The sequence below is a fragment of the Astatotilapia calliptera genome, chromosome 10 (genome assembly GCF_964374335.1).
Source record: "Astatotilapia calliptera chromosome 10, fAstCal68.1, whole genome shotgun sequence".
Classification (NCBI taxonomy): domain Eukaryota; kingdom Metazoa; phylum Chordata; class Actinopteri; order Cichliformes; family Cichlidae; genus Astatotilapia; species Astatotilapia calliptera.
The window spans coordinates 29,363,134-29,416,976 of record NC_137431.1 but is presented as its reverse complement, the minus strand read 5'-3'; the positions used below and the strand labels follow the sequence as shown (position 1 = coordinate 29,416,976).

The window sequence follows — 53,843 nt, the reverse complement described above, 5'->3', positions numbered from 1 at the left end:
ATGCCACCATGCCCTGCTCTGCTTGTATATTAAGGGAGTCCATCATGTTACAAGACTGCCGAAGACATGCTTTACATAATTCATGCTTCATACATGATTCATCCCTACCTGTAAAACTAAGTCCAGTCAGGCTCCCACTGAAAAGAAAACTGTCGCAGTGGTTAGGATGCTTTGAAAAATGCAGATTTTATTAACAAGTTTACATTATAAGATTTTTTCACCTACCCAAGTAGCTGCAAAATGTAATGTTTCAGCTATGCAGGGTTGAGGCTGTGCTGTGAATTTGTTCTGGGTTATGGAATGCAAAGATAAAGCAGTTCACAAAGACGGTGTCCTTGGGTGTTTCGAAAGGTAACTATAAATAAAACTTTATCCTTAATATTATTGTTATTATTTTTTGTCCGTTCCTGTGGGAGGAGAGAATTTGTTGCAATGGCAAAAGATACATAAATGTGAAAGCATAAAAGAAGAAAACGCAGTGGCAGGTTGTCAGAGAACCTTCACAGAAGTAACAGAAGTACTGTAGTGTACCATAGCACAGCATATATACGCCAGTATATCAATTCAACAGCTAATGTAAATGCTTTCCTTTTTGAATAGTATTATATAAGCTATATTTTCATACGTTATTATTATGTATCCACGTTATCTTCTGCAGTGCTAATCCCACTGTTTTCCAAACCTCAATATGAAACAGACTATGTATAATCGTGACTTTGATTAAGTTTGACAGACTCAGCGCTGCTCTGCTAAAGCTACGCCGCAGGTGACTGGGTATGAAGTACTCTCAGAATCCTTCACCTTTGTCTTGCAAGTCATTAAATCCAAAAAAGGCTCAAAAACTTGCCCTTTTTTTTTTTTTAAAGAGAACTACAGGATAACGTAACATCTTCATGGTCGACATTTGCCTTCAGTCTTGATTTTTTTTTGTTTTGTTTCGTTTTGTAATCCACTCCTGAAATGAGCTTCAGTTATTTTTTCCCCATAGTTTTAGATTGTGATTGCTTCCTTACAGATTGCCTGATAGTTGTTGTCTTAACTTTTTCTTTCTTTTCTTTTTTTTTTTAATAAAAATTGTACATTTTTTTAACACAGTCAGTCCCGAACAAAAGTTTAAGACCACTTGAAAAATGGCAAAAAAATCATATTTTGCATGGTTGGATCTGAAGGTTCCAAGTAGAGCTTCAACATACAACAAGAAGAAATGGAAGTGAGAAAAAACATTTTTTGAGCTGCAATTTATTGAAAGCAATGCTTAAACTGAAACAGGCTGTTTTTTTTTCAAGTGGTCTTAAACTTTTGATTGGAACTGTATTATTTTTAGTACACCCAACCACCACATTAGCAACTGATAACTAAAAAAACAAAAGCTGTAGCTGAAAATCCGACATTTAAATTGCTTAAAATAACTCCAAAGCATATTTCTATCATCATGCAATGACAATGAGATAACATTGTCGTTGCACTGTATTTAGTATCACTGATAAGTTGCAATTAAAATTTTGTAAGAATAAGAGGCTCATGTAAGGCAGCTGTGATCAGACTATTTTCAAAGCACAGTCTGTTTCTTTGTCTGATCAGAGTCCTTGCAGATAAAGAAGCTTCACACAGATATGTGGATAACCATGAATCCAAAATGGCTTCCCGCTGATGGTGAACCCGATTGCTTCTGTTGCTATCGTCTTCTGTGAGGTTGTTTGGCACATGACAATTTGTGAGTTTTTAATTGAACTAAAAATAGTTTAAGAGTTGTGCATGACTGATATTTTTTTAAATCAACATCAGAACAAACTAAAGTACCCCCTCGTGGTTCTCCAAAGTACACCCAGGGGTTTTAGTACCTCATTTGAGATGCACTGTTTTAGATTAACTGGAAGGTTTAAAGAATTCATTCGTTGGCTAAAATAGCAAATGAATCTTCTTTAAACACAGTGGAGCCTTATTAAAGTAATGGATCAACAAACATGCTCTGATCTTAAACAAATTCATCTAATAAATAGATTTACAAATTAACATAATTTCTCCTACATTAAGTTGCAGATATAAAAATAAACCGGTGACCAAGTGGACGTGCTTTCCTTGCGACAGCCCTGTGTCTTCATAGCGAGGCTGTAAAAGAGTTGGCCTCCTGCGCCGATGAAGAACTACGGGTGCTTTCTACTACATCAATCATTCCTTGGAATCCCATGAATAATTTCAACACTCTTAATATGTTGTAGTAATTTTCATTTATTATTGATATCTAATAGCAAACAATGCACACTACCTGCTAGTTAAACAGGCCATCTTTAGCGAGCAAATGGCCTGGAAACACTATAAACATTCGTTCCACGCTGGATATAATAAATCATTTACAGAACTGGCTATGCCGCTCTCCAAACGGCACCGCCTATGCGATCTGTTAAGTCAATACTACCCCACAGTAGAGTTCTTTTTATTATTTGTCCCATTTGTTTCGAATAAGACAGGTAATCAGGTTTGGAGATTGAATTGTTGCAATAAAGGTGGTTATTCTAAAATGGCCACGGGGTGCAGCGATTGTTGAGGCTCTTTACACATTTAGGCCCAATAGACTGAATGTAACCTGCTGGGATTGATGTGCAGGTGTGATGTATACTGTTTAAAATGGAGCCATCAATAAAGACAAAAGTTAGCTGAGAACTCAATTGATGAGATGGGATCCTCAGAAGAGCTGTGTGATAGATGGAGAAATCTTCCTCCCTTTAAATTTCCCTTCTGTAATTTATCTTTCCTCCTTTTGTGGTTTCACCTGAGCGACATACGAGATTTATAGTAGCATCGGTACAAACTCTGGATTGTTATGATTATCAGTTTCCACTGAGCTCCGTTGATATAGCCTAATGAGAGTCCCCACACTGGCAGACAATCATTATTGTGTGGATGCTTTAAGCATCCACACTATTGAGTTCCTTCTTGGTGTTTCCGTACACTTTTCGCCGTGGATCTACTTCCACAATTTTCAGCCGATTTTCACCGTTCAAATTTTAAACTATTCTGCTATTTCTGCTAATAACGGCTATGTCTTTTGGTATTTTTCACTATTATACTTTTTAAAATATTAAGCTTTTTTCCTTTATTTTGAAATGAATGGGAAACTTTGCAATTCTGCTAAAATTAGCTTGTTTTTGAAACTTAACTACTTCCTCATATTTTCACGTAGAACAACCATTCAAACTTTAAAATGTTCTCAAATTATTGGGCTATTCAGGTATAAATCAGCTTTTTCAAATCTTTTACCGTTTTACTTTTATGCTTCTTAAAGTTTTGAGTTGCAAAATTGTGATTTCTCACAAAATACATGCGTTGTTATTGTTGCCACTGAAGGTTTCGCAGTCTTCTCTTCATGTCCGAACAACTTATTGCTACTTGCTCAAATTTCACTCAACTTCCACAAATTATACATCAAAACGTAGGTATTTTTGCTGGCTTTCTGAAAATGTCACTATCATTGTTGTGGAATTTATAGAATTTTGGCAAATCTCCTCAGACCAACAGAAAGTCGGAAAACTCTCCATAGAAAGTCAATGGAGAGTTTGTTCAAAATCACCGCTTGATTTCTGTAATGAGAGGCATTTTCGAATTGTCATATCTCCTTAATCTCCTTTGTGCTAAACCAGAGTATTTGTGCTGAAACACAGTATTTCTGCCAAATGATAGTATTTCTGTCAAATGATAGTATTTGTGCTAAACCATAGTATTAATTTAAAATGACAATATTCATAGTTCATCACAGTGTCTCTGGTAAATCACAGTATTTCTGCTATGTTGTACTATTTTTCTAAATCATAGTGTTTCTGTAATGTTTAAGTATTTTTGACTAAATATATTCTTTCTGTTATCTTATACTATTTCTCCTAAATTCTTGTATTTTTGAGAAGTTATCATGTTTCTGGTAAGTTACAATATTTCTGCTAAGTTCTGCTATGCTATTGTATTTCTGCCAAGTATTATGTTTCCTCTAAGATGTTGCAGTTCTGCTAAGTTATTCCATTTTAGCAAAGTTCCTTTGCTTCTGCAAAGTTTTTACAATTTCTGCAACTTTTCAGCTAGTTTTTGCATACAGCTTCAGCTTTAAAGCATCCACACTGCATTTTCGCAGGAAATGCAAATTTTTCTAGTTATTTTTGTTTTTCTTCCCTATCCATCCAGGGCCAGTGGTAAATCTTATAGTCTGCTATGTTAACAGGCTTCTATTAATTTTTCTTAGGGTTCTGGAGCTTTCAGAAGCATGAGGCTCACCTTCAAAACATCCCCCCATATTCTATCCTCAAAGCTCTGCAGTATTTTGCATTGCGCTTCCAGGAGCATCTCATTTTTGACCTCTCTGCCCTCAACAGCAAAGCCCTCCTTCATAACATGTGCAGTGAGTTTTATGCTGTTTTTTATAACTCCTCCCTTTGGTGAGGCTTTAAACGGTGGAGTCCAAAACCAGTAGGTGATGTCATTGACACTGCTGCCATCTTTTATATGCAATTTGTACTTTTAGCAGGAAAAATGTGCCTGACGAGACCAGGCTCAAGTTCCATCTGCTGGATGGTTCACACATGAGCTGCAGGCTTGAACTTTTCTCGACAAAAAATGTCCAACGGCTCAGACGTTATGTAGACTAACCTGCCAGCAAACAACAACAAACTCTCTGTCCACGTGAGAGAGAGCAATAAATTCACTGTAAGTGAGTAGACGTCATGTGCCCTGAATCCTGGAAGCTACAGTGTACCCAGGCGGCGCCCTCACCCAGACCAAACGACGGTATTATCAGGAGCGAGAAAGGGCAACGACTGACGATGTCTTGACATGACTGTTTCAGCGTGTTGGCTTCATGTGTGAAAACAGCCAAAGTCAATAAAACAATGAACAATATAACAATAACCACTTGACAGATTGCAGATAGTGTAAAAAAGGTACAGAGAGGAAAATCACAAACTGAGAGAGTGAAGAAGCAAATTGATGCACCAATAAATTCTAAATCCACAGAAAGTGAAATAGATAGAAACAGAGAACATATTTAAGCCCTCCACCTCTTAGTCACAGGCGCTTTGTATTTCCTGGCATCACATTACAAAACACTCATTTGAAAATGTTGGCATTAAGTATGTGTGAAAAAGCTCAGAGGTTCACTCACCAGCTTTTCAGCGCTTTTCACATTTATCTTACACATATCTTCAGTAAACAGTGCTGATTCATATGTGACTATGTTAAGTGTATACATCTAATCAAGCTGGTTATATTAAAACCAAGGGCATGACAAAGCAAGTCTTTTCTTTTGCATCATTTTACCCTGAAATGAAAGCATCAACTGACCAAAGGTGCTCCCAGCATCTTCTGGAAAAAGTTCAAAGTCATCAACCAGCAGTGAAAGATCAAAGAAGCAATTCACATCTGACCAGCAGGTCAAAACTTTCACTTACATAAGACTGACAGGCAGAAATATTTGTACAGATAGTAATGTTCCCAGGAGAATGAATCATAATGGCTTTGGTGATTACCTGGCTTTTCCTCAGGCAGGGTCTCATTTGTATTTCAGAGTAAAATGCCTCTATGGTATGACTTTAGACCTTTGCAGTCTCTTAACTTGTCATTTTGTTCCATAATTAGGTCAAACTTTTAATTTGTCCAATTCACTCAATATTTTAACGGCAGTTTTATAGAGTTGAGAATTACTTTGGTATTTACATACTGGCATTTGTTCCAAAATCCTTAAAATAACCTTAAAATAATCCAAAATATGAAGAAGGCATTTATTAAAAGGTAAACTGAAGAGAACTGAGACCATACAAACTTTCCCTGAAAGGGTCCCAAGTAATGGTGCTTATTAACAGCTTTTCTGAGCTAGCAGTGCAAAAAAAAAAAGGCCTCTTGATACATTGCTACACCTGAGTTAAGTGGGATTTCGTCTCATAACATAGGTTATAATATTGCTCATAACATAGGTCAAAGGATAAGTAGGCCTTGTTTAATTAAAGTGGACCTATTTAGTTCATTTTCAGTTCCAGATTTATCTTCTTGCACTTAAGTTCAAAATAATCAGTTTTGCTTTGATACTAGGTAAAGGCACAGCCTAAACAAACTCTTTTAGCTCCACCCCTATTAAAGCCACCCTCCCTTTAGGCCATCTTTCTTCTGATTGGCTGCCCCTCTCAAAGAACAGCAGATGGGCGGAGTTTCTGTGCTCACTGCAAAATCAACATGCCTGAGTCTGAACTCCACATGTATCCAGTTTTCCAGTTACCATTTAGTATTTGTACATCGACAGACCTCACTATCTGAAACTTTGATTTTGTTTAATATAAGCATCACCCCCGTGTCAGTGTAAATTAATGTCATAAAAGGAGGAAAATAGGTCCTTCCAAATGAAATGCTGTAACGTGGCTTTCACAGACTCCTGGCACAGATAAGTGTCTGGTGTTCTACAAGTGAGATTTGACACCACTCCCTGACAAAAAAAAGATCTGCTAATAGAAGCCGAAACATCTCAGACCCCAATCTCTGCTCCTCTGCATGTGTGAAATTGGGTGGAAATGTGATGACTGGGACAGCTGTGGTGTTTGTTGTGAAAACAAGCTACGGTAAGTGAGGCTGAAATGGCAACATCGCTTCCATTTGGTAAAAATGGGACTGAGCCATTATTTACTCTGCTGGGTTGATATGCTGACAGATCACAAGGGGGTCTCTCTTTTTCTAAGCATTCATACTTCAGACATCGAAGCCATTTTAAGTTTTTTCCCATACTGTCCCATGCATATTAACTTCCGCTCACTGGGGTTGGTGCAGTTAGAGCAAAGGTGGTGCTGCGGCCTCTTCATTTTTTCAATATGCTCTTTTAAGATCAATCTACAAACTTAAGTATTTTCTTTTTTCCTGGACATACCTAACACTTTACGAGTTTGACTGCATTTCAGTTGCCTTCTCCTACAACTGTTTTAGAGACCGTGTGTTGATAAGATTATCTTCCATCAAAGCAGATATTCTTTGCCATATGATTTCCAACAAACAGCGTCACTTTGTGTGACTGGCTTTTGCCTCAAACTAATTAAAAGCACCACAGCTCAACATTTAATTTCGGTAGCTTGAGAAGACGGTGAATGGGTTTTTTTAAACTCCTGTTTCATCTCACTGGTGACAGATTTTGTTTGAACTCATTCATTTATTCAGATGTTGAGAAATGTTTGAGCTCATCTTTTCATGTTTAACTACTGGCTGCAGTTCCTTCAAGTGTCCTGCTCTTCTACAGTAACACTGAAGGCTTCACTGTTCCAGTCAAGCTGCATTTGTATGTATGGTTTGGGTTGAGTTTGTTTAAGGAATTGGTTTTGTGATGTCACACCGGATTCGTTTTACAAGGCTTAACTGAAAGTGCTGAAATATATTTGTAGGAATTGCGCTTCAGAGTAGAACAGCAGAAAGAGAAGGGCAGAGCAGATCCAAACCGCAATAATACCTACATGTTGCAAAAAGGAACCTGAAGTCCTGGTAAAAATAAATAAATAAAAAACAGCAAAATATTTTTAAAATTTAAAATGTTTAACCGTGCATTCTAGACACCGTGCCATCACCCATGGGTCTGAACTCATCATATTGAAGACTCTGGACATTTATGTTGATATCATGTTGGCTTTTTGGAGCCAGAGATCGCCATAGTTGAAAGAGAGGGTGGAGTGCATAGTTATATGCACTAGGCTTACAACTAGCCTAGTGCATATATAACTAGCCTGCTAAAGCAAGCCTGATCAGCAAGCTGCACTCATAAACTCTACTGACATCACTCACAGACACACATATCTACTGAATGCTGCTTGGTTACATGTCATGTCTATGTCAGCACACTTCAGCCACACTCCTAACTTTAAAACCTAACAGATTCCACACAGGTGAGCAATATTTTTTTATATCTATATCTATATATATAGATATAGATATATATATCTCACCTGTACTCTCAAATGCCCCAAAGGCTTTTTAATGCTAGAAAGTTAGTCATTTTAATGTCAGAGGGTACGAGGATTGACTCACTTTTTGAGTCAGCCTCAAGTGGCTACTCCAGGAACTGCAGTTGTTTGTTTGTTTGTTTGTTTGTTTGTTTGTTTTTGGGGGGGTTCTAGTCCTGGTTGTTTTTTCTTGCTTGTAACGAATATCTTAGCACCCTGCCAGCAGCTCAAGCCATCTTGTCTCATTTGAAAACCAATCACGGTTCACAGAATCCAGCATGAGTCACTCTTGATCGTCTGCTTAGTCAAATACAAGTTAAGCCTCCCTTTGCTGCGGCGCTGCGTCATTTTAAATAGCTTTCTAACTTTCTTTCACTAAATTTAGGTTTATAGTTACAAGAACACACACGTACAAATTTAAAACATTTCACCTCATTTTCTTCGACACCTCTGGCCCTTATCCTGCTTTCAGTATCAATGAGATCAACTTTAAGCCATATTAGTAAAACTAATGAGAAAATATTTTCATGCATGAGATTTAAGTTAAGTGCTTAAATAAAAGGGCGTCTTACAACATACTGTGCACCTCACGGACCAGTTTGTTTCCTTTATTTATGCCCACAGTATGTACACAAGGATTTGGTTCAGGAAACAAAAATAACCTTTCAGAAAAGGCCTTCGGTAATGGAGTGAACAGCAGAAACTAAACCAGTGCAAACCTAAACTTCATCATTTATTCAGCAAGTGATTAACCTGTATCTGCTCTTTATCCGTAACTTTAATGTAATTCATTTAGGAACGTAAAAGGTTTTTAGAGGAATCTTTATAGCTCTCTGACATAATCATATTTTGTCTTGTATCCCTTCCATGGGATATCAGATCTAATAAATCTAATTTTATTTATATAGCACACAGCGAATGAAATTTTAAACTGAGCACACCCTTCTCCCTGTAGATTAGGAAAATTATTACTTTGAATAACTGAAGAAAATAAGATTTTTAGGTATAAAAAAATGACAGCTTGTCTGCATAGTGTCCTTGTTTCATACAGGCTGGGAAATATTTGCTTACAGAAGAAATTATATTGTTTATGGACAAAATAAAAGCTGTACTAATGATACTGCCCTTTCATTCCAGAAACACATCGGAGCAGAGCACACATTCACTGATAGAAATCGGGTAGATGTGCTGAAAGAGTGGCCAGCTGAGCATCAGTCAGTTCCTTTTTGAGCTTGTGATGATGAGCATGTGACAGAGTTATGATCGCTGTATTGTTCGGTAAGAGGTCACTCTTAAGATAAGTGCACTCAGGACACTCAGTGCCCAAAGTGCTGTGACTACTTCTGCACTTGAGATAACTCTGATTCTTGCAGAAGGGACAAGGTAAAACCTAAAAAAAATTCCTTCAAATCTATAGACCAAAAAAAACAAAATCCAAAATGGAGTTTGTGTGAGGCTTTATTTCCTCGAAGCAAAGAATAGAAGAATATAGATATTCTTATGTCACGGCTGTAACACTTGTTTCTCTTCATTTTCTTATTTATCACGTGTGTAATTTTATAACAGAATCGCTTTGGGATTAAACAGCATTTTGAGCCAAGGACGGAAATTTTGACTTGCTTTTGTTCATGAAAGTGAATTCAAGCGTCTCACCAGATAACAAAGGCTTTAATGCAACAGAAAAAAAGGGAATAGTTGAGTGTGGAAAACCATCCCCTGAGACAATAAAAAACAATTTACAATAAGCTGGAAAACTGCATTCAAATAAATACATATTTTTCTTTTCTGCCAGAATTTGTTTTTCATGTGATTGATTGATGCCAAACCTTTCACCCGTATAGACTGTCAGTTATTATTTTTATCCAAACTCAATCTGTGGAAGTTTGTCACTGGAAAAAAAAGCTAATAGCTCAAAACTTTTTAGAAAATAACTCAAAAGTTTTTCGTAGTTATTTTGAAATTTAGAGTTACAAAACTTTAGAAAATGCCAAAAATCTAAGTTTTCCACTTACTATGTTGAAAATTCGAGTATCTAAGTAAAACAAATACATTTTTAAAAAAAGAAAGGGCTGCAGAAACAATACCTTCCAGATCCCAATCACCTTGTTATCCACTAGAATGTAGCATTTTCTTTTAAATCCTTTTGCAATCAGAATTATGATCTCAATGTGCTGTTGTCCCAAACACAGCTTACTTCTTCAAGATCAGCTCTACAAATTCTCTACAGGCTCCCTTGTTCAGGGTTTATCTGCTTATTTCTTCATTTTTATTCCTGTTATTTTACTTATTACATTATATGTGGTATACACAGTATGACTATGTCTAAGACAGGACAGGCAAGAAAAAATGAGGGGGAAGACATTATAAAAGGATAGAGTACAAATAAAAATATACAAAACAAATATACAACACCTGGGACACTTCAATAGTCTTTTTGTGGTGTGTGTGTGAGAAAGAGAAAATGTACCTGAAAATGAGGGTGGGAACTTGCAATAACGCCCCCTTGGTGCCAGAGGCAGACAGAGATAAATCCAGAGGAACCCCCTCCCCCTGACACGGATGAAGTCCAAGCCACTCTGGATCACCAAGGGAGTTGGTCAATGACCACGTCAGAACATCCAGCCACGTGCCCTGGAACCAACATGTGCTTGCAGCCCAGTGGGGGGTAGCAGTGGCCAGCAGGGAGCAGTGGGGAGGATGAACCCCTTCCTCCATAACCATGTTCCATAGAGGCCAAGGCTCAGCAAGCCTCAGACACAAGCCCAGCCATGCACACACACTCACCATTCCCTCACTAACTCACATACCCACCCACCAAACCACTAATGACACGCGGAAACATACAGGGACATGCACACAGATCTAATGGAGATGCAACCAAAGCACCAAACAAACCGCCCGTAGACCACAGTACCTGGCAGGGTGTGTGGAACAGGGGTTTAGGAAGATGCCCCTCCAGTCAGTGTTGAATGTGCTATGTTGTGCAGGTGTGCTGTGGAGTGTGAGTGTACAAAGTTTACAAGATGAGTATTGCTGTATGAAAACTAGTGCTGGGTGTGACACAAGCACCCCTCTGCTGAACAGTAGTGCTAGTCCCCACCTCCACCCATCCCCAAGACCCTCCATGTTTAAGTTGCAGATAAAATTAAGGGACAGATAGCAGTGAAGGGTTGAATGGGGCTATGGTAGTAACCCCACCCATTAGTCTCTAGTTAACACACCTGCCCCCAAGGCTCTATGGTTGTGAAGCATAATGACTATAGTGTAATTAAAAAGGAGGGGCAGGTCACCGCAGTACAGCCAGCAGAGCCACGTGAATGGCTCTACCCACTGTGATCTACACCACTTACAACCCTCCATCAAGACCCTGCATGTATGAGTGATGTGTTCTATGAGGGAGGGAGAGCCGGGGTATGTTAGACCGGGAGGTAGAGAGCCAAGAAAATGTCTTTTTTTCTACAACTTTATTTCAGTTTTTCGTTTAAGTCAAAGATTTAATGAAGACAAATCGTTTAAGTCCACGACAGTTACAGGTGTGTTAAAATGCTATGCAAAAATAGACTAACGTACGCCTTAACAACAGTATACTACATTACCCACAAGCGAATGAGTGCAAAATATCCTACGGCAAGCAACAAGCCTTCGCGTATTTTCCCTCGCCTCCGCGTACGCTAATAACGAAGTTAAGCAGAAGTTTTTGTAGAAGTGTGCCTGTGTCAGTTCACCTGGTGTTGTTACGTTTTAAATGTTAGGAACGGTTATTTATACCGACTTTAACAACGCAAACAGCGGAAGAGTTTGCCAAAGTTAGCCGCAAAGCTAAAACAACTGGCTGGGAAAGCTAAAAACAACTGTAGCTAGCGGCATATGTATAGTTAGTTAGGTAACCTCTTTTTACTAGAAGCTTCATTATGCGTCCTGATGTTTTCAGTCACATATGAATTAATCTTAAAATATGCAAGACCATGGTCGTACTAAGAGAGGGGATGTGTCCTGGACTGGATGAAGACTTATTACGCGACCTTCGTGCTGCTGATATTAAAACAGGTGAGTTTGTGGGGCAATGTGTCCGTTTTAGCCTAATCACAGACAAGTTATCGATAACACATCTGATTTCTTGGTTTCACAGTGGAGGACCTGGTTTCATCAGACATTGAGGGCCTTGCTCAGAAATGTTCTGTATCCTATAAGGTATGTATACTTTAATCCTAATCATAGATTCCTAAAAACACGAGATAGTGACCCTTACAAGAGTGCACTGTCAGTTTCCAGCTTACCCAACATATTACTCCAATTTAATCGAGGTGCTGCCTCGAAATTATCCCTATCACAGCAGTTTATTTAGTGGTGTTAGGAAGGAATTTAAAGTGGGCTTGTAATGCTGCTCCTCATTTTCTGCCACAGTCCATATTAAACATGGCCAAACTTTCTTATAATGAGGTCCGTGTATGTACAAGTAATCCCTATGAGTCATAAGCTCAGGCAACTGCTTTAAACCTGCAATTTCAGACAGTTTTTTTTTCTACTCTTGGCTGGGTGTGATGTCAAAGAGAGTAAATCTTCTTAATTTGGTCATCTCAGGTGCACAGCTTTTATGAGACCTGTTTGTTTGGTCCAGCCAGTCAGCAGAGAGTTGTCTAAAAGGGCATGTTTGAGAAAGTGGATGAACTAAGGAGCTGCACAAAGGTTAGATGGGAGATAAGATAAAATTTTGTGGGTGTGAGTCCTGCAAAGCTATTCTAGCATAAGTCCAAGAATTGAAATTCTAGATTAGGAAATTAGCTTAAAAGATGCCCTTTAAATTAACACAGAGATCACCCACATGTTATAGCTGGCATAAACACTGTAGGCCAGTATCTTCCTGAGCTTAGATACACACTACCACATGCAGCATGAGTTTCCCATTGTGTAAGTGGTTTATATTATTATGTGGGATACCTTCTTTTTTAAAGTCATCCATAATGGAAGCAGACCTCCCACTGGGTGCATTATATATATACCCACTGCAAACAAGCTCATTTGGTTAACAAGCCAGGAAGGGCTGTTTTTTATTACTGGGTTAAATCAAGGTTAAGCATCACATTTGCTTCCTATCCTTTCCTATATTTTTTGTCCAGATCTGCAGTTAAAACTGGTTTTATGCTTTGTGTTGATATAATAGAATATCAGCATGAAAAATGTATCTAAAAAGAAATGAAAGCGATATCTATATTTCCACAGAAAATGATAAACGGTGAAAAACTTTCTAGCTAAAAAAGAAGCTAAAAACCTCCTTCTGAGTTCCCCCACAAAGTCCTTCATTATCAGTCTGAACCTGCAACGATAGGTCAGCTCTCTTAGTTTTAAATCAGTGTGCAGTGAGAACCAGAAAAAAGGCAGAGATCATGAAAGAAATCCTGTCTAACTCAGAACTGGCCTTCTGGGCAGATAACGGTAAACTATGTTTTTTAGACCATGAATAGTGTTTTCCACCAAACTTTTCAGAGATATAAGAACACAAATGATCATGAAGGGTACCCGCGAGGGTTTTATAAATAAAAGTGTATCGGGGAGTACTTGTGTGGGTGGATGGGACACTGAAGCCAACCCAAACTTTCTTGGTAAAAAGATGAGTGAGCATTTCCGTCAGTCAACCATCCTCTGTGGTCTCTGTGTCTGGACATGCAGACTGAACATGTATAGGATGAAAATTTTGCAGCCCCAGGGGGATTAAAAAGCTAAGAAATTGCAAGAGAACATTTAGAAAGGTGCAAAATAAATTATGCCGTCTCCATACTTCTACACTTGCACCATATCTCTCCATATAGCCTCGCTGTAATTTCACTTTCTACATTTTTAAAGCCAGTTTCATGGAGGAAACCTTCACCTGACTAATTTGAAAAACATCTTCCTGTTTCTGTACAGTAAAGCGTGTAAGAGAAATAATGACCAAAATGCATTTTTATAATGGAGAGAGACTTTGAAGATGTTTTCCCCATTAGATCATTATGCTTTTCAAATATTGTTTTTTTTCCCATCACTGCCTGCAGCAGGCTCAGGCTCATCCCAGTGGCCGAGCTAGACTTTCTAACCAGCTTGCTCAGCCTGCAGGCATCCCCTGAGCTGATTACCGGGCATCCCTGTGCTCCATCAGACTCCTGCTGTTGATCTGAACCGTTGTCCTGCCCACACAACAGAGATGAGGTCAATGCTAGGTCACCTATACATTTATCTGACTAAAGCGGCCTCCTACAGTTAAATTAAAGCTACACAAGACAAAGTTTTCATGTAAAAACATACCTGTCTCATGAGCCCACAAGCCAAATTTGGAGTGCCAACCTTCTTCCCACTAATTGAGACCCAACAGATTTGTCTGATTTCCCTAAATAAATTTCAGCTGTTGGGCATGAAGTCTAACAGGAAATCTTCTCTGCCCAGAAGGAGAGACTAATCAGAGTTTAACTCTGCTTAACAACATTAAGTGCTCTTTCTAGAGAAAGCTGGACTGCCCAGCATTTGATATTTTTGCGGTTGAGCTTCATATGAAGCATCACACATCAGCCTGGTTAGTGAGCAGTGTTCTTGTGCAGCTGTGATGCTGGAGGAGCCAGTGGAATACGGTCGGAGTTTTACAGTAAACTTGAAGCTAAACACAGCTCTGTGCACACATGCAGGGATGTTTTATTTAAAACAGAAAACCAAAGATCATGAGGGATGATGGCATGGGAGAGCAATAATGACGTATTGAATTGTTAGCAGTATTCTATTCTACATACACCTGCGTCTTTAACATTATTAGATCTGGAGCAAGAAAGCAAGGGAGAAATTAACTGTATGTAACACTGGGTAAAGAGTCTATAGAGACTTGTTTGCCAGCTAAGCAGTGGTAACTTGTATGATGTTACCTATTTTTCTATGTTAAGTAAGAGATCTGTGTAGTATAATTTAATTTTATTAAGACATTATTGTCCATTTGAATTTACAAGAACAATGAAAGTAATGAAGAAAACACAAAAATGCTAACAAAAGTGTTACTGAAGTGACTCAGATAGGGAGTCTCTGCATTAGGCAAAGGCTTGGGTGCAACGTGTTCAATCCCACTACCCAACGTTGATATTTGGCATTGCTGTTGGCACAAACGAGATCTGCACACACAAAGTAAAGGTCAGAGTAAAAATCGTCCACGTCTTAGGGGAGCCTTCATTCAGACACGACTGTTAAAGGAAGATACCCCCGCTGTAATCATGACTGGCTCACTTCTGGTACTTTGCCTGATAAATGTATTGGGCAGTGAGAACACTTCTTATACAGTGACACCGTAATAATACTGTGTCAGGATAGCTTATCGGTGTCACCGGTGGAATTAAGAATAGAGAAAGAAAGTAAGGAAGCTGTTGCTTGGCTGGTGCCCCTATCTCAACGTAATACCAACACAAAGACTAAGATGATGCCGACTGGTTATTATTATAGCAGGACAGCTTCAGTGTGCCTTTTAAAAATGTCTCTAATTCTACTGGAGAAATCGAATATCTTCTTTGAACACTATATTCTGTCACTGGGGGTCGGTTGCACCAACTCGTCTTCATTAAGCGTGGTCCTGATCTGGTCTTTATTTTACAGTCTTTTGAATTTACTTCAGGTTGGTTGCGGCGACCTAGCTAAGCCTAGACTTTACCACCTCCTGTCCTAGCATTCACTTGTATTCACATGTGAGTACGACTTGCCTGTTAGCACGTGCTGCTTTGCGGCAGTTATAACAAATATATATTGGGGGTTTTAACCAACATAAGAAAATTGGCTAATTGAATACAGTAAGCACTAAACACTAATTGCCAAGCGGTATAACTTGCTAACAATCAAGAAGCTGTTGAGTTGGAAATAAACATTGCTTTGACATGAGCTCAGAAAATGATTCATGGAAAAAAAAAAGATTTCCAAAGCAAACACACTTTTTAATTAAAAAGAAATATCCATCAAAGGGGCTGGCATCCCAGTGCTATCGTTGACATTTGTGGAGATGATTCACCTGCTTTTCTTGTTTAGTCAACATCGGAGCCACGTTAGACCAACTGTCCCATGATGGCTCTTTGGTTAGTTCAGATGGATTTCTTGTTATTGCAATCTCTCAATAAGCTGCTCATTGTTGTGTCCAGCTTATTGCTTCCTGTCTATTTAGTGGCGTCTGACATGCATGTTTCCTACATGTTGGTCGTGACTTTGCAATTCGAATTGATTGCTGGTGGTAATGAGAAAGTCAGACTTTGAATGCCACGTTACGACTGACTTATCTTGAGACAGTGTTGATGTGGTGGAGGTGGTGAGCATTTTCTAACATGGACGTCATCAATTGTGTTGAGAGTTTTTAACTTCAAAGTTAGGATACGATTTGCATCATTTTCACACACACCAAAGCATTCTGGGGCAGCTGGTGCCCTTTGGATGGGCGGGCATTATCATCCTGAAAAGGTCGCTCCTATCAGGATGGAAATGTTTCATTGTAGGTTAAAGGTGATCACTCAGAACAACTTTGTACTGATTTGACTTTATGTCAACAGAAGTGGATCCAAACCATGCAAGAAAAATGTCCCCTACAGCTTAAAAGAGTCAAGAGATCGCCTCACAGCTGGGGTCAAGGGTTCAGCTCTTTCCTTTAAGTTGTACTCATTTGTAGCGGCTGAGCTGGAATACTGGCAGAAACTGAGCTGATTCGCTAATTAAACTAACTGCTAGTCCCTGCAACCATTTGGATAGTATGCCCAAAATGAAGCTTAAAAAATAATCCACGATATCACTGTCTCAACTTGTTTTTTTCCATCTAAAGTGATATGACATGGAGCAAAACCAAGATCTGGCATTTACTTTAATTATGAAGCAAATGATGAATGAGGGCATTATTAAAAAATATCCTTCTAATCACATGAAGACAAGCTGAATTTTTGCATTTGGATTATAATTAAAATGGCCTAGAAATAAAACTCTCCAATCTGGCAACACTGAGTTTTTTGTGTTGCAGCTGATCCATGCAACATTTGTGTGAGCCTCATATGCTGTAATTTTTCTATTTCAGGCTCTGTTTGCCATCCGCCGAGTGCTGCTAGCCCAGCACACAGCATTTCCTGTGTCAGGTGCTGATCTGTATGAGGAGCTATTGAGCTCAACAGCCATCCTCTCCACTGGAAACCCCAGGTAAAGACAATGCTGCTCACACAGCAGAGCACGCTTCTTTGTGTTTCAGCGGCTGGAGGGGATTTAACGACAGGCTCGATGCCATAAGGAAGGTTCATCTCGGGAATCAAATATGCGTTCCTGAGGACACATTCTTAGGGTTTGAAATGCACTGGCTTTATTTTTTTTTATCTTTTCCACTGGATTAGAGTCTTTGAAAGTCTAATGCCATGATCTTTGATGAACAAAACTTTCAGTCTTTGCAAAAATAAATTTAAGCAGCTTTGTTGGGGGATAAAAGTTTTATTATGTTTGCCAGCTTTTCTGTTCATCTTTGCAAACCTACACGGACACTGCAAAGCATGTAAAGTCAATAGTATCATACATTAGCAAAGATGTTTTGTATCTTACATCGATCCATTTTTATCAAACTAGATTCTTCATTCTCAATCAGTGCTGAAATTCAGTTTGCATTGAACTACGCCGGATTATCCATCTGGAACATGGCTGCTGCTGTTGTTAAAAATACATCTGAGCAAAAGAGTCTTTTAGAAAAAGGCCTGCGTGCCACATTCCTGCACTGAGGAAACATTTTAGCAGCTAAAGCTGACGTTTTTTTCTTTTTCTTTTTGCTTGTTCTTCCATTTGGCTGGTAAACGTAGCCTAAAGTGGTTTCTGATATATCAGCTGCATTAACTTGGCCTCCAGCTTGACTACTTTCCTCTGAAAAACAAACACCACTGGCAAGTCTTTCAGAACATTTTTTGTGGTACATCAAAAAATTAAATTTTCATGATTTGACAAAACCTCAAGTTCCCTCTGCAACCAGCACAACATTGTATTACAGCAGTACTTACAATTAACCTGTAAAACTGAGACACTGAATCCGATGAAAGGTTTCACACAGAGGTGTGCACTGGAATCCGAAATTCAGCTGTCTGTATGCCGTCAAAGAACAAAGCATTCCGCATAAATATTCCACTTTTGGATGGGAAGTACTCTTCAGCCAGGACACAGACGTATCTGGACGAGTCTGTGAATTGGGGCAGCATGGCATAATTTATAAGCTGCTACCTTTTCCACAGTTAAACTCACTGTTGTAGCATAATTAATGACCACAGGTGTTTTTTGGCCTCCCCATGGTTCTTTTTTTGAAAAGTGGTTTTCATAAATTAGTTAGTGCCTTGGATTAGTGATATGAAACTGAATCAGTCGTGTGAGCACAGTAGTGGGATTTGTGTGTGTCTTGGCTGCGCTCTACTGGTGGAAAGGTGAACTGGTGAATGATGCGTTTTGATGTCCACCGTGTCAGTTTGTACTGTGAGTACGCTGTTTGCTTCATGCACAGACAGAGAAATGAAGCACACACTTACTTAGCTTTAAGTTTATTAGAGACTACAGCCTAATGTAGGTTTAAGCCTAAAACTGTCTGAGTAATAGTCATTTCTGTTTAAATTAAAATAAATAAAAAGTTAGAGTAAATATCACGAACACGTCTTGTTTTCTATGTGGTTTTTTCTTGTTTTTTTCTTCAGTACATGTGTGTTATTAACTTAAAGCCTGAATACAGTAGAGAGACAATCAGTAACATTAAAAAAAGGAATAATAGAAGAAAGAATATGATAACTTTTTTTGTCTGTTTGTTTTCTGTTTTGTTATTGGAGTTCAAAATTAAATAAAAATTGTTGAAGATAAAAAAAAAAAAAGGAACAATAATAGGATGATGGGATATCTATCATAAGGCATAGGATTTAGATTTAACAGGACCCCAGTTCCCACCTCTCCCCCTTTAAATTTGTCATTTTAATCGCTTTAAAATTTGAATTACAACATTTTTAGGACAGATATTTAGTGATTTAAAAAGCCGATATTCCAAATTATCGGATGTTATATCCCAATATTTGGTATATCAGTTTAATTATGTACTCATTTACATAGACTTCCCTGTTAGTACAGAAAATAGTCCTTCCCAGTAGTATTTGTTTATTTTTCTTTTTTCACTCGTTCAAAGGCACTTATCCCTTTCAGAATCAGCATTATTTTTAATGTTGGGATTTTTTTTAAACACTTTTTTATTTAAAGGAAATAGTGATTGAATCTGCTGGCTGCTTCTGTGGAACATCTGGAATTTTGTAGTTATTCCCTTCCATAGTATCCGACATGAGTGGTTCCAACTTTTAATGGTGAATTGTTGTGTTGCTGTGCTTGGGCCCACCAACATGTGGTAAATTAGTTCTGTTTTCTTGGCACAGGCGGGTTGATTGTAGAAAAGACATTAATTTTAATGACAAATAACTAACTAGTGCTTCTTCTGTTTAATTTCAGTTTTAGAGAAGAATCCAGTTTCAATTGAAAAATCCAAATATTTCGTTTTTATATATTTTCTTAACCATGAACACTGGAGATGCCTTTAGTGCCTGAAAGTTGCAAAAGCCTTTAAACACTTTCCTTTCTTCTTCCAGTTGTTTTGATGTACACCCAGTGAAGAGGAAACTTTTTTTGGTTTGATTTCAACAACATAAATTTAATGTAAATAAAAAATCAGGTTAACTTTCCTGCTAAAACATTGTAAATATGGAAAACTTTCCTTGGACTGTCAAAAAGTTTTGAGCTCCTTGGCTATAGCTGAACGCTTACTGTACCTGTCTCATTAAATATCAAAAGGGAGCTACTTTTTGTCTTTAGCAGCACAGAAATACTCCCGAAACTTGCATTTAATAGACTTCAGTCGCAGCTCAAGCAATAAAACTCAAAAGCAGTTTAATAGTGAATGAATGATAAATAGTATTTGCTTGTGTGGCTGCTGAATATCAAACAATATGTACAAAGTAAGGCTAAACAAACCTTATCAGATTTTCTGGCCCTACACAAACGGGATGTGTGATGATGACTGATAGTGATTCAGAGCCATCTCATGCAGCCCACGAAGTAATTGTGCCAACACTCGATAGGGCGGTAATAGCAGAATAGCGTGTATCTGAACCATTGTAGAGATGTTTGGCTGTGATCAAGTGCTGAAATTCAGCACCAAATCAGAAGAGTCACTTAAAACCTCATTGAGAATGGCAGCAATTTTCTTCTGTCTGAGCCTTCTCATGAGGAATTCAGCCTTGAAGCTCAATGTCAATGGTTAGTTAATGAAGCTTAACACAAGTATTACACAAGTATCACAGCTCCCCTTAAGTAAGATCCTGCTAATTCCCACTATTTGTTTAAATAATCATTCTGGAACGGGGTATGGCCGGCAGAAAATATCTGTCGACGGGAATCTTAAAATCATCTTTTATAGAAAAGCAGAGTGCAACAAAGGCTGAGCCCCTTCATTGCTTCCTTTCCTTGGGGTCCAAGGACTGCACAGTCTTCTGAGCACACTGATGAGGGCAGCCTGTGGGAGATTTTGAATCTGTGACTTTTCAAGGGCAATCACTTTCATCCTTCTGAGTCCTTACAAGAACCTAACTTGACGATCAACAGTGCAGCTCTCACAGCACTGTTGTCACAGAAGGCAAGAATAATGCAAATACATCCATACCCACCAATTCTTCTCTTCAGAGTCACGCCATGGGTGGTGAGAACTGCTATCAAGCAGCCACAGGCTTCCAGCGATGCTTAACCTTCAAGCTGGAGGACCTTGGTTATGTAAATTAAACTGCATGTCTGTCACATCCGTCATCACGAGAAAGATGAGATTCCACAAACTGCACAGATCACTGATCTGAGCTTCAACAGACACAAATCAAAATGCTGAAAGAGAATAGTTCTCCGTTTCCCTGACTTGGATTAGGCCTGCTGTGAGACCATAAACTTGTTTTTTGGTTGTTTTTTTTTGGTAGAGATCTTCATTGAATTTTTCTTTTCTTCTGGGACTAGACTTCAACCGTGTCTGGAAAACTGCCTATGATAGAAGTCATGAGAATATAATCATTTATATAATCATTTTTTATTACTTTTGATTTTTACTTTCTTTGTCATTTCTTTTGTGAGTCCAGTTTAGTTTCAGCTATTTTCCAGAGTGGGTTTGTTCATTTCACTTTGGTTTTAGAGGTCTAACTGGAGATTTATTCTTCAGTATGAAATGTATGCTGTAGCTACATCGTAACCACAAACGCCTCTCAAACCCCGTGCCAGGGTTGGGGAAGTCCAGGCCTCGAGGGCCGGTGTCCTGCAGGTTTTAGATGTCCTTGATCCAACACAGCTAATTCAAATGGCTAGATTACCTCCTCAACATGTCTTGAAGTTCTCCAGAGGCCTGGTAATGAACAAATCATTGGATTCAGGTGTGTTGACCCAGGGTGACATCTAGGCCTTCAGGCCTGGACTTCCCACCCCTGCCCGATGCCATAACCTACAGCGTAACCTGACGTTCTCCTGTCTAGAAATGTAACCACACGTCAGGTCGACGCAGACCAGAACTATTGCGATTGGCCTCTTCATCAATTCCTCCTGTGCAAAATCTCATGATAATAAGAAATACCCAGCCAATATTTATAAAGGCTATTCTGATCATTGCAGTGGATGCATCAAGACACATTGGCAAAGGGTTAAACCAAACCAAACCAAGTGTTTTCAGGTATTTATTTATTTATTTTTGTTTGTCCTTGTAGTTTTACCTTTTATACCAGCGGGCCATGGGCCGATACCAGTCTGTGAGTCGTTTGGCGAGAGTTGAGGCTCGGGTGTGAAATATTGTTACTGGTTTTATTTTGTTGTATGTATCTGTGACACCTCAAAGGCCGGTCCGTGAAAATATCGTCGGACATAATCCGGTCCGTGGCGCAAAAAAAGGTCGGAGCGCTGTTTTATACCACCACAGTGGATTTGAAATCAAACAATAAAGATGTGATTGAAGTGCAAACTTTAAGCTTTAAGAGGTTTAACAAAAGTATTTCATTAACTGCTGAGGAATTGTATAGATTTTTATAGCAAGTGCCCCATTTTTAGATGCTCAATAGTAACATAATTTTATATATAAGGATTATTTTTAATACCTGAAAATCTTCAGCTGTCAATGGACTGCCTGCACTCTAGACTCCATAGACATTAACAAAGAGAAACTCTGCTAGGCCTTTACTGCAGCCACCAGCAGGCATTGCTTGTTTAAGAGTCTCTCTGCCTTTGGTGTTGTCTTTAGTAACTGAAAGCATGCTCTGTTGGGTCGACAAGAGGTGACTGACCTGGTGTTTGAAGAATTTCCCTTTCCATTCCTTTGAAAAATGTTATTTCAGTATGATTTAGGTCATTATCCGTTTGCACTGCGAAGCTCTGTCCCGTCAGTTTTGCAGCGTTTGCTTAATCTGAGCAGAGCATTTGCAGTTTTGGGAAGCTGACTGTTTGCCACCCCTCTCTATATGTCTTAGTTGGTTTTTCAATCTAACGATGCTCTGCTTCACTTCCATCGTCATATCTTTGTGAACAGTGAACAGCTACTAAATGCAACTTCAACACTTGGAATAAAGTTCAGGTTTTTTGGAAAGAACGAGTCTCATCCAGCCATAACGCTGCTTGTCAGTTAATTCTCCAATTACTTCTGAGCCTCTGAAAATGAGGGACTTTGTATAAAAATGGCTTTAATTACTGAACAGTTAATGCAATACTTTTGCTAAACCCTTTGAAATAAAGGTGGAATTTGCACTTCAATCACATTCATTGTTTGATTTTAAATCCATGGGGGAGATGTAGCGGGACAAAATGAGAAGACAAAATTGCCTCATTGTCAACAGACCTGACTGTATGATTAAAATATAAACTGATACTGCAGAATAAAATGACTCTATTTTTTTTGGTCATTAAAGTAGAAGTGATGTAAGAAGAATAAGAGGAGTCTACATGTGACTTTGTAGTCTGTTACCAGCAGCTGTCAGTTTCTGAACCAGCTGACAGTTTTTGGTGTTGTCTGCTATCGACATATTTGGGGCAATACTCAGTAAGCATTTAGGCTCAGCCGTCAGCGTTGACACAAAATACAAAAAATCGACCAAAACACACCAAAAACTCTGTTTTTCTCGCCTGCAGCAGCTTCTGGTTTCCTCAACTTTCAGCTGACAGTTTTCTTAATATTTCTCAGTGAGGAGTCGTCTAAATCAGCGGTCCCCGCCTCGGACCGGTACCGGTCCGCGAGAGTTGAGGCTCAGGTGTGAAATGTATGGTTTTCAGGGTTTTTATTGGTTTTCAGTGTTATTTTGTTATCGTTTTTATCGTTAACTCGGTTTTCCTGGGTCTTTTCACGTGTGTTATGAATAAATCTTCTTTTTTTTCGGTACCGGTACTAGTTTTATTTTGTTGTATTTATCCGCGACACCTTAAAGGCCGGTCCGTGAAAATATTGTCGAGCATAAACCGGTCTGTGGGGACTGCTGGTCTACATGATTGGAGAATTAGCAATTTTATGGCCATTGGTCGTAGTAATTCAGTTTGAGAGTGAATGCTCTTCCTGTTCTGTATTTCATACATATTGCTTACCTTTTCCATTTAAATTAAGTGAAAATCGGAGCTGCATAAAATACTTTGTCGTTACAGTTGGGAACAAAGGTGCACACTATGGATTTTAAAATAAACATTGAGGTGAAGCCGCTCGAGATTTTATCAGGTTTCCATAAACCATAGCGATGATTTGATGCTTCTTAATGAAGTAATGCAGTGAGAGTTGCAGTTGGCTATTTTTACATTTTTATGGAAATGGATTTGTACCTTTTGACTTTTTATCTAAAAGACATGTTTTTCTGCTAATGGAGTTGTTCATCGTTTGTACTGATGACTCAGCTGGGAGAATCGTGCATCATTGTCTGTGCAGAACATGGCAGGGTGTTTGTACCTGCTGTAACCCCTGGCATCTTGAATTACTCCTCCCACCTGTCAGAATAATTGTAGATGCATAAGACATAACAAATCCAAGCAGTAATGAGCCCAAATGGTCATTTGAGGTGATTAAGAGATATTATAAAGGAGTTGAGAAACACTGCTTGATGTGTTCTGCTTTGGGAAAAAGCTCTGATAGCATCTTCAACTCTATTGGATTGTTTTTGCTTTTTCAGCGTTGTTTATGAGAACTTGACAGTTGCATTACCCCGTGAAGTTTGATGAAGTAAGCACTTAGCATTAATTAAAAAGAAAGATACCAAAATCAGCTGACTCATGTGTGAGCTTATCGGTGCCCCAGTAAAGGACGGAGCAGCCCTCCAAGCACAGATGTGGAATCATGCATTTCTGTAGTATTTCAAGCTTTAAGTTATGGACAGGGCTGTAAACAAACTTGACAGGCGTTCTGCTCCTGCTCGGCAGAACTCTGATGTGAAGTCAGGTTGTAAGGATGAGGTTAAAAAGCAGCTCCAGAATGATATGAGATGTTGACAGCAGGTTGTGAAACTTTCGACCATGGCCTTCCTTTTAATCACATCTGTAGCATCACATAAGTCGAGCCCGCTGCTCACTCAGTTCAGTAGGAAATTAATGGAGCTCTGGTGATATACCGCTTAAGTTTCTTGTGGCATGAACGCATAAAGAGAGCGGATACACCGGGGTCGAAGAGGTTGCGTATAAACGACCCAGGGCGTGCAAAAGGGGAACTCGGGGGAGATTTACTTGCACAGCAACAATGAAACCCACAGCAAGACTGACAAGTCTGTAAATCCTAAGCACACTCTCATCACTCACTATACTGATGTGAAAAAATATAGTTGAAAGTAGCATCTCTGACTGGCACTTGAATCTATTTGGGATGGAAACAGTTTAATATAGAAATATATAAGTGAGGAATGATTTCAGAACTGTTTGCAGCTCAAAGGGTGTCGAGTTCAAAAACCAAGTTTGGTGTGAGTAAATAAAAAAAATTGGTTATCTTGAGATATTATCTCACTTCCTGTTTGTCTGCTTCATGTGATAATAGCTCTACAGGACTGAGCTGCTGCGGTGAATAAACAGCCGGTTTTAGGAGCAGCCTTTTTATTTATGCCCTTGTTTTTTATTCATAGAGACAAAGATTCTTTATGAATAATTAAAAAAAGGAGCTGTTTTAAGTATCTCAACTCTTCATGAAACTATCTTTGAACATTTAGACATCATAGCTGTGCCCACTATCAGTGACTGTCATCCTATGTGCTCACATCAGTCACCCTGAATACTGATGTGTCCCCAACAGATTCCATATCTTGTGGCCACAATTTTGTCATCACGTCGCCATGCATCGCTAACTCGAGGCCACACAATAATATGTTACCGGGATGGTTTCCACTGAGAATGATAATGTGAAAGATTTACTTTTAAAGTACTTAATTACACTTGAGAATATTTCTGCACACCATTTAAAGGCTATAGTTTCAGTTTGTGTTGCACATGAGATTTTATGATGTTCATGCCACAAAATTAGACTTTATATCTTCTGTTATTTATTTAAATTATACTTGTATGTCTCAAAAAAACCTTTCATTCATTCATTGATCCACGTCAAGCCCCTCCCTGAGCCTGATTCTGACTGAGGTTTGTTTTACGGTTGAGAGTTTTTCCTCCTCGTGTCAGAAGAACGTGTTCAATCATCTGATTGTTGGGGTTTCATCTCTAATATTATCCAGTCTTTAGCTTACAATGTACAATATAAAGCACTTTAAGGTGACAGGTGTTGTGATGTGAAGCAATATAAATCAAATTGAATTGAACTCATTCATTCATGACTTCAAGCTCTTGAAAATCGGAAACCCAGTATCTCATATTATTATAATATTCTATTTCAAGTTTGAGTAAGTTATTGTTCAGTGCACACAACCATACAATCATGGGGAAGACTGCTGACTCTGCAGTTGTCCAAATGAAGATCATCAACACTTTCCCAAGGAGGGTGAGACACAGATATTAATTGCTGAAAAGGCTGGCTGCCTGCAGCATTCCTTACCAAAGCATGTTTGTGGAAAGTTGGTTAGAAGTCCATTTAGAACTTTAGGAAGCGTCACACGGAGTGGACTGAGGCCGGTGTGACTTCATCACAAGCCACCACTTACAGACGACATCAGGACCGGAGCAACAGCTGTCACATTGCTAATGTTAATTCCTAATATCGAGCTAGTCCTGAACTAGAGGCAACATCAGAAGTGTGTAATCTGGGCTAAAAGGAAAAAGAGCTGAACTCTTGCTCAGTGGTCCGAAGTCCTTTTTACAGATGAAAGTAAATTTTGCATTTCATTTGTAAATCAAAGTCGTAGTCTCTGGAGGAAACATGGCAAGGAACAGAAAGGTGTTTGAAGTCCCGTGTGAAGTTTCTGCAGTTGGTAATGACTCGGTGTGGCTCATTTGCTGGTGCTTTTGGTGACTGGGCAACTTTATTTGGTCAAAGTCAATGAAGCCAGATACCAGGATCACTTCCCAGCACTGCTGAGGAGTTTTGTGGAGATACCGATTTCCTTTTCCAGCAGCACTTTGCTGACCGTGCTACTACCGTGACTGACCACCCAACTAACCTGCACTGTGGGACCGCTATCAAAGCAAACCCTCAATACATTAGCAGGTGTAGCAAGCTGATCGCCTTCAAATGACATTGATGCTTTGGTGCAGTAAGAACTAAAACAGTTCCAACCAAGGACTATAACCTCACAGAAGTCGGACTCATTTTTGATTGATCATAGAAAATACTCCATGAGCCATCATCATGAAAACACTTGAGATATTTCACTTTACATGTACTGAAAATAAAATATTTGAAAATTTTTCTTTTGGACTTTTTCTTGACACTCTACTTGTGTCCTGATTTAAAGTTAGAAAATTGTATCTTTTTGTATCTTGTACCTTTTTTTGCTGCACATCTAAACCACATCAGACAATCTTAATTGTTTTAATTAAAAAGCGAATGATGTTTTGTGATTCACTAAAACTCAGGCTCTATAGATTTGTAACCTGTAGAAAAACAACAGTTCACTTAAGCACTGAGGAAGATACAAAATCCTTCAAAAAGCAGTTAATGAAAAACCAACGATTTCTGAATGAATTTGAAAGCTGCAGTTGGTGCCTGAGCTTGACAAGAAGCAGCTGGAATTAAGAATTGGCCGAGTATCTTAAGAGTAGTCTGGAGTCAGGCTCAGTTTGTATTATGTTTACCCAGCTGCAGTTTTTGCCGGCTCTACGGCTGCACTTAATGGTTTATTACATTGGATGGCAGTTGTGAGTAATGAATTGTACCTTGTTTCTTGCAGCTTAGATAAACTGCTGGATTCGGGCTTGTATACTGGAGAGATAACAGAGCTGTCGGGAGGCCCGGGAAGTGGCAAATCTCAGGTGAACATTTCCTACCTTACCTCTCCGTCACTGATAATTTCAGCCTCATAAATTCACTCCTTTTTAGAATTCCCCGTTCTCCCGTAGAATAAGAAAATGCACCTTCCAGAGTCGCTGTTTAACCGAAACAAATTGTTCATGTTAACTTTAACTATCCCCGACATGCTTCCCTTCGCTTGTAGGTGTGCTTTGGTGTTGCAGTGCACATTTCTTACCAGCTGAAACAGAGTGTGATCTATATCGATACGACAGGAGGGCTGGCTGCCAGCCGCTTGCTTCAGATGCTGCAGGCTGAAACCAGCAACACAGAAGAGCAGGTGAATTACCTGAAGCTGCATTGAAAATTTTGGGTTATTTGAAGGAAAATAAAAACAAGCAACTTCTGCTTTACAGATGGAAGCTCTTCAGAGGATCCACGTCTTCCGTTTATTTGACGTTTACGCTCTGCTCGACTGTCTGTACAGTCTTCGCAGTGGTGGGCTTCAGCAGGTTTGTTGACAATTGCTTTTTTATTTCGCTTAAAATACACCAGCAGTCTTTCTGTAGCTGGGGAACCTTTGTAGAAAGACGAATCAAATTTCAGCAATCTAATTTTGTCACATTTTGTATTAGGCGTCTGTTGGCGGCGGCTCTGTCAAGGCGGTGATTGTGGACTCTGTGTCAGCTGTTATCTCGCCTCTACTGGGAGGCAAACAGAATGAAGGTGATATCTCTCTCTGCTGGTCCATCATAGTCAATCATACCTCAGGCTGTTTATACACCTTCAGCCATAAAACTGAAAATAAATGTCACAACACGTTTAAACACATCTGTGGAAGCATGACAGCCAGTCATAAGAAAGTGGCAAAATAACACACTAATATTTGTGGTGTCACATTAAACTGCAAACCATTACAGTTTAAGCATGAGCTCGAACCTCTGCTGTCAGTTATAAATAGAGCTGTTTTCATTAAATATGTAATTGCTTAAATTCGAGTCTGGCCTCTTGGGACTCAAAATAATTGAAATTCGTAATCCAAGTGAACTTCATTCAATTTGTAATGTTTGTAGAAAGCTCCAAAACTGTCATCTAATTAAACTGACAGTCAGTGCACCAAAATTCAAAGGTTCTTATCTAAAATAAACCTGCCTGTAAAAAGACATAACAATGCAAGCTATTAGCACTCTGCAATCTCTGCTGGTCTGTGTAGTGCAGCTCCTGATTGCTGAATAACTCGATTCAAAGAGAAAACCAGAAGAAGAAAATCCAAAAAATGAAATCAAACTATCGGATAACATCACAACACATGAAGACAATAACATTTCTCTTACCTGGAAACCTTTCGGCCTCATTTTCAACTCCACATTTTTATTCCTGGAATCCTCTGTAGTACTGTATTTTTCATACATAAGGCGCACCGGATTATAAAGCGCATTAAGCGAAACAAAACAGTCAAATAAGTCCAACTTTACTCAACTCATTCTTCTTGCTTCCTCCACTTCTGTACCATTGATTCATTAATGCTGAATTCTCTCGCAGCGGCTCTATTCCCATGTTGTTGCAGTATATTAATGACTAACCTCGTATTGTGGATGGATTATCTCAGTTGTTCTCCTGACTGAAGTTTGGTCCGTTTACAACATCCTGCCATGCGATTGCATTTGTCCCTAACCATCAGGAACCCTCACGTTAATTTTTATCAAGTGGAAAAAAGTTAGCGTTCATCCTCCAGCTTCACTGTGTTTATGTTATGCTAACATAGCTGTGTTGCTAGCGGTCACGTAGCACATCATTATATACCAGCTGTCCAACTTCAGTAACCCTACAAACGTCACTGCTGTTTAGCTTTCTGTCTTCATTTATGTTGGAAGTGATAGCAGAGCTGTACGTTTGAATTTTTTCAGAAATCTCTCAGTCAGAACATGCTATATCATGTTTAGGTGGAAACTAGCGAGCTAACTTCCTGCTAACTTCTAACTCTGTTAAATTTATAAATTCTGTTTTCATGGATGCCTGGATGTTAAACTTAATTGTTAAAACCTGGTAAAGGAGCAACACTGATTATTTTATTAAAGATGAAAGAATTTAGACAGTTTTAAACTCTCAGTGATGCTGCAGTATTCGTTTGACTTTGGAACCTGAAGAGATGGAGTTTAGGACCCAGATTACTCTGGGAGGCTCCTGACTAATGCTCCAACAATCCATCAAGCGGTGCGGCTTCATAGCTTCAAAGTCGTACTAAAACATTTTTTGACAGATTTTTGAGCGCCGTGTACCACATAAAATCGGTTCAAAGTCAGTAAGTACAACCAGAATTCATACATAAGATGCACCGGATTATAAGGCACTGTCGATTTTTGAGAAAATTAAAGGATTTTAAGTGCGCCTTATAGTCTGAAAAATATGGTACGTTTACATGTATTTGGCTCCTCTTCCTTTAAGGCCACCTTAAACCAGGGTTGTCAAACTCAGTTTTAGCTGGAGGTGCTATGTGTACAGAAGTATTTGGCTAAATCTCTTACCTCTGAATTCAGGTGTTTTCAGTCACAGGTGTATTAAATCAAGCACTTAGCCATGCAGTCTGTCTTTACACATATTTGTGAAAGGATGGGCTGTTCGAAAGAGCTCACTGAATTTGAGCACGGTATGGTAATAAGATGCCACAGCGTGAAATTTCTTACATCTACACTTCCTGTAGGTATGAGGTGTAGGTGGTATTGTTCATTTATCCTTATAGTTTATGTAGTTCAGTGATGTGTTAATGGATTAAAAGAGTAAACAAATAATTGATTTTAAGTTTGCATGCATATAAAAAATAAAAATGAAAAAGTTGCATAACCATGATTCTGTTCAATCAAGAACAAACACTGACAGTAGGTGTTTGTTTAGCTTACTGTTGGGAATGTTAATAAACCTACAGCCTGCAGTTTTCAAGAAACTACACTGATTGATAGGCCACATTAAAATTAGCAAAGGACTGGATGTGACCCACAGACCTTGAGTTTAACACATGTGCTTCAGGCAAACAACAGTGAGAGAGGAGTGTTGGTGAGGAAGCCATATTAAAGTTATCCACACTCGCTCACGTCATCCAGAGCTGAGAGTAGAAAACTGCTTGAAACAGTCTTCGGAGCAGGTTGAAGCTCGAGATCATTTAAATGCTGCGTTTAAATATGAGCATCCAGCAGAAAATAAGAAAAGCATAATAGGTCCTCTTTATAGATGAAGCAAATGCACTCCTTTCAGTAAATAAGGACGTCTTTGGTTTTTACAGCCCACCATCTGTGGAATTCATTGAATGTTTCCTATGCACTCCTTAGAAAAGGAGTCAGCCCTTTACTGCTGGATTATAATTCCAAATGTAATTTGTGAGCTCGGGCACACTGCTGCTGTGCTCAACTAATTACAGTAATGAACAGCACAGTGGAAAATTTGTATCCAGTAATTTGGGTTTGGCACACAGTAGAGTTCATATTACTTCTGAAGAAAAAGGTAACATTTTTAAGGTTTTAATTAAGGAATATTCAAAGCACAGAGTAATGTTTGGATTGTTATGGTTATGAATTTGGTAAAATATTAAACATGCAACAGATCACAAGAGGATAAATTTAAAAGCAAAAACAGTCAGGAAGCAACTGAAAAACATTAAAAAACGCATTTTAAAAAATAGAGGAAGGTGAAAATCTCAACGTATGTTGACATGATCCGTGTGACTTTTATACTCGCTACAATTAAAGAGTGTTCCTTATATTTCATGCACCATTTCAGCCTTAAAATGACTGAAAATGAGTGGACCATCTGTAGTTACTTTCTGCCACATGATTACCACCACATGCTTTTGTCGTTTTATTTTGTCAGCTGCGACCAAGCTTATTTGGTAGTGCTATACCAAGACACCAGCCATCGGTTAGCCTGCTAATATGTGTAATTTAGCACCAAATGTAAAGGTTAGCTTGCTACTTTTGCAGATTTTTATTAGGAAACTTTGGAACAACAAGCTTTTACAGTTCGATGCACTGGTGAAATACAAATGTCTGTACCTAAAGTGACAGATCCGTCATGGGCATCGCTACAAGCTTCAACAAGCAACCGCAGCTTTTTTAAGTCAACTCGAGCAATTTTTAGGAATGCAAATTTCGCTGTAATAAATTTAGCTTGAGCTGCTACTGTTGAGTTGCTTTGAAAGTTCCTGTGACAGAGCCTGAGAGTATTCTGTACATGAACTAACCTCTCTACAACTTCCTTTGCCTCCAGGCATGTCCTTGATGATACAAGTGGCAGGAGCTCTTAAGACGATGGCAAAGGACTTCAACGTTGCTGCTTTGGTACGGATGACTCAGTCTTTGATGTGTGCTGCTCTAAATGCAAGATGCACTTCCAGTGTCAATCTAAAGTCTACACAAACTACTTCTTGTTATTCTTTCTGAGAAAACTAAACATTTTACTGCTTTTTTGGGTTAATAAATAGGATTATAATAGTTCTAAAAAATAGTTTTAAAGTAAAATCAACCCTGTTTAGTGAACTGCAGGTTTTAATTATGTTTTAAAAAAAGGAGTATGCACGTTTAAAAAGCATGCACCAAAGAAAACTGATCTTCACCTCAAGTGATGAAGTTATTTGAAGAGAGATAAAGATAATTTGGTAGCCTTTCAATAAAAGTGGGACGATCTGCTTGTCCCACTTATATCTTCCGTCTTCTAAAGCTTGTGTTACGCGTGGGAAGCTGTACCAAAGCATGGTGCGATAATCTCCTGAGAGTGAGGGAAGAAACTAACACGATGGTGTCTGGGCCCACAGGTAACAAACCATGTAACGAGAAGTGGCAGCGGGGAAGTGCAGCCCGGCCTCGGCGTTTCGTGGAGTCACATCCCGAGAACCAGGATCCTGCTGGAGCGAGTAGAGAAGGCGGCGGCTGTCAGCCAGCCCAGTCTGCGCTCTGCAAAGCTGATCAAGTCTTCCAGACAGGTACAAGAAGCAGCATTAACTTGCAGAGCAACCAGCTCAGTGTTGATTCTGTCGAGGGGTTTCGTTGTTGTCAAAACATCTTGTTAAAATGGAGACTTTGAAGTCGTGTTTGCCCTTTTAATAAGAACCGGTCTGGTTTGATAAAGACATGTTTTATTCCTCCGCCGAGACACGAGCCAAGGCGAGGAACGTTTTCCGTTTGTTTGTCTTCGAGATTAAAAACACTACCAGATCAGATTTGAGTAAAATTTCTGGAGAAGAGGAGCATGGGCAAAGGAGAAGCCTATTAGTGGGGATAAGGATCACTTACATTTATGCTTAGCGTCCACACTCCTCCTGTATTTAAACTGGGAAGGCTATTCCAGTAACGTAATGTTGCTTTATCCATTCCAAAACCAGTTTTGATGTTTGTTTGGGGTCATTGTGTTGATCCCAATTCTACATAAAGTTTCATCTGTCTAGCTGCTGATCTGAGGTGCTAAGTTCATCCACCATGAGAAATGAGTTGGTCCGTTATGGAAGCCACGACAGGTCAACTCGTTTTTCAGACTTTTTGGATGTTCACTTAGTTCATCCCTTTTTTTTTCCTAGCACCACGAGTTCACCTTTGGTCTTCTTCAGTGGGATTTTCACTGTAATTTTCAGACACAGGCCTGTGTTTGTTAGTAAATGCAGATTATTTCTGAAACTGCACTAAAACATGTCTCAGTGGGGATTACTTTCATTTCACAACTGAATTTGATTTGATAGCATCTTAGTTTGAACGTATCCTCTCGGGTTTGATAACGATCACTGATATTTCTTCGACATCAAAGATCTTTTAAACCAACATTTTTGTTAAAAATAATGGGAGGAAATTCACTCTGCATTTTCTGCTCCGGAGTTATAAAAGACGGTCGTCAGCGGAAACAAAGCAGCTTCAGAATGAACCGAGCCAGTGAATATTTAATATTGTGGCAGCGTTGTGTTTAACTAGGTCTAAATCAACTGTCATGTGCTCTGTTTCTTAGCCTTGTCACATCAAAGAGGAATTTGACTTGCAGTGGTGGAGTCGCTCAGAAAAAGGGTCCTCGGGAAAGAGGAAACTGGGTGAGACGGATTCCTGATGAGAGCAGCCGTAATCCTCTGCATAAATGTCACACCAAAGGTACACGCATGTTTCTGGGTCGAATTTGGGAGAAAGTGTCTTTTTGAAGTACTCTGCTAGCATTCAAGCGATAACTAAACTTTATTCCAATTAAAAACGGTCGCCACAGTTATTAGCTTCAAAATTGACCTATTTAGATACTGCCGGCGTCATGCTCTGTCAGTCATCTGCTGCAGCTTTGGCATACTGGCCTGAGATTTTATTCTTACCTGTTGGAAAATCGGGAGGAATATAAAGGCTTTTCTCGTGTTTCTTTCAGGCATAGCTGGGTAGGCTCATGCGAATTCTTCTCAGAGTGTGAATACGTTCGAACATTTAATTAAAGCCACCTCATAGCCTGAAGTATCCCACGGATGAAAAAGGCAAATCTGAATTATCCCTGAAAGCCATTCTGATGCAGCAGGCTGAAGGGAAAAACCTCTCAGCATTTCACTGGATCATACAAGGAGTCTCACGATCGAGAAAGGGAAATGTATTTGGTTTAGCTGGAGCAACGCCTTTTTAAAACAAATTCTCTCCATATGGTTTTGGGGAAATCTGGCACAAGCAGAGCTCTCCGGAGATTCGCGCATGTTCATAACTTGTAGCTTCGGAGGCCAGCATTTATGCCATTCATCTCTGTGACACCACAGCTTTTATTGCAAGTGGCTCCAATGCAAATCAGTGCGACGCTCCAAACACAAACCGATGAAAATGAGACACGCTGGAATGATGTTACAGGGACATTTTTATTGTCTTTGTCAGGTTTGTTTATTCCTAATGGCAGACAGATTTGTTTGTTTTCAGTGCAGGAGCTGAGCTTTAATATCAGAGTGTTCTTCAGGCAGTCGAAAGTATTGCTTGATGCTTATTTAAAAAAAACAAAACTGGTTCATATCCTAGACTTGTGTGTAAAATCAGTGTCAAACTGTACGTTACTCATGATTTAGAGGCTATATTCTACATTGTTACAAAATATTCTACACCTCATATAATCATAGACTAATCTAGCACTCCACCTCCAACCTAAATGTGTGTTGCATCTGTTGGTCCGCATGAGCAGAAAGGTTCAAAAAGAATAAATTAAAATGACCTGAGAGCAGTGGCATTTGAAAACATAGACAGTCACGGTAACATCCCCAAACTTAGAGCTGCCCTCTGAACAAATAACATCACCAGAAAACCAGCAGTTCATGGCTGGGTGAAAGCAGTGTATAAAATGTAGTTTCCTCCTCTTTTATTAACAGGGAGCTACGACACGCCTCTTGCGGATACATTCCCAGATCCAGCTGGGGGTCACTTTCTGAGCCTGGCTCTGTTCTTCGGGTTCGGCCAGAGTGTGCGTGGCGGAGGCTGCGTCGTAATCTGGCACGAGGTCCCCGTCGTACGCCACGAAGTATCGCCTCAGCTTGTTAAAGTCCTGCACCGAGTCGGGCAGGAAAAGCTTCACGCCGCTGAAGATGTCCAGCAGTGTCTACGGGGAAAACAGTGAGGTCAGCAGAACAGACACCCTGCAGCAATACTTTCCCTACATTCAAGGGAGCAAAGTGCTCTGCTTTTCTGCACTGTTCAGGCTGTGTAATATTACCATGTCACTGATGGAAATGAAGAAAAAGACTATTTGATATAAAGACATAAAAAGGCTTTGTAGAGCTCAGTCTGTGATTAATATCAGTCCAACTCTAACAGTCAGTAAACCTTAACAGAATCTCTTCACGTCCAAAGAAGAATTTACAAACTCTGAATTTGTTGCAGTCTCACAGGGGACACCTGCATTAAAGGATGCACACCCAGGCCTTGTTGAAATATAAACTATTGTGGCAGTAATTAAGGAATAAAAAACCAGTTTCCGCTTGTGATTGCTTGAGATAGTGGAATGGTGTTAGTGAGGTGGCCACATTTCACAGAGTGAAGACAAACTCTGTAAAGGTCAGACCAGGATGTGAATAAACATTCAAGTTGGATCTAACAATCACAGCGGCTGCTCGGCCAATACTCAGCACAAACCGGCCTGTTGACCTGGTTCAGTTAATGACCTCATATACGCAACATTGTACATGTAAACTTTTCTTCAGAAATTGGGAATTATTGGCATAATTCTAGCTTCAAAAACAGTCCATAAGCTGGTTAAAGGTTCCCCTGCCCGTTCCTGTTTCTGTCCTTTGACAGCAGTTACCAGAGTTGCAAATATAAAGAGCCACTAAACCGCCAAATTTGGAATATTTGTATCTTTAACACTGTACTGAAAACAAGAAAAAAGTTTTAAAACTGTCAAGATTTTATTAGTCAGCTGGCCTCTGAGTGTTGTAATCTATAACCTGTCAAAGCCATAAACAACGCACTGATGCACTAATTTTAGAACAGGATTACAGTTTTTAACAAACAGTTACTTTGTTTTATGATTGTCAGACCTTAAAAGAAACTTAAAGATGGATTTAGTTTAATAATCCTAAATAGCATTTGTTTCTTCACATTAACTGCGTCCACAGAACACATTTAAACACACGTTGTGTTACTAACCTTGTCATTCCTTGGCTCCAGTTTCTGTGAGGTAGCTTTTGCTTTAGTTTGTCCGTTGCTGTGGACACTCTCACTCTTCTTCACCTGATAAGAAACAGTCTAACGTTAGGTCATCACTGCAGCTTTGGGTTTGCGCCTTGTGCAATTCTCGTGTTCTGTAACGATGAAACTTTTCTTTAATGTAGCACATGAGATGTAAAGAACATTACCTTCTTAGCACTGGGTGCGTCTGAGCTGGGAGTGCGAGGCTGGGATTTCACTGCCTTGGCTTTGGGTGGAGTGCTGCTGCCTGCAGAGTGCATGTTATTGATTACACTTATAACAAAGCAGCATTTGCAGCACTGGGGTCACTTTAAAGTGTCCACAAATTTATTTCTGCATTATATTAACTTGAATTATGAACCAATGTCTAGAATAAAGGACATGCATATAAACATATCTGTGTGAGCCTGCTTCTTTAAGTAGAGACATTAAAGGTGAACAGAGTTACTTTACTCTTAGATATCACTATTAAATTACTGCAGTTGATTAGTTACGATAAGAAATATTTCCTGTATTAGAAGTTTCTGAAATGTTGTGTTTAGTTGCGTAAACTAAGTTTAAAACAGTTAAAGCATCATGCAAATATTTATAAAGTTTTGCACGATGCGAGCAAACCTGCAGAATCTAGACAGGAGTGTTTGGTTTATGTGTAAAATTCTATTATCATTGGTGGAAAACAATTTACTGGTTAAAAAAAATATTTTTTATCTTCAAGGGGAAAAAAAAAAGCAATGCTCTAATAAATGTCCACTAACCTGCAGATAAATCTTAAAATCTCACATATGCATTTATGGAATTTTCTTAAATAAACATCTGCATGATGGAGACTACTTTTTCTTTATGTGGGTGTTTCCAGGAAGGGCAGAGACGCCTGCAAGTTGAAAGCGATTCATTTGAAATCTCAGGGTCCCTCCTCAGTCTCAGGCCAGACTGTCAACAAGCTCAGTGCATATTCTGCACATTGTGTTGCAGACACAGTCAAAGCATCACCTCAATCATAACTGGAGGGTTTTACTTATTGTGTGTGCAAAGATGCTAAACTTTAACCCAGTTACAATGAAACAACGAGGCCTCAAACATTTTAACAATACCTATTCTGCCTCAAATACAAGGTTATGAATTTACTGATTATGTAAACAAAGCTGTATCAATAGCATTGGTGGCATTTTAAAGGGAAGTTTCCAAAAATTAAAAACAAGAGTCTTTAACCACAAATAAATTGTGGTCATTTGAATCTTCACTTTTTAAAGTATTAAGTGTAACTCAAACCTAATCTTAGGTAAATCCGGACACACAACAACAATGTAATTTCCCTTTATGTACGTGACTTGTGAACTTACTCGTCTTCTTGGGCGGAGCGCCTTTGTTGGAGGAGGACGATGGCGAGCTTCCTCCGCTGTCCCCCCCCGATGAGCCCTTGTCATCGTTGGATGTAGACGGACCTGCTGTCACTTTGAAGTCGCAGTTCTCCTTCGATATGCGGTACAGCTCCTGTGCAGAGTGATGAAATGACAACATGGGCTTCGGCCAAGAGATGTAATGTTCTGTGTCAGTGGAGATTGAAGACCCGTGCCGGATTCAAATAATTAAGCCCAGGCATGTTTTACTGCCTCGGCCAATATTTCAACTCATCCGTCAATACTCGCAGGAAGACTGCAAATTTGCTCCTCCTCCCCGCCGTTTCAATCATACTTCATGCTGTCCCCCTGGGTGCTTTGTTTAACAGTGGGATTAATTATTCCATTCCTCCCGTCACCTGTATTACTACACATCCTCCCATTTTTCCCCCATCATATTTTACAATAGAAAGCAATTAGCAACAAGCATCCCTAGAAGATACGCCTCAGTTTTAAATGAATGGCTGATTTCTAAAACGTCTTTTGTGCCGTCTCAATAAAACTTCATCACTGAGCAGCGGCTAATTCTTTCTCAAGCACTACAAATCAAAAACGCTGATATCCTACTTTAAGCTGGTGCAAGTTGGTGGCGCTCTTCCAGTCCTTGTCATCGCGGATTCTCGTCATGCGGGGGAAGCGGATGGAGATGCCATCAGCGGTGTGCATTTCCGATTTGGAAAACTCTGCGCCTGTGATCTCCCACACAGGTGCTTTCTGTAGCACAGGAAACACATAATCATATATAAAAGCCACAAAGGGTCACTGCATGCATTAAAAACACCTCCCATCTCAGAGCCCGTCATTATCTCGGCGCTTTTCGGGGGTAATTCATTTAAAGGAATTCCTGTGGATACACGCAAGAGACGCTTTCAACTTCTAATTTCATTCAAAGGGTGTGCAGTATCCAGATATACAACTGTGCTCTGCGTGAACAGGCCCGCTGGGAAATCCAAATGTGCTGAGTAGTGACATCTCACCTCAGGATCGCGGATAATGAAATCTGGATAATAGTTCTTGATGATTTTCAACCAGCTAGGGATTTTGCTTGGCTCCTACATTAAGACACAAACACACACAGACACACAAAAGATTAATTTTCAATTTTATGATATCAGCTCAATATTCCTGGTTAACCTCTAAGTGGATTCTCTCTGACCTTGCTGATTTTGATCACATCCAGCTCTTTCTGGAGCCTGGCCAACATGGCGTCGTCGTAGCCTCCGGAGCACTTGGTGACTGTGCACCATTTCTTGGAGTCTGGGTCGTAACAGCCCATTAGAAAACTGGACATGATGCCCCCTGGTGGGTAGAAGAAGACGCGCAAGCATTAGGTGAACTGCTTCCCACAGAATAGTCTCTCCACCAGCACCGACTTCTCAAAACCTGCCTCTTCAAATTATCTTTTTTTCTCCTTCCCACTCACTTCCTACAGCCTCTTACGACAAGCGTTTCATCTGATTTATTGTTTCTGCTCTATTAGCTCGTTTTCAACTACACGAGTCGTTTCATTAAGCACGCTTTGAAAACTTGTACCTTTCTCGTTGTGTTTGTTATGTTGTTGCACACTCATTAGCCAGCCTCCTCAATGGCCCCTGCTTCAAATCTCACCTGCTTCTCTATTTCACCCATTGGCATCTTCTCCTTATGTAACAGCCTGTATCTGCACATTTTTCATATGAAATCCTCCAATTTGGTTATGTTTTCCCAGAGTAACGGAGCTGTCTTGTTAATTTCATCATCCTATCTAAACATAATACATGCAAGAATCGTGTATTTATATTTTTGCTTTGTGTCACACCTGCAGAAGGCTTGACCCCGTCTTTCACAGCAAAATTAAAAGTTGGGGGCAAAAGTAAAACTGTCTTAACCGTTCAAAGCTGTTTTCATACATGAACTCCAACAAATGTCTGGAGAATACAGTCAGGAAATCATCTGAAGCTGTCCTTTTTCCCCTGCAGCACACAGCAGGAGAGATTTCGCATCAGACTAATTCTCACTGCTGGAAAAAAATTGTTCAAGAGAAGTAGCTGCCTGACTGAAGCGTGTGTGGACTAACTGGACTATTACACACACGCTGTACTCGCACTGCACAGATCATCGCAATCAGATGTCACTTTGTTAAAGGCCTTTAATGTCCTGACTGCGTCAGACATTTCATTTCAGTTCAGTTCAATTCTATTTTTGTAGTTCCAATTCACAACAGCAGTTGTCTCAGTGGGCTATCGTACTGGAAGATAAAGACTACAGCCCAGACAACCCAGTATAAGCCTGTACTTGGTGACAGTAGGAACAAAGAAATCCCCTTTAACAGGAAGCAGGAACAGCTATCCACCACAAGAGGGCGTAAAACAAAAAGAGCACAGAAAGAGGCCACAAAATAAAGAGAAATCAGTCAAAAGTTAACGGCGTGCAGTAGCGGCATTTAACCACACCAGGAGAGAAAAGGGGTGACTGGAGAAGTGCTCGGTGCATTATGGGAAATGTCCAAGCAGTCTGAGTCCATAACTAAGGAATAGTTGAGGGTCACCTGATCCAGCCATAACTGTAAGCTTTATCAAAAAGGAACATTTGAAGCCGAATCATTAAAGTAAAGATGGTATCTGTCTCCTGAACACAAGCTGGAGCTTCCACAGAACAGAGAGGCCCTGACAGCTTTAGGCTCTGCCTCCATTCTACTTTTAAAACGTGTAAAAATCACAAATAAACCAGAGAAAAGTGCTCTATTTGGATAGTATAGTGCAACGAGGTCTTTGCATTCCCACATGTGCTTTTGTTGGGTAATGTCTATAGTTCAGTGATCCATTAAATGTGTGAAAATGGCTTAAATCACCTCATTTTATGGCGAAACAGAATTGTCAGGGTGAATAAAATAAAGCATCAAGAATGGGAAAAGACTCCATGCCTAATGAAGCAGATGGTTAAGGCTTTACAGACCGTTTGAGCCTTTCCCGTAGAAGGCTCCCAGCACCACCAGGTCAGCTGTGTCTGCCATCGCCCCTTCATTCAAATAGTCCTTCTTTACTTTCAGCCAGTGGCGCTTCCCCGGCTCATAGGTGCTCTGAGACACGCAGATATAAAGCCTCATCATCGCAATGTTTCAGCTACACGTACAGTTTAAGCATAACTTGAGAAATTGAACAGTAAATAAATCTGATTACCAAACGCCGTCATCAATGAACCAACTCACCTTTACGTCTTTTAGCACCAGACCTTCAAGTCCCTCCCTGATGACACGAGTTATCATATCCGCCAGATCCCCTGCTCTCTGACACACACACAGACGCACACGTTTTTAACATGTGTACGCATACAGCACAAAGACGCATTCACAGTTATACTTACAGTGACGTGCTTCATCTCTGAGAACAGGATCCTGTTGGGGACTTCAACCATGTTGTCATGCAGGAACTTCCTGCGTTCACACAGAGGCCTGAAGAAGACAGAAAGCCAGCGGACACGTGAAAATCCACGTTTTCTCTCCGCAGTGCTCTAAAAGTTTGTAAACTTCTGGCTTTGCCTGGGATTCAAACTCCACTCGCACGGGTAAAATCCTCTGCTGCATCCCCACCTCCACATTTTTGCTCTTTATAGTCCTCACCTGATCTGCTGTGCTGGTGGGTTATTCCACGAAGAATCAATTAGTGCCTCCCAGCTGAGCCCCACAGAATCAGCCAATGTTTTGGTACAGTAATTTTTAGGATACCAGATAAAATCAGCCAAAACAAAATATGCCCACCTATGCTGTGGCGGTCCATTGTGAATAAGGGAGTGGCTGAAAGAAGCTTCTTCTTTTAACTTTAAGTATATTCAATAAAGGCATTCAAAGTTTTACCTTTATACTACGAAAACACTCAGTTACAGGCCTTTGAATTATCTAAGGGTGGGTGCAGCACTTTTTGAGAGTAACTTCATAAATTTAGTAAGTACAACGAAATTCTCAGGAGTGGAAAACACAGTTAAGCTCTGTGTAAATCAACTTTATACTTTATACCATTATTTCTATGAGCAACTCTGAGCATAAATATCATTACATGTGTCACAATTTTAATAGGAAAACTTCACCGTTTAACTTATATTACATACAGTTAGAGGAAATAAGCACTGGAAGTCTGGATGTTTAATCTGTTGTCTGATAATACACAGGAGGGCATTAAAAAAGTGCATTGTGGGTAAACTCACGGGGCTCATATCACCATGAGAGAGAGGTGATTAGTCAAAGCTAGTTATGACTTATAAAAGGTCCCTTTTTATGAACTCTCTGATGCCAGGCAATCAGATTCTGGAGCCAATCCCCTCTGGCAGGAGGGAGTATTGGAGAAGTGCTCAGTGCATTCTGGGAAGTCCCCCAGTAGTCAGTGTCCAAAGGAGCATAACTAAGGAAGGATTCAAGGTCACTTGATCAAGCCATAACTCTAAGCTTTATCAAAAAGGAACATTTGAAGCCGAATCATTAAAGTAAAGAACTGAAGTTTCCACAGAAGAGAGAGGCCCATGGCTCCATGCCCAGTGAAGTGGATGGTTTAGGCTTCACCCTGGACATAAAGTTTTTGAGTCACTCCCCTCTGGCAGGAAGCTGCAAACCCATCGGGATCAATACTTCACTGCATTCAAACAGCAGCTTCTTTCCATCTGCAGCGGAACTGCTCAACAAAGCCTCCTCCACTGATTCACTTTATAATCACTGTTTTCCATTAACACACCATTATGCTTATTCAGCCCATTAACGTTTGCACATTGGACTCCACTGCACTCCATATACATTTGAAAATTTATATTTATATATTCTCATAGTGCCTCTATAGAAGAACAGCTTAAGTATTTGTCCAACAAATTGAAGATCTCTGGTTCGTTCCTGCGAGGAAGAAAAATCCATTTGTGGAAGGCATAAAAAAAAAAAAAAGTATGTACCAAATCAAACTCTACCTGAGCACACAAGCATGATTTTGTGCTTTTGTATCAAACATTCACTCACATTTATACTTGGATGAACACAGTGGACAGCAAACTGGGGCTCAGCATCTTGTATGAGGATACTTAGGCATGCAGACTGAAGCAGGGATCAATCCCCAACCTTCCAATTAGCTCTACAGCTACCTTCGATATAAGGGAGCAGCTGAAAGTAGCCGTTATATATTTTTCTTTTGCACCACTGTTACACAAAGTCACATTACTTGTTTGTGTTAACACTTGGAAATAAATGTGATTCTGGTTCTGAGGTTTGCATAAATTAATTTTGATTTTTAAGGATCCTCAGACACCCTGTTACATGAACTACTCTTGCTCAAGTGGATGTGAATTTGAAGGTCACTAGATGCTGAAGACTGGTCCTCAGTGTCCTTCATTAATCATTTCAAAGTCCCCCTGTTCCAGACATACAAGCTCGAGTACTGATAATAAGTTATTATTTTCTTTCGTTAGAAAAAAAGGACTGCAAATAAAGTGAAATCTTTCCATAAAACCACAAATTAACCACATAACAGCGAGTGAGCAAACCACAAGGACAGAGCAGCCTATTAATGTTAAAAACGACATGCTTGCATCATCCCCATAAGGGGTTACTCTGCACAGTGAAGTGCAAAGTCATTTCTGAGACAAAGGATGGATTGAAAGAGCATTACCTCTCCATGAGACTCACACCATTGAAGTAGATACAGTCAAAAACAAAAAGGCACACCTTGGCGTCTTGAAAGGCTGCTTTCTGAAGGGAGAGGAGAGGAAGGTTTGTGGGGTGACAAGAAAGCCAAGAGGGAGAAAGTAAAAAAAGCTGTGTGACAAAACAAAGAGCATAAAGTGGCTGCAGTGTTCTCACCTTGTGTACACCCAAGGTCCCGAAGGGCAGGGGTTTACTGGTCTTTGTGTCAATTAGGAGGACTTCAGCATCCAGTATCATGCTGTGGCCACCAGGAAAAGCCTGAGGGATGTATTCTTTGAAATGGGCCACCTGAAACATCAACACAGACACACACAGGGAGCTCAGTTACTGAGTGGAAACAAATACCATGTGACAACAACAACTATTACAACAAGCACAAACCTGTAAAAACAATAGGTTTCATTAATAAAGTGCATTATTTTCAACCAAAAAATGTTTTAAAAAGCAAAGATCAAATGAGACATTTGATGCTCGTGGTTCAGGCTTGTACCCACCATCCTCTTTTATAACACTGTGGGGGATGATCTAAACAGTTCTCTGCCGTTATCATTCATCAGAATAAAGAACATTAGGTACCTTGGACTGTTGTAATTAGACTCCATTCCCACCCCCACAGAATGTTAACCTAGCATTAACATAAATTGCCTAATTACAGCGGCTGAGGCTGCATAATTAGCCATTTGGCTGATGGGCTGCAATGACAAGACGGTCACTCAAGACAAAATGTCTGAAGCCTTCAGGCTAGAGGACTAAAAGTGGACCGCAGACACCATAAAAACAAGTACCAGGCTTTAAAATGCCTCAGAAAGCATAGGCTGCACTTCCACATGAGAAGCCTGGAAAAATATGGTGTGTATACATCACGCACAAGAGCTACATGGCTTTTTCCAACTTGTGCCATGCTTGGCATCCTCTTCTTCATGATTGTTGTGAAGTGCGTTTTGTGTGCACCGAAGCAATTTCAAAGGGCTAATGAACATGATGCAGAGCTATTTATTCCTGCACGTTTAAGTCTCTGTGCATCATGCTGAGAAAGCAAATGCTGGAAAATCACTGTGGGAAATGTCTGAATTTCACGCTGGGAAAATACCTTTAAGCTGCTAATCCTGCCGGGGCAAACCTGAACACACTGCATCCTGATGAGCATTGTTACATTAATCAGTAAATAGCTTCACGGACCGGGAGCCCGCACATTTGCATCTGTGCTGTCTGTGCATGTGCGCGATAAGACTGACTTTGTGAGGCAGCACTGGTTTGAGGCTGCGACTGAAGTAGCTGAAGTTGTCTCCGTTCTTGTGGACCTGCACGCGCTCGCCATCGTACTTGATCTCAGAGTACATCCCGTTGGGGCATTTCTTCATGGCGTACTCGATGGATTTACACGCCTCCGCCTGAAACCACAACAAGGAAACAATCGTTTCTGAAGTTCTAATTGCTTTATGTGAACTTACTTTTCATGAAAGGTTTCCCAAGGTTGATCCAATTTAAGAAGACAAACAAGAAAAAAAGGTTATCAATCATGTAGGATTAACAGTAGATTCAACAATTTCCTTCACAATATGAGACCATTAATAAAAACATCCAGTGAGAATCACCAAGTTCGAAACCACGAGGGTGATGAAATTTTGTAAAACTTAAGTTTATGTCAGTATACGCCAAAAAGAGGGCAAACGGTGACATTTAAGTCTCCTCCTGGGATCTTTCAGGGTTTCTGTTGCTGGGAACCTCAGCAGCACACCTGGTTCATTAGAAAACCTTGAATTTCTTTAATCATTAGGAAGTTTTGCAGGCAACTACATGATGTGGACAGACAGAAGATGGCCAAAATTTATTTATTATTGCCATGACTTCAAAGTGACTACTCATTTACACAACACCAACCTAAATGACTATTTTGTATCCACTGAAAGACGATCTAGCGCTTCATCTTCTGCCAGCTCATGTTAGGAGAACAAAGTTAAAACTAATAACACCGAAGTTGCTCGCCTGAGGATCGTTAAAGAACAGCCTGTGCTAATCATTTGTAACCTAAAATGCGATGCGGGGATAGCTGCAGCGCATTTCCATTTTCTTTTATTTGGTGTAATTAAAGGGCCGCTGTGTAATGTGCAATTTAATGGTCTGTAAAACACATTTTAAATCATGCTGAATTAATATTTGCACTTCAGGATGGGTTGGGGACAGTTACGTGTCTGCAGTGCAGAGTTATCTGTAGGATCCAGCTGCTGCGTGTCTGGCTGTCGAGTAACAAACCATCAAAAAAACCAATATATTCTCTAAATATTCAGACATTTTAACTTAACATAAAGTAAACTTTGGCTCATGCTAAATCTTTAAGCAGGCTGCAAACAGACAGAGTGACTCAGCTGAATAGCCAGTCGTTCTCTCAGTGAATGTGTGAAGTTGGGACTGCTTTGTTTAGACTTGATGTATGGCCATCTTAACGACCGCTGCACAGAAAAGTACTTTTGCTCAGGATGAATGACGACAGACAGAAGAGCTGACCTTCTAAACTGAGGATTTTCTGTAATCCACATCTTTTCCTTGCATACAGAACTGCACAAAGCCTTTGAGCACACATCAGATTTAACACCTCTAATCACTACATTGTGATGTTTTTGCAGTGAACCACGGCAAACAAAAGTACGAGTTGCAAGATTTACTGCTGCAGAAGCCTTGAGGCATGCTCAGAGCTCAATCTACAAACAAGATGTTTGTCTAGACTATTTTAAAGAGAAACGTGGAAGTACCGAAATGCGAACAAGCACCTGCGCTACGACAACTTCACTGCCTTTGACCAAAGTACGACACAGTGACCATATTCTGGTGTTCATTTAGGCTGACATCTGAAGGCTGTGAATGCTGCAGCACAGGATCCACATCATTTTCATCAAACCCCTGATTAACCCAATCCTCTTATAGACCACTCCCACCAGGCTAGAGCTGCTTCCTCACAGGTTAAAGGTGATCACTCCAGGCAACTTTATATTCATCTGTATCGTCACTTCCCTCTAACACACACCGGGGTCAGGGGTTAACTTTTTCTTTTAATTTGTTACCGTGTCTGTATCCCTAATTTATATCCTGGTTTATTTCCACAGGTAACATCCGTCCCGTCCCCTGACACGTGTAATAAATCGGCAAAATAAATGAGGCCATTGCTTGGGGAAAAGTATCCTAATACTTATGTAAATATTTTAATTTTGTACTGTGCATGTGTGTCTTGTGTGATTTATGAGGTCAGAAAGGTCAGATGACAGACATCCTCTATTCCCTAATTGAGTTAATTAAGTTGAATTAGCTCACATAGTTTTTAAATGTGACTGCTTCTTCTTCTTCTTTCTTTTTTTTTTTTACATCACTGTGGTTCAAACACCTCAGCTTTGCATTCACATGAAGACTCGGAGATTAAAAGCAGACAAAGACCGTGTGTATGTGCATCTGTACTGTATAATTTGACACTTTTTATTAGGAATCCTTACCAACATGGGCTGGACGGGGGTCATAAGTGAGGCCTCGATAGTGAGGAGTTTCTTAGGTCCTGAACCATTGGACACCTCCTGCTGATTCTTTAACACCCTTTCAATCACGTCTCCCAGATTACGCGAGGCCTTGAAGGCATCGTAAGCGTTTGGATCCACTGCATCCAAGCTGCATAAAGAGGCAACAATGACAGGCTGCTATTAAAAAAATAAAAATCACAGATCACATGATGGTCAGCCTGCATCTGACTGAGAAAACACAGCAGTGTCCTTTCTCTCTAGGGCAGGGACGAGCAATAAGCTGAACTCAATTCTGCTCAATATTAATTTTGTCTCTTTATAAATTACTGGTAAAGTCCTTCACAACAGTCCCAGTTTGTCATGTGGTCCCCTTGGGAAAATTACTGCGCACCCCTGCTCTCTAAATGCCTTCACGCAGCATAACAGTGCCTAACAGATGCCCTCATTGTAGGATCAAGGATCGTGCTTTTTCAGTGCATCTGTAGCCTTGATTTATTACGTTTATTTTTACAGAAGCCCACATATCTTTACCTGAAATGTATAATTTATGACCACAAAGAATGAAAGGTTGGTAAAGATCATAAATTACACAGACAAGATGGTCATAGTCACCATAACGTTGCCCAACAGCCACAAAAATCCTGGTGTGCACTTTTTTTTGTCCTTTTTTTCTCTCTAATGAGGACCATAATTTACAAAAATGATGTTACTGTGATCAAAATGAATTGAAATGAGAGATTAAGAACAGAAACACGGATGATGGGAGTCACAGGGTAGTTTTTCCATAACCTTCTTCACAGTGACTTTTTGAAACTGGACGAGCTGCCCTCTTCTGGTCATTTGAGAGAATGCAGATTTAATGCAGCTTTAAAGCAACTGCCTCACTATTCAGACTTTCCATCTTTGCGTAAAATAAACCTGCCTCTGTCATGTTCAAAGAGAATAACTAAATAATCCAAAGATACTTACACGTGTTTAGCACCAGCGTTCATCTTCAAATCGTGCTTAATTAGGCGAACGATGCATTTCAGGTCATTACTGGTGCATCTGTAGGGAAGGGAAAATTCAGACTATTACTGTGAAGCAAATTCTGAAGCATTACAACATTTCGGGAAGACGAAATCTAAAAGCAAACAAATGACAAATATAAAATGATTGGATTAAAATGCCTTAAAGTGAATAATGGAAGCTGCACACACCTCAGAAAGAACCTGCTTCGTTAGAGGCAGCTGAAAGACCCTATTAATGTTATAGTATGCTAGCAAACCCTTTAGTTGGTACAGCAAAAAAATAATGTCCATGTCTGTTTACAGCTTGCAAGATGCAATTTATGACAAACAAACATAGCCTGGTGTCTGCTGCAGCGGAGGGGAGAATGCCAAATAAAGATCTTGGGATAATGTACGCGTTTGTGTTAGACATGCCCGAGGCAGGCAATCGAGAAAGGAGGGAAAAGTACACAAATGCAGGCAATAGAAAAAGCCATAAGAAAAAAATAATAAGTGGAAGGAAATAATTGTACCATAAATACTGGAAAATGGAACCTCTAAGTACGTCTTCCTGCTTCTACGGAGCTATCGGAACTTTTACAGGCAGTAAAGCAAAGACGTCACGTGGAGAGGTGCAGCTACAAACACCAAGGTCAGCCTTATTGGGGTTATTTGTAAGAATTACCATATCTTTTAACATTTTAACACTCAGCCTGACTGATATAAAAAATGATTATGTGTTTTATTACTTTTTGGCAATATCCTCCAGCTCGTTCTGCTGCTCATCCTCCTTCGTCAGCTGGGAAAGTCGGGTCAGGGATGCGTCCACTTCCTGGATGGTAAGGAGACTTTTGGCAGCTGGGGGAAATGATTTACTCTCATCAAAGAACATCCTCACCGTCTCAGACACGTCACCCTTAAAAGGAAAAACGAAACAAAAACAGACACGATGTCAAGAGCCTGTAATTCTGCGTTCGTGTTAAGGGTCTGTCCACTTCGAACACCGAAATACTGTAAGAGTGACGATTTATGGACGACAGACCTGCTCCAGATCGCGCACCATGTCATCCTGGTTGCTCCTGAATATGCGGCTGAAGAGTTTTACAATCTGCTTGTCATTGAGGTTGTAGACGCTTTTCACAACACCCGGCAGGAGCAATTTCACAGTCAGGTAAAGATCGCCGTGGAACTTATCTAGGATGGAAGACAAAGGAGAAAATTCACAGAAATGTAAAGATGACGTGCTGGATTTTGTATATATACAGAAAAAGGTAGAAAAAAAATAAGAGAGAGACAGCTACCTCCACTTGTGCCCTTCCTGAGGAACTTTTCAATAATCTGCGTCTTTGTATTGTAGCTGTTGTTTTCGGCCACCATGGCACAGAGCTTGCGAAACTCTCTGAAGAGGCAGTCTTTGTGCTGGGGGTCACAGAGCTGGGTGGACAGCGCGCTGCCTTGGCTGGCTTTGGCAGGGGAAGAGGACGCCCCAGGGCTGCTGCTAGAACTGCCAGCCTTTGTTGCTGTAAGGAGAGTGAAGGGGAACAGTGCAGAGACCATGATTTATTGATCACTATGAAGGGGCCGGAGTGGATTCTGAAAAATGTCAGCCTTTGTACTTAAGCCCGAATTCTCTACAACACTGATACTGGCTGAAACCATTGTTTTCAGAGCACGCCACATTCATATTATTTTTATTCCTATTCTGGCCGTGGCCCTCAGACTGTAGTGCACGAGTTTCCCTGCCTATTCAATCCAGTTTATTACTGGTGGCTTACATCACCACTGGGAATATGAAAGCAGTTTTGCTTCCACCTGTTTATTGCTTCAGTTTGCTGACTTGTGGATACCTGTAATTGAGCTATAAGCTGCAAAGGGAAACTACTAACAGAAAACCGCTTTAAAGATCCCACATAAGTTTGTTTACTTTTCTAAAGTGTTTTCATTTTAATTTAATTTAATTAACGTATGCATTTAGGTCCATTATGGAAAACTGCCAGATTTAGCCTCACAGGCTCATTTCCACCTGCAGTCCCTGGCAGGTTGACAACATTCATTCTATGCATACAAAAGACCCAGAAGCATGTAAGTGATGTGCGTATTTGGTTTACACAACTGCTAGTGACTATCTTGTGAATTCTTTGCATGTTAACGCGTGTAAATTAATAATTAATAAGGACTGTTTTTTCTTTTTTCTGAGTGACTTGAATTTCGACATAACTCACCAGTGAAGCCTGAAAACTTCCTTGGCGCATTGACAGATGGGTCAGCGGGGGGAGCCATCAGCTGACCGGTGGTGTTCAACTTGGCCTGCACCTTCTTTTTTGGACTTGCATTAACTTTGGCCATCAAGTCTGCAAGACAAGGCGAGTGGATTTAGAAGAAAGAAGACCTGAGATGCCCTAACTTATTTATTTAATGTTGACAATATACTAGTGAGATCACACATAAGTGATGTGTATGGGACCTAGCTGTCACAAGACTACATATCAAAGAGTTTGCTGTATAATGCTATATGAATACATAAGCCAGGGCATGCCTACAGTCTTTATGGCTGTTTGTTCATTATCCTGTAACCTGCATTTAACAGCCTACACAAGGAAACCAGGAAATTAATCATTTTCCTCAAGAGAAGCAAAGAAAGCACAAGTTGCATGTATGCCCTAAATCTATACACAACCTATGCAAGTACCCAACGCTGCTTACAGCATTTATACTTGTGTCTCTTTTGCACTGCAACCAAAATGCTAGCTGTTGAGTTTCTGGCTTCAAGTTGATCCACTGTCTTCCAGTCAATTACAAAAAAATCAAAACAATTCACAATTACAATAATGTTCAGTTACATTTCCAGGAAGGCATACATCAGGTTACAGCATAGAGTTTCAAAGGGGTTTGCTCCTGCATAGATTTAATATAGATGCATAAATCCAAATTAAATCTCATTTTCCCTAATGACAGTTTAACTATAAATAAATATACAATAAATGGGCGAGTCAATTACTGACAAATATTTTTGACACATTATTGCAGCTTTCACTTGACAAACACTAAGTAAACATGTTGCCATGCCTTCACTGAACGGCCATCTAATTATCTGTACGGGTACAACAAGTAAGTTGACACTGGGCGGGAAGATGTGAGCCACACCACTGGTTTCATGTCAGTATCCCACATGTATTCACAATACTACTAGTATATCAGTCAGCTGCTGCACTTCAACTGATTTGCGGGATTGTGAATTGAAATTTCAAGAATAGATCAGGTCACATCAAAAGTGCACTGCAGCTGAGATTCACTGACTGTTGACTTTATGAACACAGGAGCTTGATCTGATTCCAACAATGGGTAAAATTTTCCTTTGGCCAAGGCTTAAATATTGCCTGTGAGCAGTAGAAGGGTTTAAATATACAATAAATGTATGTTCACAGACAATTTTTCTGCATAAAAAGCATTTTAAAAATGTGAAATTTACATTTTGAGTGGCTTTTGTACCTGAAACGTGTTTATTTATGATCTCCTTGTCAGCATCCTGTAATTCCTCCCAGCCCTCCAGGTCGGTGATATCCTCGATCTTCTTCGTGGTGGCTCTGGCTCTTTCCAGCTTTTCGAATATACACTTCACATGGTACCACTCTTTCATCTCCCCTGCAGACTCACTGAAAGGGTTTGGCACAACTTTGCCTATGCGCACTATTCCCTTCTGGATTTTGTCCTTGCATTTCTTACATCCTGCTGTGCCACGTTTGGCATATTCAACGAGAAACCTCTGATCTGCCATATCCGGCTGATTGGAGAAACTTTGATGCAGGAAAAGCCAGGGAGGATAGTTTGGGAGAAGACTGTGCTTTTGGGATACCGAGGATAATGCAGAGATTTTCCTTGTAAAATGTAACTCATGAAAAGACAAAGGTAGACGCTCAGCACATGAATAGACAGAAAAGGCCCTACACAACCTGAAGTGTTTCTGACATCTAACAAGTTTTCCACTGGGATTTAGGACTACGCAGATAGTCTTTTGAAGCAATAAAATGAGAGTTTTCTGCATTAAGTTGCAATGATGAACAGTTCAGAACCTAAAAAAAGCAAAAGGATATAATGGTTAATGACACAGCTTTCTTTTAAATACAAGGTACGTCAATATACTAAAAAAAAAACCTAATGCTAACAGCTCTAATAAAAGGTTCACTGACTCAGCAGTATGTTATGCATTCATTGCAAGTGTAAATTTCCTGATTCCAGTTAGGCATTAACATTGCTTCCCACTGCACATTCACAGGGCTTCTGCAGGGTTCATAAAGGCAAATTTATTACATTGGATCCCTTTTTAAGGCAATTTAATACAATTTATAGTTGTATAATCCAAAATATTAATGATAAATGGAAAGCTAGTAGGGCCAGTATGACAAAACATTATTTGTAATATTTCAGCACTTACATAAAATTCATATAAAAATGTTTTTAACGACACAACTGAATTACTTCATGCAATGCTGACCTAAATCAGTGCGACTCTGGAGCCACATGAGTCTCTTTGATCCCGCTCTTGTGGCTCCAGGTGGCTTTGACAAAACAATTAGCAATCCCTGAAGAAATGGACTACGAATCCAAAAAACAAACAGAAAAACAAACAAAAAAAGCCCACAAAATGAAACTTAGACTGGTCGTTTTTTGTTTGTTTTACTACTTTTAAAGCTATTGTGTTGTTATACGTTTTATTTATTGTCAAAATAGGCTACTTTTGCATTTCAAAAATTTTTGTTGGTAATAAAATAAATAGATTAAAAAAAATAACAATTACAAAAATTATATACAAATGGCATTATCATAATGAAAATACTAACAGTTCCAGATAAGCATAACTAGGCTGCAGCAGAGTAGCCGCATGTGGGAAAATAATTTTGTTTCCTCCACCTATTAGTAACGTTGATAGGCTGACTTATAGTAATGGGCTGTGTAGCCTTCTTTATAAGGCTCCAATATCTTCTGTGGCTCCATTCAGAGTTTTTAAGTAAAAAAAAAAAAAGCCCTACATTTCGACGATAAATTACACAGATTTCAGTAGGCAGTAAACAAGGAAAAGGTCAGGATGCTCCATGCATACAAACATGACCTTACAATTCTCTAACACAAATCTACAAAAAACAAAAGAGCACACGGATTACCCTGTTGGACAGAACAAAAAAAGTAAAAGACTATTACATGTCATATATAAGCTTTGGAATAATGGCAAACAGCTAAAATTTAAAGGATTAACGAACACAGATGTATCAAAGTGCTCTAGAGTATCACTGGACAGTTTTTCTATCTTGTTTATTCTTTACTGTAGTGACTTTAATGCAACACAATGTTTTCAGTTCAAGGCTAATAAAGGATTTTGGAAAAGACACAAAGTACACGTTGACTTATTTTAATATTTACGCATATTTGAAAAAAGAAAAAAAAAACAGCGTGCCTATTCAGTTACACAAACGTGCATTTTTAAATGTTAACGTTAAGCGCACCTCCAAAACATCCGACGTGTAAGTTTGCTGACACGAAGGCAAGTGGATATGCTCACTAACGTTAGCATTAGCAATGCTCACTTTGTTCTACGCTCGAAGGAAATTATCACGTCGACTTAATAGACTGCACACCAGTTATCACAAATACTTTAACATGCTACTAAAAGTGCTACACGTGTTTATGTACTGTACCTTAGAGAAGCCGAGTAAACGGTAATAGGACGCTTTAAACTGCTAGCACTCCTCATTGTTGTTAGCCAACAGCCCAGCGACGTTAAGTCAGCGTAATTGCAATTTAAATATGCAAAGCCTTTCCGGTTTGGCTCCGCAAAAATAAAAGTACTGAAATCTGTAGTAGTTCGATTGAGAACAGTTCCGACTATTTACGACTCGTATGTAACTCCGTTGTACTAATTGCAAGAAACCGTCCTCTTACAAAAATAGTAAGAGGTGCCCTAATTTGTGTCCAAAAGGAAACTTCGCGCTTTATTTTAAAAGACAAGCAACCATTTCCGGAAACTCTCTGCTTAACCCCGATTAACTTGACACAACTAGCAATCCTAAAGGGGCTAGTGTGTAGGCTAAGAAGCATGGGCTGCAGCCTTTTTTTCCTTTCCAAAAACTTTATTTAAACAAATATAAACAGCAACGTATCAATAACAATGACAGTATATTACCAAAGTTACATTCAAAAAGAGGTAAATAAAGTTCCAGGGAACAGTTGAAACGTAATAATGAGAGAATAATGAGAGGTAAAGAGTAAAAATTACATAATAATATTTGGAAACTGTGATAGAGATCGCACCAAAGTTTCTTCTGCATTCG

The 53,843-nt window shown here is 39.6% G+C and overlaps 2 protein-coding genes across 2 annotated transcripts; one reads left to right on the top strand and one right to left on the bottom strand.

Moving 5' to 3' along the window:
* Positions 1–11,590: 11,590 nt before the first annotated feature.
* rad51d (RAD51 paralog D) lies at positions 11,591–36,372 on the top strand. The gene is made up of 11 exons (XM_026183149.2): positions 11,591–11,993; positions 12,076–12,137; positions 16,993–17,111; positions 27,263–27,344; positions 27,527–27,661; positions 27,738–27,833; positions 27,957–28,047; positions 31,579–31,649; positions 32,123–32,290; positions 33,301–33,437; positions 34,664–36,372. Exons 1-10 carry the CDS (start codon positions 11,912–11,914, stop codon positions 33,394–33,396), a joined length of 1,002 nt encoding a protein of 333 aa, XP_026038934.2. The 5' UTR covers positions 11,591–11,911; the 3' UTR covers positions 33,397–33,437; positions 34,664–36,372.
* Positions 34,147–53,345, bottom strand: lig3 (ligase III, DNA, ATP-dependent). Its single transcript, XM_026183145.2, has 21 exons — positions 53,211–53,345; positions 51,010–51,590; positions 49,743–49,871; positions 48,822–49,040; positions 48,563–48,714; positions 48,270–48,436; positions 47,501–47,578; positions 46,511–46,679; positions 44,264–44,419; positions 43,185–43,316; positions 42,994–43,073; positions 40,718–40,805; positions 40,563–40,640; positions 40,310–40,433; positions 38,532–38,674; positions 38,353–38,427; positions 37,943–38,089; positions 37,319–37,469; positions 36,146–36,225; positions 35,937–36,020; positions 34,147–34,890 (listed from the first exon to the last, which is right to left on the bottom strand). The coding sequence occupies exons 2-21, from the start codon at positions 51,560–51,562 to the stop codon at positions 34,657–34,659; spliced, it is 3,039 nt and encodes a 1,012-aa protein (XP_026038930.2). The 5' UTR covers positions 51,563–51,590; positions 53,211–53,345; the 3' UTR covers positions 34,147–34,656.
* Between the last annotated feature and the right edge of the window lie 498 nt (positions 53,346–53,843).

Coding starts and splice junctions, on each gene's coding strand:
- rad51d (XM_026183149.2), top strand. CDS start 11,912: ATGGTCGTACTAAGAGAGGGGATGTGTCCTGGACTGGATGAAGACTTA. Junction 31,650..32,122: donor ACTTCAACGTTGCTGCTTTG/GTACGGATGACT, acceptor CTGGGCCCACAG/GTAACAAACCATGTAACGAG. Junction 32,291..33,300: donor TGATCAAGTCTTCCAGACAG/GTACAAGAAGCA, acceptor TCTGTTTCTTAG/CCTTGTCACATCAAAGAGGA.
- lig3 (XM_026183145.2), bottom strand. CDS start 51,562: ATGCAGAAAACTCTCATTTTATTGCTTCAAAAGACTATCTGCGTAGTC. Junction 44,420..46,510: donor CCCCCGTCCAGCCCATGTTG/GTAAGGATTCCT, acceptor TTGTGGTTTCAG/GCGGAGGCGTGTAAATCCAT. Junction 40,434..40,562: donor TGGTGCTAAAAGACGTAAAG/GTGAGTTGGTTC, acceptor TGCGTGTCTCAG/AGCACCTATGAGCCGGGGAA.